General features: G+C 42.1%; 1 protein-coding gene, 2 non-coding genes and 1 pseudogene across 4 annotated transcripts in view; all 4 read right to left on the minus strand.

Annotated features, from left to right (window-relative positions):
• Positions 1-7,002: 7,002 nt before the first annotated feature.
• On the minus strand, positions 7,003-53,019 carry LOC115205819 (autophagy-related protein 16-1-like; annotated as a pseudogene).
• Positions 21,292-21,559, minus strand: LOC115206905 (small Cajal body-specific RNA 6). The gene has a single exon (XR_003880885.1).
• On the minus strand, positions 26,640-26,905 carry LOC115206904 (small Cajal body-specific RNA 6). Its single transcript, XR_003880884.1, has one exon.
• An 8,838-nt stretch (positions 53,020-61,857) lies between the features above and the next one.
• LOC115205818 (claudin-10) overlaps positions 61,858-72,089 on the minus strand; it is an 11,530-nt gene continuing 1,298 nt past the window's right edge. Inside the window, exons 2-6 of one of the 2 annotated variants that reach the window (XM_029772163.1) lie at positions 66,410-66,652; positions 63,170-63,334; positions 62,937-63,018; positions 62,619-62,732; positions 61,858-62,329 (exon numbers count right to left, since the gene is read on the minus strand). In XM_029772163.1, coding sequence (XP_029628023.1) covers positions 62,233-62,329; positions 62,619-62,732; positions 62,937-63,018; positions 63,170-63,334; positions 66,410-66,626 — 675 coding nt within the window. In that variant the 5' untranslated portion in view covers positions 66,627-66,652 and the 3' untranslated portion in view covers positions 61,858-62,232. Of the gene's footprint in view, positions 62,330-62,618; positions 62,733-62,936; positions 63,019-63,169; positions 63,335-64,068; positions 64,828-66,409; positions 66,653-72,089 lie in introns of those variants that run through there. The other variant, XM_029772164.1, reaches the window with a different exon arrangement.

Here is a 72,089-nt window from a genome sequence, read left to right on the forward strand (position 1 = left end):
GCCTAACCCCACGCAAAAAGAATAACACACAGAAATGTTCCCACACTTTCTCAGTGTGCATACATTAACACAAACAAAATGTTGCATATAAATATATAATTTAAGCTTTACAAATCTTCTTGCTGATAGCAGAGGGGACTGCTGATCAGCAGCTTACCAAGCACATTTCAAAACCAACCTCCCCTTCCCCTGTACACCATGGTTGCACTACAAACACGTTATTTTTACACCCTCAGCCCTTGCGCTAGACACTTTCCCTCGGGGGAAATACCCATCGAAACAGGATTCAGTTTGATTGCCATCTAAAGTGGCGGTCCATTCACAAACCTTGCCCCCTCGGCCGCCAATTTACCTTGAGGGAGCGAGTGAAGAACTTTGGTCACTTGTGGGGTTGAGATGACCCACAATTCAATGCAAACTGTAGTCCCGTGTCAAACTGATGGCCGTGAAGTGTCAAATTTAATCAACACTGCTGTATTTTCGGACAAAATGACGCTAGCTTGCTTAAAAATATAGATTTACATTGATTTTAGCATTGGCAAATTGGTTTAGTCTTGTAGAGGAGCCTATAAAAAACGTAGCTAGCTTCAAATACATTTTTTGGGAATTCTGAAATGTATTAGTTTTATTCCAACAAGCCAGCTATGGGTAACTATAGCTAGCTAGCCACATTAGCTTGCTAGGTGCATTAACCTGTTACATCTAGGGGGCAGTATTTTCACGGCTGGATAAAAAACGTACCCGATTTAATCTGATTATTAGTCCTGCCCAGAAACTGGAATATGCATATAATTATTAGCTTTGGAGAGAAAACACTCCAAAGTTTCTGAAACTGTTTGAATGGTGTCTGTGAGTATAACAGAACTCCTATGGCAGGCAAAAACCTGAGATGCTTCTGTTCAGGAAGTACCCTGTCTGAACATTTCTTGCCCTTCTTGATTCTCTCTATCGTTTACAAAGGATCTCTGCTCTTACGTGACACTTGTCACGTCAACAATGGAGTCTCACAGCCCGGGAAAAACAGGAATGATGTCATTCAAAGCCCTGGCTGAAGCACACGAGAGCAAATGCTGAGTGGTCAGTCAATGGACTAAGCCTTAGGCGCGTGACACGCCCCGCCCCCGGCTTTTGGTTTTTTCCTCAGTTTACAGACAGGCAGATTCCCGGTCGGAATATTATCGCTTCTCTACGAGATAAATTGCATAAATATTGGTTTTAAACAGCGGTTGACATGCTTCGAAGTACGGTAATGGAATATTTCGAAATTTTTTGTCATATTTTGCGTCATGCTCGTGGCCGAGATTTAGCGTTGGGATAGTGTCTAGAACGCACGAACAAAACGTCGCTGTTTGGATATAACGATGGATTATTTGGGACCAAACCTACATTTGTTATTGAAGTAGAAGTCCTGGCAGTGTATTCTGATGAAGAACAAGCAAGGTAAGAACATTTTTCTTATAGGAAATGTGATTTTGGTGAAGGCTACACTGGGTGGGTGTCTAAATAGCTAGCCCTGTAACGCCGGGCTATGTACTTACATTATTGCAAAATGTGCTTCATCCGAAAAGCTATTTTAAAATCGGACATATCGAGTGCATAGAGGAGTTCTGTATCTATAATTCTTAAAATAATTGTTATGCTTTTTGTGAACGTTTATCGTGAGTAATTTAGTAAAATCACCGGAAGTGTTCGGTGGGAATGCTAGTTCTGAACGTCACATGCTAATGTAAAAAGCTGGTTTTTGATATAAATATGAACTTGATTGAACAGACATGCATGTATTGTATAACACAATGTCCTAGGTGTGTCATCTGATGAAGATCATCAAAGGTTAGTGCTGCATTTAGATATGGTTTGGGTTTATGTGACATGATATGCTAGCTTGAAAAATGGCTGTGTGATTATTCCTGGCTGGGTACTCTGCTGACATAATCTAATGTTTTGCTTTCGCTGTAAAGCCTTTTTGAAATCGGACAGTTTGGTTAGATAAAGGAGAGTCTTGTCTTTAAATAGCTGTAACATAGTCATATGTTTGAAAAGTGTAAGTTTTCGGATTTAGAGGAGTTTGAATTTCGCGCCCCGCCCATCATTGGATATTGGAGCAGACGTTCCGCTAGCGGAACGTGTAGATGTAAGAAGTTAATAGCTTCAGGTTGGTTATTTTTAAGCTCAACTTCAAGATTTTCACCAAGGACATTGCCTCTCCGATCATCACGCTCCCTCACTTGGGCATGGGACATTGAAGGTACACTCTGATGTGACGATGTAAAATGTCATTAAAAGGGCTAAGGGTTTAGGGCCGAAGGCTGTCAACTTGGAGTTAGGACTGCAGCCCACGTTTGGAGTTAGCAAGTGGGAAGGAGTCAAGACTCATGGGTCTTGTTAATTAGGGCATGCAACAAACGTTTTAAAAACAGGAAATGAAAATGAGTTATTGGACAAGTCCAGGTAGTCCCTCCCTGTTTCAATCAGGTTTTCTGTTTGGTGCCTACAGAACATGACCCTGAAGAGGGCAGGACATGCTGGCCTCAGTTTCAATAGAAAACCCTTTAAAAGGAGAGAATCCCCTGTTCATTCTTATCAGTGCCTTGTATCCTCCAGGGCATAAAATGTCTCAGATCAGTTTTGCCTTTTAGAACATAATGGATATGAACGGGGTGAACTGCTCCTAGATCAGCACCCCTACTCAGATGCTTTATGACTACGCCCCTGTTAAACTGTAATGAACAAAAATATAAACGCATCATGCAACAATTAAAGATTTTACTGAGTTACAGATCATAAGGAAATCAGTAAATTTAAATCAATTCATTAGGCCCTAATCTATGGATTTCACATGACTGGGAATACAGATATGCAGCTGTTGGTCAAAGATACCTTGAAATAAAATGGGCCTCAGGATCTCATCAAGATATTTCTGTGCATTAAAATTGCTATCGATAAAATGCAATTGTGTTTGTTGTCCGTAGCTTATGCCTGCCCATACCATAACCCCACCGTCACCTTGGGGCACTCTTCACGAAACATGGGACCAACACTTGACATGTTGCATTTATATTTTTGTTGAGGTGAGTCAGATAGTGACCATTCCATTATTAATGAATGATATAAACTTTCCTGGGCCACACTTACTGAGCAATGGCACCAGTTATTGAAAAAACACAACTAACAAAGCTAAACACATGACGCCATCCAACTTCAAACATTACCTTCTAATTTTCCCCTCAGGAAAAATGACAAGCACAAATGTGGGTGCTTTCAGTGGAAGTGTATATTAAAGGAGGATCAATGAGATTGCCAGCTAACTTTGATAAACATAAATAACTACAGATTTTCTGGTTCACTAGGAAAGCTAAACAAAGATAAATATTTCAATCATACCATGCCTTTCTCAAGCTTATCTTTCTAGAAATAAATACGTTTTCAGAATATTTAGGCAAGTTAGCAGGCTAAAGCATTTATCTTGCTTTGTAGTATAACCCTCAGGCCTCAACGTTGTGGAACGTTCAGATAGAAATATGTAGAACATGGCTCTGACATATTGAAGCAATTAATCATTTAGAATCTATTTATGTTATTCCTACCTGCAATGTTTCACTACTGAACCTGGCCCTTTGTCAGCAGATCCCATTGGACCAGGTGATCCTTGAGGGACAGGGGTTCCCTGCCCATGTGGCAAAATAAAAATATTTAGAACAGCATCATGTAAAGCTGACACACGTCATGTGTGTCAACAAGTCCATTGTAATGAATAAGACAAACAAAAACAACATGTAAGTGTTGAGTGGAGCTAATCCACAGTCTCTGGAGGACTACAGTATCTGTTTAGCGTCTTTGGCAGATGGGGTCAGCTTTAGGCCAACAGATACAAATACATTATGTACAGTTTACATACACCTCGTCTTAGGTCAGTTAGGATCACCACTTTATTTTAGGAATGTGAAATGTCAGAATAGTAGAGAGTGATTTATTTCAGCTTTTACTTCTTTCATCACATTCCCAGAGAGTCAGAAGTTAACATCTACCAAATACTAATTGAGTGTCATTGCCTTTCAATTGTTTAACTTTGGTCAAACATTTCAGTTAGCCTCCTTGCTCGCACACACTTTCAGTTCTGCCCACAAATTTTCTATAGGATTGAGGTCAGGGTTTGTGAATGCCACTACAATACCTTCACTTTGTTGTCCTTAAGCCATTTTGCCACAACTTTGGAAGTATGCTTGGGGTCATTGTCCATTTGGAAGACCCATTTAAAAAAATATATATATACACTGCTCAAAAAAATAAAGGGAACACTTAAACAACACATCCTAGATCTGAATGAAAGAAATAATATTAAATACTTTTTTCTTTACATAGTTGAATGTGCTGACAACAAAATCACACAAAAATAATCAATGGAAATCCAATTTATCAACCCATGGAGGTCTGGATTTGGAGACACTCACAATTAAATTGGAAAACCACACTACAGGCTGATCCAACTTTGATGTAATGTCCTTAAAACAAGTCAAAATGAGGCTCAGTAGTGTGTGTGGCCTCCACGTGCCTGTATGACCTCCCTACAACGCCTGGGCATGCTCCTGATGAGGTGGCGGATGGTCTCCTGAGGGATCTCCTCCCAGACCTGGACTAAAGCATCCGCCAACTCCTGGACAGTCTGTGGTGCAACGTGGCGTTGGTGGATGGAGCGAGACATGATGTCCTAGATGTGCTCAATTGGATTCAGGTCTGGGGAACGGGCGGGCCAGTCCATAGCATCAATGCCTTCCTCTTGCAGGAACTGCTGACACACTCCAGCCACATGAGGTCTAGCATTGTCTTGCATTAGGAGGAACCCAGGGCCAACCGCACCAGCATATGGTCTCACAAGGGGTCTGAGGATCTCATCTCGGTACCTAATAGCAGTCAGGCTACCTCTGGCGAGCACATGGAGGGCTGTGCGGCACCCCAAAGAAATGCCACCCCACACCATGACTGACCCACCGCCAAACCGGTCATGCTGGAGGATGTTGCAGGCAGCAGAACGTTCTCCACGGCGTCACCAGACTGTCACATGTGCTCAGTGTGAACCTGCTTCATCTGTGAAGAGCACAGGGCGCCAGTGGCGAATTTGCCAATCTTGGTGTTCTCTGGCAAATGCCAAACGTCCTGCACGGTGTTAAGCTGTAAGCACAACCCCCACCTGTGGACGTCGGGCCCTCATACCACCCTCATGGAGTCTGTTTCTGACCGTTTGAGCAGACACATGCACATTTGTGGCCTGCTGGAGGTCATTTTGCAGGGCTCTGGCAGTGCTCCTCCTTCCACAAAGGCGGAGGTAGCGGTCCTGCTGCTGGGTTGTTGCCCTCCTACGACCTCCTCCACGTCTCCTGATGTACTGGCCTGTCTCCTGGTGCGCCTCCATGCTCTGGACACTACGCTGACAGACACAGCAAACCTTGTCACAGCTCGCATTGATGTGCCATCCTGGATGAGCTGCACTACCTGAGCCACTTGTGTGGGTTGTAGACTCTGTCTCATGCTACCACTAGAGTGAAAGCCCCACCAGCATTCAAAAGTGACCAAACCATCAGCCAGGAAGCATAGGAACTGAGAAGTGGTCTGTGGTCCCCACCTGCAGCACCACTCCTTTATTGGGGGTGTCTTGCTAATTGCCTATAATTTCCACCTGTTGTCTATTCCATTTGCACAACAGCATGTGAAATTTATTGTCAATCAGTGTTGCTTCCTAAGTGGACAGTTTGATTTCACAGAAGTGTGATTGACTTGGAGTTACATTGTGTTGTTTAAGTGTTCCCTTTATTTTTTTGAGCAGTGTATATTTCACCTTTATTTAACCAGGTAGGCCAGTTGAGAACAAGGTCTCATTTACAACTGCGACCTGGCGATTTACAATTTGTGACCAAAATTTAACTTCCTGACTGATGTCTTGAGATGTTGCTTCAATATATCCACATCATTTCCCTTCCTCATGATGCCATCTATTTTGTTAAGTGCACCAGCCCCTCCTGCAGCAAAGCACCCCCACAACATGATGCTGCCACCCCCGTGCTTCACGGTTGGGATGGTGTTCTTCGGCTTGCAAGCCCCTCCCTTTTTCCTGCAAACATAACGATGGTGATTATGGCCAAACAGTTCTATTTTTGTTTCACCAGACCAGAGGACATTTATCCAAAAAGTACGATCTTTGTCCCCATGTTTAGTTGCAAACCGTAGTCTGGATTTTTTATGGTGGTTTTGGAGCAGTAGCTTCTTCATTGCTGAGCGGCCTTTCAGGTTATGTCGATATAGGACTCGTTTTACTGTGGATATAGATACTTTTGTACCCGTTTCCTCCAGCATCTTCACAAGGTCCTTTGCTGTTGTTCTGGGATTTGCACTTTTCGTACCACAGTACGCTCATCTCTAGGAGACAGAACCCATCTCCTACCTGAGCGGTATAATGGCTGCATGGTCCCATGGTGTTTATACTTGCGTACTATTGTTTGTACAGATGAACGTGGTACCTTCAGGCGTTTGGAAATTGCTCCCAAGGATGAACCAGACTTGTGGCGGTCTACAATTTTTTTTCTGAGGTCTTGGCTGATTTATTTAGATTTTCCCATGATGATGTCAAGCAAAGAGGCGCTGAGTTTGAAAGTAGGCCTTGAAATGCATCCATAGGTACACCTCCAATAGGCTGATTTACATCATTTGAGTCAATCAGAAGCTTCTAAAGCCACGACAACATTTTCTGGAATTTTCCAAGCTGTTTAAAGGCACAGTCAACTTAGTGTATGTAAACTTCTGACCCACTGGAATTGTGATACAGTGAATTATAAGTTAAATATATCGGTCTGTAAACAACTGTTGCAAAAATGACTTGTGTCATAAACAAAGTAGATGTCCTAACCGACTTGCCAAAACTATAATTTGTTAACAAGAAATTTGTGGAGTGGTTGAAAAACAAGTTAATGACTCCAACCTAAGTGTATATGTTAACTTCCGACTTCAACTGTAGATTACAACATACTGTAAATTATTTTATATAGTGGGGTATCATGCCAGCTCCAAACAAAATGTTTCTTGCAACTTCCTGAACAATGCATCCCTCCAGAACACAGCCCAGCATTTCATCCCTGGAATCAAGGTGAGCTGACCAATAAATGGGTCTAGTAGTTCATCGATCAAGTACAGAGTTCTGAAGACGACCAGCACTAGCTGTAGACCTCCAAGACCGGAACTTTGCATTCTTTTAATGCCAACAGTGACTGATGGGACATAACACTGAACACCTGAATAAATAGTATCAGGCAGATGTGTGCCAAGTGTGGGTTGACTCCATTGTCTAGAAAATTGTCAACATCTCAAACAGAGCATTCCCTGTTTAACTGTTACATAGGAGGGCATGTTCATTGTGATTGGCACATGAGTTTATGGAGAATTGTGTGTAGTCTTGTCCACAACAACGTTTTCCACAGTCCTTACAGCAGTGTTTTTCAATCCCATGGACCCACGCTTTTCCTCTACTACTTAAGTACTTGATGTGATGCGTTGGTGCAGAGCTATAAGATCCACCTAACAGGCCCTGTGGGTAGCCATGACAAGGTTTGAAGAGCACTGAATTACAGTATTAAATGACTCCTGACAACCTCAATGCTCGGCAATTGGATAGGATTAAATGTTTAGAAATTGTGAATCAAAACAGACATCCCCATTCAAGTCAATGATACGCCCATTCTATTTCTGTGCATTTAATTCTATCCGATGGCTGGAATCCGATCAGATAGCTTTTGAAAAACTGGGCCCAGGAGAAGCAGACAGACTTCAACATCGAAAGCCTATGCCCACCCCAAGGTCATGTAAAACTAACGACGTGTCCAATTGCAGCTCTAAAAACAGACAATCCAGCTCTGGTTATAGTGGCAATTTGGCAGAAACTGTAACTCACTCGCCTTGGTTGGATATAATTTCAAATGGATATATGATAGCGTTTTACTTAAAGAGAACTGCCTTCATGGCTCTTCCACTGACACTTCCAACTGGACACCAACTAATTCTCTGCTGCCCACCCATGGGCCACCAGACGACCTCCTTCCTATAGGCAAGCCACCCCACACGTATTTGAGCACAGAATGGTTCAATGCCGGTAGGGGAAAGTAATGGGGGCGATTGGACATTAGAGGGTGGGGCTAGGGAACCGGTTGTCCAGTCTGTGTCTCCATTGAACAGTCCAGACAGACAGCCAGCCAGTCACCCAATGGCAGAGGGCTAGAGCAGAACCAATCACATGTCGGACCAGAGCACGGCCTTGCTGCCTTTCTCCACACTGACCACGTAGGCTCCCGACGGTGACCAGGACACAGAGTTGATGGCCAAGCTGCGAGAGAAGCTCAGAATTGGGCAGGACGGCAGAACAGGAGTTTCAGGTAGAAGGTAGGTACCCCTTACCTCAGAAGGAAAAATTTCCCTTCCTTTCATCTGTGCCATAATGGCTTCTTTGACAGCATGGGCAGCACCATAGAGGATTTTCTAAAAAAAAATCCCTCCCCAATTTCGTGATATCCAATTGGTAGTTAGTCTTCTCCGTAGGGGGATTTGCAGCGATGGCCCTCGACCTTCGCCTCTCCCGAGTCCCATGTGCCCTTTGGAACACGACCCTGCCAAGCCACACTGCTTCTTGACACACTGCTTGCTTAACCCGGAAGCCAGCCGCACCAATGTGTCGGAGGAAACACCGTCCAGCCGGCGAGAGACGTCAGCTTACAGGCACCCGGCCCGCCACAAGGAGTCGCTAGAGCAAGGAAATCCTGGCTGGCCAAACCCTCCCCTAAACCTGGGCAACACTGGGCCAAATTATGCGTCGCCTCATTGGCCTCCCAGCCACTGCCGGTTGTGACACAGCCTGGGATCGAACCCAGGTTCGTAGTGACAATAAGCACTGCGATGCAGTGCATATATCGACTTGTTGACTGCTCGATCCACACAGCAAACATTGTGGGCTAGTTTAGGAATGCTGTGTTGCACGTATAGTGCAAAATTTAACGTGACGTCATTACGGCATGTACATACATTATATTGGTACACACGTCAGCTTTGACATCGGTTTTAAACATCGGAGCGTTAAACTAGACATCGGCCGATACCGATGTTGGCATTTTTAGCTAATATTGGCCGATTCCAATATATCGTGCATCCCTACTATAATCCATACCTGTTTAAGGCCTTAACCTCCCCCAGTAGCCCAGGCAATAGATCCATTTTTCTTTTTTAACTGCTCACTCATGCTTGTAAGCAATGCTCTCTATCTTCTGGAGACGTTGTTATAAAAACATCCCCCTCCTATGTTAAATTTTAGACGGCGGCTTCCCTTGAGTTTCGCTCGCAGAGCTTGAGGAAATGTATTTTGTTTGCGTCAGTGTATCTGATTCTTTTTCGAGCATATCAAAATGCTGATCAATAAATAGTTCAAGGTTCTCTATATATTATCCAGAATGTTTGTTTCGTAGTTATCAGCTAATCCACAATTTTTATGATTAATTCATGGGACAAGCTGTGCCTAACACGCTTCCACCTGCCACACTTTGAAGATGCTAGAACTATCAACATGTACTTTCCCTCGGTCAACAAGAGTAATGAACAGCAGCATCAGACAACCCCATAGTAGACTTGTTAACCTAGCTATTTACCTAGTCAGCTTGTCATTTTGTGTTATGTGAGAAAGAAATATTCTTCGAGGCGCATTCAAGTTGAGAGTGCCACAAGGAGAGAAACATGCATTCTGATAAGCAGTCAATTCACATTTCTTAATGCAATTGCAGGAAAAACTTTTGAAAGTTGTTTTGATAGCCTTTGTTAAAAAGAGGGGGATCCCAGCTTTCCATGGCTACTACTTTTCTGTCTCAACTCCTAATAATGAGCGATCTGCGCTGTATATCAGCATTGTTTAGGTGCGTTTAGCCTCTGCAATTCACTGAGTGCATAGGGGAGAATGGTGATAAATGTAACATGGGTCAATTGTAACATTCACTGTGTTAATGTTAAGTATTTTTGTGGGGACATTAAACACATTGATCATGTTTAGAGTTTGGGATCTAGAAAAAAGAAACGCACACCTATAAAGGCGAGGTGCTGGCTAGCGGAGCAGAACACTAGAAAATAAAGGAAAGCCGCACACTAAGAGCTCAGATGCAAAAATTTTAATAACCAACGTTTCGACAGCTAAGCTGTCTTCATCAGGGTATCATCACAAACACTGAGAGATGAGTCATTTATATAGTGTCAAGAGACACACAGGTGTTTGTAATCATGGCCAAGTATGGCCTAATATCATTGGCTAACTGAAATATAAAAAAAATGGTATACAAGGAACATACAAAAAGACAAACAAATGGATAACATATGATCATAGCATTTGTAGTCTAAAAAGTATCTAACAAACAGAGTTTGGGATCTAACTAATTATTAGCCCAATGGGGTATGCATATGGGTAACACCATGTTTCAGCCTACTTAATTATATTCAGCATAATTTTATTTTCAATAATTTGAGTAGAATGTCCTATTAAAACACTCACCAGAATGGACCTTCAGTCCATTCTCAGTGGGGCACTCTTGAGACCCTCCTCCTCCCATCCTTCCCTGACCCTTGCCACTGCTGCTAAAATTCTAAGGGAAAATCTGCAAAGAAAGTCCCACCCAGCTCACTACTTAAAAATGGTAAAAGTTCTCAATGGCCCTACCCAAGTTAAAACAGGCTTTGTGGCACTAGAGCTGTCTATCCAAGCCTATGGCTTACCCTCAAATTCTGAACCTGAAACTATTAAAAAAAATTGCAAAACTGACTAGAGAGCAGTGTCGAAGGGAGACGATCCTACTCCAGAAGTTCAAACTGACCAGTGGTTCTTGCCCAGGGTGCGGTCCAACTTGCCCGTCAGGACGTTCCACACATACAGAGCTCCGTCTGCAGAGCCCCCCGCCACATAACTGCCATCGGGACTGAGAACACAAGGAAACGGGAGGATCAAAACAAGGCGTACGAGTGGAGACTCATGGGAATGTGGTTGGATAGGTGAGCATGTGCACACTTTCATGGAGGATGGTAGGGAATTTGACCATGACCAATGTTAGTAAAACTATAAACCAATGACTGGGCTCTGGTCAAAAGAAGTGCACCATGTAGGGAATAGGGTGCCATTTAGGACACCCATTGGTATAAAAAGGTGGTGTCCAGTCAGTGCCACAATTGAAGCCCTGAGCACTGGGAGGAGAGATTGGAAAACACTGTTGACAAACCAACACCACTAATCTATATCAGACCTGGGTTCCAATAATATTAGGTTTCCTTTGAAATACGTTGAGTGTCAGACAGGCAGGGTTTGCACTATTAGGACTGCGTTCATCCACCTCTGGCCTGCTGGCCCCCCTACCTCTGCGGAAGCACAGTTCCCGCTCAGCCCATCAAAACTGTTCGCTGCTCTGGCACCCCAATGGTGGAACAAGCTCCCTCACGACGCCAGGACAGCGGAGTCAATCACCACCTTCCGTAGACACCTGAAACCCCACCTCTTTAAGGAATACCTGGGATAGGATATAGTAATCCTTCTAACCCCCCCCCCCCAAAAAAAGATATAGATGCACTATTGTAAAGTGGTTGTTCCACTGGACATCATAAGGTGAATGCACCAATTTGTAAGTCGCTCTGGATAAGAGCATCTGCTAAATGACATAAATGTAAATTCCATTTCCCACATACAGCATCAATTCACCAATAAGAATAAAAAGAATCTGACCACCCACGCAATCACCTCAGATTATCATAATTGACAATATGGATGAGGCTATCCAGCACCACAAATATACAAGAAAGTAAACACTGAGTGCTGGTTTGACATAAGTGGTGTGTGGTGGTCAGGTATATGAGCTCGAGTCCACAGTACTGAAGTGACATGTCCCCGTACCTGAAGGTCTGACGGACGGCGTTGCTGCGCAGGTCGATGATCTTAACCAGGTCGTCCCGAGAGCAGGTGAGCAGTTTGGTGCGGTCGAGGTTCAGGTCAAGAGATGTGACTCGGCCCAGAAGCTCTAGCTCGCAGACGATACTCTCCGCTCTTAAAAAAAAAAGTCAGAACAACCAAAATGAACAGACAGCACAAGCTAAAAAATGGTAACAGTGTTACGAGAGGGGATATTTATTAGAGCACACCGTATTGTACAAATTCAGGTAGGTCCCTCCCCGTTTAGGCAGATTTTTCTTCCTCTGGGTTCCTAATGAATACACCCCAGGACAAAAAGTCAGTGTCATAAGAAAATGACCCCTTAGGCAAAGACCCCATACAACCATTGCCCATGACACATATGCACTGGGTATATATGATTTTCCCCAGCTGGGTTCTCCGCCTCCAAACATTCTCATTATTTGGATATTCCCCTATAGCAGCATGAGACCTACTTTCCCCCCCCCCCCCCCCTTTTCTAACATGAGATCTACTTTAAAACTGTAAACGTGTCGCAAGTATTGGGTTGTAATTTGAAATACTTGCTACACCAGAAGTTACTGGTTATATGAAGGAGAAATGTACATGTTGCGGTCACTGATAAGGGTGGAATGTGGGCCGAGGTCAGGTCAGATGAAGGAACAGTTTATTACCCACATCAATTAACTTCCTGCCTAGCAACAAAAATGTAGTGTTTAGAGAAAAGGAGGAGACGCTGCCTAAAGCAGGGTATAAATACTTGTGCTAGGGGGAACAGGTCTTTGTAGCCGTTTGACCCTTTGGGTGAATACACTTGGTTTGAGCTTTGACTAGTTGTCCGTTAGAGTAAAAACTACACTGCTCAAAAAAATAAAGGGAACACTTAAACAACACAATGTAACTCCAAGTCAATCACACTTCTGTGAAATCAAACTGTCCACTTAGGAAGCAACACTGATTGACAATACATTTCACATTCTGTTGTGCAAATGGAATAGATAACAGGTGGAAATTATAGGCAATTAGCAAGACACCCCCTATAAAGGAGTGGTTCTGCAGGTGGGGACCACATACCACTTCTCAGTTCCTATGCTTCCTGGCTCATGTTTTGGTCACTTTTGAATGCTGGCGGTGCTTTCACTCTAGTGGTAGCATGAGACGGAGTCTACAACCCACACAAGTGGCTCAGGTAGTGCAGCTCATCCAGGATGTCACATCAATGCGAGCTGTGGCAAGAAGGTTTGCTGTGTCTGTCAGCGTAGCATCCAGAGCATGGAGGCGCTACCAGGAGACAGGCCAGTACATCAGGAGATGTGGAGGAGGCCATAGGAGGGCAACAACCCAGCAGCAGGACCGCTACCTCCGCCTTTGTGCAAGGAGGAGCAGGAGAAGCACTGCCAGAGCCCTGCAAAATGACCTCCAGCAGGCCACAAATGTGCATGTGTCTGCTCAAACGGTCAGAAACAGACTCCATGAGGGTGGTATGAGGGCCCGACGTCCACAGGTGGGGGTTGTGCTTACAGCTTAACACCGTGCAGGACGTTTGGCATTTGCCAGAGAACACCAAGATTGGCAAATTTGCCACTGGCGCCCTGTGCTCTTCACAGATGAAGCAGGTTCACACTGAGCACGTGACAGACGTGACAGTCTGGAGACGCCGTGGAGAACGTTCTGCTGCCTGCAACATCCTCCAGCATGACCGGTTTGGTGGTGGGTCAGTCATGGTGTGGGGTGGCATTTCTTTGGGGGGCTGCACAGCCCTCCATGTGCTCGCCAGAGGTAGCCTGACTGCTATTAGGTACCGAGATGAGATCCTCAGACCCCTTGTGAGACCATATGCTGGTGCGGTTGGCCCTGGGTTCCTCCTAATGCAAGACAATGCTAGACCTCAAGTGGCTGGAGTGTGTCAGCAGTTCCTGCAAGAGGAAAGCATTGATGCTATGGACTGGCCCACCCGTTCCCCAGACCTGAATCCAATTGAGCACATCTGGGACATCATGTCTCGCTCCATCCACCAACACCATGTTGCACCACAGACTGTCCAGGAGTTGGCGGATGCTTTAGTCCAGGTCTGGGAGGAGATCCCTCAGGAGACCATCCGCCACCTCATCAGGACCATGCCCAGGCGTTGTAGGGAGGTCATACAGGCACGTGGAGGCCACACACACACACACACACACACACACACACACACTACTGAGCCTCATTTTGACTTGTTTTAAGGACATTACATCAAAGTTGGATCAGCCTGTAGTGTGGTTTTCCAATTTAATTTTGAGTGTGACTCCAAATCCAGACCTCCATGGGTTGATAATCAATGGAAATCCAATTTATTTTTGTGTGATTTTGTTGTCAGCACATTCAACTATGTAAAGAAAAAAGTATTTAATAAGATTATTTCTTTCATTCAGATCTAGGATGTGTTGTTTAAGTGTTCCCTTTATTTTTTTGAGCAGTATAGTAGACATGCCTAGGAAACCCAAAGTTCCAAAGGCTGGGCCTAGGATAGTGTATAAGAGGTCATACAATACGTTTTGTAGTGATTCTTAAGTTGATGTAAAGAATATTTGCTGGTCTGTGGTGTGTAATGAGCCTCAACCATACACTGCACTTGACACATTGATGAAATTGTTTATTCCAGTTACTAATAAGCATGAACCCATTAAGAAAATTACAAAAAATTAGGGATGCACGATCTAGTTGGTAAGCATATGGGAATCGGACAATATCTAATATCTAAAAATGCCAACATCGGCCCGATGTCTAGTTTAACGCCGATGTGCATACCTATATAACGTAGATAGATGACGCCACGGAAAATCCAGTGCTACACAGAGAAAAAAAAAAAATCATTAAAAACACTAAGAGCACACTTTCAAAAATTAAACACGTTTAAGTCAAGCAGTCATTTGAAAGAGTAAGAACATTTCAGCAAGACAACAAAGGCGAAATCCATTAACAGCAATATAATGGAATTCATTGCCCTTGACAATCAACCGTTCTGTCGTGGATGTTAGCTTTCGCCGACTGGTCGAGCACCGGTACATGAGCATGCCGAGTCTGACAGCACAGTGGGTCGACGAGGATTTCGTACTGAGGAAAGTCGTATTGCATGCTCAAGAACGTGCTGGTTCTCATACCTCTGCTGCCATTTAAAAATGGCATGAGAACATGATTGTAACTTGGAAACAAAAACACTCCTAGCTCCATTTGAACAACGGACTCGAGAAATAAGCTCATCAACTGCGTCTGCAGCAGACGTGATACCCTCTGTCATGGCATTGAAACGCCTGCACTACAAAACTGCAGACACAGACCGTGGGGTTAAACAAGCGATTCGGTGGCATTCTCTGAGCCTCTTTACTTTGTCTCCACCATGCTCGATGCTAGGTACAAGGACCGCTACTTCGATAAAGACAAGAAACAGGGTTGACATGAAATGTTAGACACAGCTGGACAAGTTTGAAACCGACAGTGACAGTGCACACAAAAGAAAAATGGGAGACACAGAGAGCTGAAACTTCACTGTTTGACACGCATGATGAAATCCTGGTTGAGAATTTAACGACTGAACAACGAAACAGCACAGCAAATGAAATAAATCTGTTTTGATTATGTTTTAATGGTAATGGGGACATTTGTAAATGCCAACAAAATAACTTTTTGGTCAGTGTGTGTGCACGTGTTAACTATACTAGAATGCTTAAAAAGGCAGCATTTTTTTTTTTTTTTATAAAAATTGGTATCTTTTTTTTGGGCAAGGAAAATACAGCCAAAAATTTCATATTGGTGCATCCCTAGTAAAAACTTACATCTGGAAGCACAAACATACTGCAAATTGAGAAATCACATGACTAACCTGAATAAAAATAAGAAACTATACTATGAAACAAAGATCATTTATATAAAAGAACAGTAAAAAGCTTTGGAGCACCTTAAATTAAATTTTGGGCAAAAAAGGCAAACTCCGCTCCATCATTCATTAAATCAGATAACTACTTTAATTATTTTTTTCATTGGCAAGATTAGCAAACTTAGGCATGACATGCCAGAAACAAACACTGACACTACACATCCAGGTACAGTGGGAATAAAAAGTATGTCAACCCTTTAGAATTACCTGGATTTCTGCATAAATTGGTCATAACATTTGATCTGATCTTCATCTAAGTCACAACAAGACAAACACAGTCTGCTTAAACTAATAAACAATAAGAATTTTTTACATCTTTATTAAACACCATGTAAACATTCACAGTGCAGGTTGGAAAAAGTATGTGAACCCTTGGATTTAATAACAGGTTAACCCTCATTTGGCAGCAATAACCTCAACCAAACGTTTTCTGTAGTTGCGGATCAGACCTGCACAACGGTCAGGAGGAATTTTGGACCATTCCTCTTTACAAAACTGTATCAGTTCAGCAACATTCTTGGGATGTCTGGTGTGAACCGCTCGAGGTCATGCCACAGCAATTCAAATCGGGTTGATGTCAGGACTAACTGGGCCACTCCAGAAGGTGTATTTTCTTCTGTTCAAGCCATTCTGTTGTTGATTTACTTCTGTGTTTTGGGTCGTTGTCCTGTTGCGTCACCCAATTTCTGTTGAGCTTCCAATTGGCGGACAGATAGCCTAATATTCTCCTGCAAAATGTCTTGATGAACTTGGGAATTCATTTTTCTGTCGATGATGGCAAGCTGTCCAGGCCCTGAGGCAGCAAAGCAGCCCCAAACCATGATGCCCCCTCCACCATACTTTACAGTTGGGATGAGGTTGATGTCCTGTGCCTTTTTTTTCGCCACACAGTGTTGTGTGTTCCTTCCAAACAAACTCACCTGTAGTTTCATCTGTCCACAGAATATTTTGCCAGTAGCGCTGTGGAACATCCAGGTGCTCTTTTGCGAACTTCAGACATGCAGCAAATGTTTTTGGACAGCAGTGGCTTCTTTCATGCAGTCCCATGAACACCATTCTTAATTAGTGTTTTACGTATCATAGATTCAGAGATGTTAGCATCTTCCAGAGATTTCTGTAAGTCTTTAGCTGACACTAGGATTCTTCTTAACCTCATTGAGCATTCTGCGCTGTGCTCTTGCAGTCATCTTTGCAGGACGGCCACTCCTAGGGAGAGTAGCAACAGTGCTGAAATTTCTCCATTTATAGACATTTGATTTACCATGGACTGACTTTTAGAGATACTTTTGTAACCCTTTCCAGCTTTATGCAAGGCAACAATTCTTAATTTTAGGTCTTCAGAGATATCTTTTGTTCGAGGCATGGTTCACGTCAGGCAATGCTTCTTGTGAAACGCAAGCTCAAATTTTGTGAGTGTTTATGGTGCAGGGCAGCTCTAACCAAAATTTCCAATCTCATTAATTGGACACCAGGTTAGCTGACTCCTGACATTAATGACTTCTCCAAAAGCTAATTTGACTAGGAGTTCATACTTTTTCCAACCTACCTTTTTAAATGATGTATTCAATAGACAAAAATACAATAATTTGTATGTTATTAGTTTAAGCACACTGTCTATTGTTGTGATTTCGATGAAGATCAGGAAATACTTTTCCTTGCCATTGTATATCTGACCAAAATATGAAAAGACAAGCATTGTAATTTTGAATTCTGTAAAGTGAGCGTGGAACAAAAAAAGAAGTGTCCAACAATGACAAGCCACCGGGGTCTGATGACTCAATACTATACACGTCAGCTACTACAGCAACTGAAATGACTGCAACACTTAAAAGAGCTGCAGTTAGTTTCAAAATGGGTGGCAAGGAATAAGTTAGTACTAAATATTTCAAAAACTAAAAGCATGTTATTTGGGACACATCATTCACTAAACCTCATAATGAATAATGAGGAAATTGAGGTGAACTGCTTGGAGTAACCCTGGATTGTAAACGGTCATGGTCAAAACATTGATACAACAGTAGCTAAGATAAGGCAGAGCAATGCTTTATTATGAACAGAGGTCGCCCTAACACCATCAACAAGGCAGGTCCTACAGGCCCTAGTTTTGTCACACCTGGACTACTGTTCAGTAGTGTGGTCAGGTGCCACAAAGAGGGATTCAGGAAAATTGCAATTGGCTCAGAACAGGGCAGCACAGCTCGCCCTTAAATGTACACGGGGAGCTAACATTAATGATATGCACGTCAATCTCTCATGGCTCAAAGTGGAGGAGAGATCGACTCATCATTACTTGTTTTTGTAAGAAGTGTTGACATGCTGAAGGACACCCATGCATACCCCAAGACATGCCACACGAGGTCTCTTCACAATCCAAGTCCAGAACAGAATATGGAAGGCGCACAGTACCACAGAGCCATACTACATAAAACTCTATTCACAAAATAACTGATGCAAGCAGCCTAATCAGATAAAAAAATTAAAAAAACAGATACACATTATAGAACAGCGGGGACTGTGAAGAGACACACACAATATGCACAAAACGCTAGCACTACACACACATACATTGAAATAATGTTGCATGGTGGTATTATACATATGTGATGGTGTAATAATGTGGTTTATCTTTTATGTTTAAAGTTCCTTAGTGTGTTTGGATCACAGGAAGAGTAGCTGCTGCCTTGGCAGTAGTGGGGAGCCCTAATAAATACAAATACCTGGTAAAATAAAAATGGTTAATTAACAACTAAAAAGCTGATATACCAGCAAATATTTGCCAATTTTGCAGCAACATTTTTCCATTGAAAATTACAGAAAAATGTATTATCTGGGGAATTTTGATTGGCAGCATGACAGTTTGAGGTGAGAGAAAAATCAACTCCCTTTTGGAGTGAAATGTTGGCCCTTCACGTAAAATGTTTCCCTTCTGCAATATATGACGTTAATACATACATACATCCCGTGTTGAGTCTGCCATGTTTAACTGATGAAAATATCTATTGTAGGGCGCATGCTAATCGTTTAGTATGCTAACTGGAGCTTATGCAAAGTCAAATGGGACAAACTGGCTAAATTAGCTAGCTAGCCATGTAGATTGTTAGCTAGCTACCAGCCACCCGGACAGTTGATGTAACTGTGGGTTTGCACAACCAAAGAATTTCTGCACAAACTGTCAGAAACCGTTTTCGGGAAGCTCATCTGTGTTCTCGTCGTCCTCACCAGGGTCGTCCCAACTACAGTTTGTCGTCGTAACAGACTTAAGTAGGCAAATGCTCACCTTCGATGGCCACTGGCAGACAGCGTGTATAGCGTTGTGTTGGGGAGTGGTTTGCTGATGTCAAAGTTGTGAACAGAGTGACCCATGGTGGCGGTGGGGTTATTGTATGGGCAGGCATAAGCTACTGACAACGAACACAATAGCATTTTATCAATTGAAATTTGAATGTACAGAGATACCGTGACGAGATCCTGCGGCCCATTGTTTCAGCATGATAATGCACAACCCCAATGCGCAAGGATCTGTACACAATTCCTGGAAGCTGAAAATGTCCCAGTTCTTCCATGGCCTGCATACTCAGACATGTCACCTATTGAGCATGTTTCAGATACTCTGGATCGAAGTGTATGACAGCGTGTTTTAGTTCCCACCAATGTCCAGCAACATGGGGCAAATGGTCACACCAGACACTACCTTTATCGGTGAACAACAGATGCATATCTGTATTCCAAGTCATGTGAAATCTATAAATTAAGGCCTAATGAATTTATTTCAATTCACTGATTTCCTTATATGAACTGTAAACTCAGTCAAATCCTTGAAGTTGTTGCATGTTGCATTAATATTTTTGTTCAACGTAATTATCTTTGTCTGCATTTCCATTGACCTGACTAGAAGCAGGTTGAGTGGCTGGACAAAGCAGGGGCAACACCTGTATTGCTTGTTTGCTGATGAATGTCACTACAGCTGTGGCAGTCAACTCGCAATAAGCTATAAGAGATGAGTAAATAAATGTGGAAATTAAGTAAAATAGATTTCATGTGAAGCACAATTTGATTTTCATGTTGCTCATTATTGCTCCAGTGTCTCATATCCCGCTGTTTCCAGGAACATTGCTTGGCAATATTGCCTAAAAAGGCTATGATGCAATTTTTAAGGGGGGGCCAATAAAATAAAAATTCCCCAAATTCTGTTTTCTCAGTTTTATTTTTTCCTGGTCTTGGATCATTGTGCTACTCATTCAGAATTGCAATTATTTTTAGAGAAACAACGAAATGGGATGTTCCAAGTCTAAATCACATCAGAAGACCATTTAAGTCTGGGGAAAAATACCACCAAATTTAGATTGATTGTAATTCCCCTTTAATTCCTCTTCTAGGAGAGAGGAATGTGTTTTACTCTGCTTAGTTTTTGTACTGCTGCTAATTTCATGGCAGAGCTTGAAAAACAAATGGAAAGCATACGTTAAGTTTTACTAGGGATATGGTTAGGTTTACCGTTTTGGTAAATTAATGATATGTACCCATTGACTCTAAGAAAATAACTTATAAATGCCTCATGACGTTAGTTCAAATGTCGTACCCCATCAGAACACAAAATACAAGCATGTTTTATTTCAATGTTTGTTGAACTGTAAAACAGTATATAGCCTCAAAACATAGTTAAAACTAATTTTGACATCATGGATGGTCAGTCCTTGTATCCATAGCTCTGGTTAATATATTTTGAGAGAGGTTATATTTCTCCAGCCCTATCCCGCAGCTTTTTACTGAAACTGGCAGGGAAAACGCTTTGTTTTAACTGTAGATTACCCCTTTAAGGTTAGTAGATAGTTAGGTGGATGTCTATAAACCATCTATTGGGGACTATCCGAATAAAGTGTCACTCTCCACACTCACCTGATGTCCCAGAACCGCACTTTCTTATCGAAATGGCCGCTCATGACACACTGCTCTGTGCAGACTATATCATTACAGCTGGATCCAGCAAACACAGTCTTCATGCCTGAGGGGAAGAAAGTGGGCGTTCAGAACTGACCAAAGGCTCCATCCACAAGAAAAACGAATCCCCAACGAGTAGAACATACACTGAATCCGCATTAATCTCATTAATCGCATTAAAAAGACATCCTTTAAAAAGAGGAAACAAAAAGAGGAATGTCAACGAAATGCTAACACCAATGGGGAAAATAAAACGTACAGAATTTGCTGCGCAGGTCCCACAGTTTCAAAGTCCTGTCGTAGCTCCCGGAGACGATGAGAGTGTTGTCCAGGAGAAAGAGAGCCGGCAGCACCTTCCCGCTGTGGCCTGTCAGTGTGTGCTGGGGGGGTTGTGCGACAGAACAAAAACAGCACCTCTTATTGGCCCAGCCACATTAAGATGAATGGAAAGTGCATTGCCTTTTGTGTTTGTGAAAACAGGTATGGTCTCAGTTTGAAAGTTGAGATCAGCGACCCAGCCCCATACCACAGCTTGATACCCCTTAGTGATTAGTTCTGTTGGATGTCCATCAACACAGTGACGCCATGGTCTCTTAGAGACACAGGATGTGAGGTTATCCTCTATGTCAGCAGCCCCTGTGTCCAACGATGCACAACTAGAGCATGCTGGGGGTAGAGCAGGGGCTGTTGGGAGCCGATGGATAGCAGGGAGTGGAACTGGGCGTCAGACCTTTTACATAACATCATTGACCAACATATTACTTTTGCAGTATCTGACAAACAGCCTAGAAGGACATTTTAGGCTCCAAAAATGTCCTGATATACATAGGGAGAGAAGTATTTCCTGACCACATAGCATGGATCATAGAAAGCTATAACTGCTGAACCCATCCTAAGAACCATCTAGGGATGTTCCCAACTGAAAACAATCTTGGTTCGATCAATACGTCTTTCCTTTCCACCAATCGAATGGTCGAAATTTTAAAAAGTGTATTTTCCCCATGCGTTTTAATAAAATCAACTATATATACACGGAGCTTGTCTGATGCTTTAAGCACGCTGTTTGATTAAATAATTACGACACAAATGACTCAATAAGGAGCCAGAGATGAAGATAGCCTAACCAGAAGAAAAAATAAAACTGTTCCTGACCCTCCTCCCGCTGGCCTTCGCAGATACTTCCGTTGCGCTCCTGAAGTTGCCGGTAATAGGCTAAAATAAAATGTATAATAGTCTTTAAATAAAAATAAAAAAATGGTCATTTGGTTCATCTAAATTAAAATGATACAAACCTAAATGTTACTTATATTGCCACTGCCAACTATGTAATAGCCTACATAAAACCAACACATAACATTGCAGCCTGCAGGTACAAAATATCCTGCTAAAAATAACATTGCAGACAGGTCATGCGTAGCCAACGTACTTGAAACATTGAGGCAACTACCAACTGTGTCTGGCCTGAAACTCGCACAATTTTATAAAATATTCTGGGCCCTCAGTTTACTGCACCAGTGAACTCAGAACAGACACAGCTGTAGGCCATTTGTGCAAGTGATATGACGTAAATCAAGTAATTTGACGTTTCCATTGGATCAGAACATTACATTTTTCCCTTTCATGCCAAATGGTTATCGAAAGGGAAAGAGCTCAAAATAGGAACTATTGTCATTTTCAATGGATTCTAAAAACAAAACTGTTTACTTGCAGTTTGAAGTGAAGAAAAATGTACTTTGAAAAAGTCTGCAGCTCATTAGTGGTGTTGTGTTAAGATAATCAAAAATACTGTCAGACATATCCAAATTGGGCACATTTATAAGCCTACATTTGCGCACAGGCCAGGTAGCCTTGGCCTACTTTTATATGCGTAATCAGGTGCATATCCTTACTCAACATTGTCAGGACCACACCAAACAAAAGACAATCAATAAATTGACAAATCTCAATGGTATGAAATAAACCAAAACTTGTTTCTCACAAGTATAGCATAGGTTGGGAGCTCTGCAAAAGTGTCCACTCCGACAATAATGGTAAATGTCTAATAATACAAATAATATTATTGAATGGATTAACATAAATTACAAATGATGGGAATTAACAGTAAATGTAGGCTACTACTGGTGATGAATGTAATGGGGAGTTGATAGACACTAACAATCAAAGGGCAAACAACTCACAAAGTTATGAAACAATGAATGCTCACAAAATGTCTGGAGATTGCATTCTGGAGAGACATGCCTTGTACATCCTAGCCACACGCCCCTTCTTGGACTATAGCATTCCCGCAGCCGAGTCAATGGATTAGTCCACTGCGACAGGCGCAAATCAGACATGTTCCATGAAAAAAATGATATCTATATGCAACTACTTAACTAAAACAAATTGTGGTCGACCAACAGCCAATCGACCAAACATTCGACTAAATGGGGTCAGCCCTACAACCTTCACTTGCATGCTACAGCAATAAGTACAAGGAAATAAGGTTTGTTTTGTTCTGGATGAATAGAAGGGCCCTTTGAGGCATACTTACCCTCAGTCTGTAGTCATCCACAGTCCAGAGCCTACTGGCAAAGTCATTGGACGCAGCCAGCAAGGAGGAGCCCTGAGACAAACAATATCACAGTTAAACAGTGGAGTGGAAAAGCATCATTGCAGTCAGAGGTAGGTCATTCAATTAAAACATTTTTATTTTTTATTTTTTTTAAACCTCACTGAAAGGCCCCCTGAAAATGAAACAAAAAATCTAGTTCAAAGTATTTTTTTAACAGTACAATTTTCTGGTTGTAACAGTTCACAAAAGACCAAAGATCTACAGTTGTGACTCCAGCTTAACTTGCTGTGCAAGCATCCACAAGCAAAAAACAAACGAGGCAACAGTTAACATGTCGTCTGCCACGAATGATGCAGTCCTTGAGCCAATTAGTGACAACAATTCAAGCTCAAACGGGACAAGAGATATACTTGTTCAAAGTTTGAAATTTTGTAAATGGCGTAGCTCTATGGCAAGAGGCATCATTCATAGAAATTGTCAAAATTGGGCTAGTGGTGTCAGATTTTGCATGCGACTAACGTACGTACGAACAGAGACAGAATCATAGTCTCCCCTCCCCCATTTTAGACAGGGTAGGATATTAAGCAGGATGGCACTCACAGCACTGTCAAACTCTATACTGGTGATCCTGGCGTTGCTGCCAGTCAAAGCACCCTTCAGCTCACAGCGACCTGCACACAGGAAGAAAACAGGGGGGTTCATTAGTGCACACCGCAGCAAAAAGTTTTGCAAAGGAAAACATTTAGCAACGAAAACAAGTCTTTCATATTTGATAAGTTCAGGTTAGTCCTTCCCGTTTCCACCATTTGTTTCAGTTGGGTTCCTAGCAAATACACTACAGAACCATACCCAGTCAGTGCCTAAGGAAGTTCTACTCAAATCTTAAAGACGCAGTCAATTTGAAAGGGAGTGGCGTCTGAGCCGTGTTAATTGTAGCACTCGACAAAAATAAATTAAAATGTGCGTTTCTTATTGGACAAGTTCAGGTAGTCCCTCCCTGCTTCAGTCAGTTTTCTTTTGGCGACTAATGAACAAGACCCAGGAAAGACTGCTACAACACGGAACAAGGGTGTACATTAAAATACACACAGACTGAACACAGACCACCAGTTCAAAGCTCTAGGGCAGTAATATACAGCTGTGGTAAATCTGCATTGACATTGAGTGTGCGGACATTTAAACTGAATTGGGATCCTTAACGTTAAGAAAAATCCCTGACGGAAAAACAATGTTTTTTTTGTCCCGCACAAAATCAAAATCACAGTGCAGATGGCTCACCTGCTCTTTGTCGTTGCTAATGATGTGAGCGTGTTCAGTCTGTCTGTTTCGTGTAGAATATCCTAGCCGATAGGCACTGTTTTACTGAAGTTGCAAACCAAGAAATTGAGAAAGAGCATTCCATTGCGAGATACAGCTTTCATTGCTGATAGATAGGCCTAGTGCACAGTTCTGACTCTACTGTACACCCCCCCTATGAAAGATGTGTGTTTGTGTTCTCAGAAGTAAGGCAACTAAATCAGTCTCCTCCGTTACAAAAATACTGAATCTGTGTCCTTCCCTGACTTTTTTTAAATGTTTGTATTTTACATTGCTCATGTCAAAATTTTGAAATCTAAAACAAATGTATTGAGCCTTTTACCGTCTTTCCCATATCTATTCACAACTTAACCCGCCAAGACAATGCGCTGTAGGATGTTAGTACCCAGCCAGGCACTAATGCGTTTCTCTCGCCTCACTGAATGACAAATGGATGAACAGGCAATAATCATGCACATTATTTCACTATTGAATTTAAATTAGGCCTATTTGAATGATAAGGAATGCCTATTTATCAGCATTGGCACTCATGTTTATATAAAATAATTTTACCGCTTGCCTTGTGGGTTGATATTCTGTCACGTTTAAAAAAAGCTGACTTATTTACTAGAAAACTATTACTAATCAAATATATTGTAAGGGAAACCAAAACATGCTACGTATTGCGGTAGGCCTTTAGAAGTTGCTAAACAGATCCTTGACTCTGAATTGATGAGTGAGCGGAAGCAAACGATGCCAATCAGCCTGCGCAGCCGGCCCATCAAAACTAATTTCATACATAAGAGCTAGCCTAAAAAACAAGATTAAATTGACAATAGTTTGATGATTGACAATATTACCAGTTGTCAAATTGTACATGAAGAGATGGGAACAGCTTGGAATTGACAAATTCAGGGAAGGAGCATCACTATCAAATCCTCCTTCAGAGTCACACGCAGGTAAAAAGTTTTGATTTCTATATAGTATCAGAAAGAGCATATTCAGCAGTTTCTATTATACTAACCTTGGTCAAATACAAAATTCAAGAGGTGCAACTCTGTCCATGCGTTCTGCACATGACCACTTACGCAGAAGCATTGCTCTGGCTACTAAGCAAAGGCTAGTAACAAACAAAATATGCATTTAAAAAAAAATGATGATATATATATATATATATATACATACACACACACATATACACACACACTCTTAAGATAATGTTTCTTAAGACCTGCAAAAATTAAATGGATTTTACTCTTGAACTAGTGGTTTTTTGTTTTTACTACTAGACTAGAGCAGGGGTATTCAATTCTTACCCTACGAGGTATGGAGCCTGCTGGTTCTTTGTTCTACATAAGTAATTTAGCACACATCTGGTGTCCCAGGTCTAAAATCAGTCCGTGATTAGAGGGGAACAATTAAAAATTGCAGTGGAACTGGCTTCGAGATGCAGAGTTGAGTTTGAGGGGCTTACAGTAACTACCAAATAAAAATGCTATGTTTGTATTCTAATGTTACCTAAGACCTACATAAACAAAAACCAAATTCTTCCAATAGCATATATGAAATATATTTATTAGACTGTTGAGTCATTGGCTGGAAAGTGACGAAAATAGGCAATAGGCCTACGTTTTTCAGTAGGACTTTATAGAAATATACAAAACATATCCTTGACCAACTATTATATTTTCACATAGACATATTACCATGAATATTTCTTAATGCAATTCATCCTTTACAATTTTTTATGCACTATTTGTCAAGCATTGGTGCTCATGTTTGCACACCTCACGGGTTGATATGCATCTGATGCGTATGCTACAGATGACTCAACGTTCTCTAGCGGGTAATTATAGGCTGAAAGGCATATAACGGAGAATTTTTTTTTTTATTGCAGTTTAAACGTTAAGCAAAATTGTCCATTTGTCACATCCCTAATTGACATACTCCCATTTGGTGCGCTTTAATCATGCTCCTTTCATGAAGTTCTCGGCATGAAAACTTGAGATCTACCAATCCCAACTCCACACCCCAATACTCCTTAGTGATTGGTCATGTTGGATGTCCATCACTGTGACGCATTGGTCTCTTACAGACACAGGATGTGAGGTCATCCTATCTGTCAGCAGCCCCTGTGGCCAACAATGTACAACTAGAGCATGCTGGGAGTAGAGCAGGGGCTGCTGGGAGCCGAAGGGAACAAATGGGAAGGGACTTGGGAAATCAGACCTTTTACATCTCATCATTGACCTCCAGATCTACAACAGTCACACACCAGTCAGACTTTCCTCATACAAAGACCCTAGCCCTGTTTGAATACACAAGAAATGCACCTTCCTTCCTCTCCTTCAAGAAATTGCAAATCTGACAGTATAAACCTTGTGTACCATGTTCTTACCAATCATATACAAATCATTGATTACCTCAAGGAAAGCAGGAGGGAAGCATTTAAGGTTTTCGAGGAGGGCCACAGACAGACTGATGTCACGTACCTAAGACCACCTCCCACAGTTTGACCCTGCGGTCCATCCCGCCGGTGGCCAGGAGCCTGGGCTAAACCGCACTGCATTCACCTCCCCGTCATGGGCTTCCTGAACAGACAAATAAATGGCACACACAGTGGGTGACCAAAGAGGTCAGAGTTACCGTGTCGATATGTGCACACACGCAACTGAAAACATCTCAAAGGGTTTGCGACAGAAAACAAGAGCACATCTTATTTGACAATTTCTTCCGTTTGGTGCCTAACGAATACAAATCGGGTTAATACAGTAAATACAAGTGGTGACTGAAGATAGAGGTAGTTTTTAAACCACAAACAAATTACAAACACTCAAATTAGGTGCACAGCTCCTTTGAAAGCCAATAAAACCAATTTAAGTATTTTTCTTTGTCTCTTGCATTGTTTTCAGAAGTTTAGGTCTCCGCTTGAAAACTAGAGATCTACCAACCCCACACCCCGATACTCCTTGGTGATTAGTCATGTTGGACGTCAGTCATCACTGTGACGCCTTGGTCTTTTAGAAAGACAAGATGGGAGGTCATCCTGTCAGCAGCCCCTGTGGCCAATGATGCATAACTAGAGCATGCTGAGAGTAGAGCAGAGGGGCTGCTGACCTAAAAAAGGCTCCCGCCTTGAGTGAGTGAGTGTGTGAGAGTGAGTGTGAGAGAGAGCTGGCCTGATCAAAACACTGTAGGTGAATGAAACGAAGATACTTACAAATACGTGGAGGGAACGCAGACATCAGCACACTCCAGAGGGGGTCTCCGTGTTTTCAGATGAGGTTCCGTACCAGTTCCCGGGACGACGTCTGCCAACAAAGACGCGAGCTGTCAATCAATCCAGTCAGAGATCACCAAGCATGTTTGAGATTGACTACATTGCAGTCAGGTCTGCTCAGAACTGCTGACCTACAATACACCTCACATCCCAAATGACTTGACTACCCATTATGTGATTGAGATAGGCAATTCTACACCTCGCCCAAACTAGTAACCACCTCAAATGCGCAATGAAAAAAAAAAAAACACATTCAGGGGAGTTGAAATACAACCATTTGTTCACTGAACTCATAGCACAACATACAATGGTCCCAGGGAAGCCAGTGCATGGACAGAGAGCAGAGTGATGGGAGTGGGAGGAAGTCAGGGATTTCTAGAATCCCAACATGCAGAAGCAACTCACAACAGGCTCACACTTCATTTTAGTCCTATAATAAGACAACTGCACCCCTCTTTGCTAGCAATCGTAATGCTACTTCAAACTGATAAGTAAAAAATATTTGAAATTACCATGGTATAATGGACTTGACATTTAACTCAGTTTATTTTTAAAAGAATAAAAACAAACATGTTTACTGCTTATCAAAGTTCACTGGCTAACTTAATGATCCTGATTTATGGACCACCAAAGTCTCCAGGCTTGTTTGCATTTTACATAACGGTATGGGGGGGAGATCAGACACACAAAGACGCAGGCGCTTTGAAAAGCATGTCAGTATGTGATATTCCCATCCTAATAAAAGTAGACTTACGAGAGGGAACAATTGGGAATTATCAAAAACCAACTACCCCATTCACATTAGATGGAATTAGGGCTATTCAAAACAAGCAATAAAAAAAAAGGAAACATTGAGCAAGAGTCGAGTTCCTGGCAGAAATGTGATTTTAAAAAGCCATTTAATTACTAATGAAGCAATAGCTAAGTCCAAAACCATGCTTTAGATCAGTTTAAAATGTGATGGTCGGCCAATAAGTGCAACTGTCATTCCCAGATTTGACCATAGATAAATCCCACATGGGAAACAAAATATGACTAAGTATGTTAATTTGTTTTCACTGAGAATCCCAATTTAAAAATCGTGCCATCATCGTGGACTACTTTTAGTAGCGTCATCAAGATGCTTCCTCTAAAAACGCACATACAGTGCCTTTGGAAAGTATTCAGAAACCTCAACTTTTTCCACATTTTATTACAGCCTTGTTCTAAGACTGAGGGGAAAAAAACTATTTAATCAATCCACAGTCGTGGCCAAAAGTTTTGAGAATGACACATTAATTTTCAAAGTCTGCTGCCTGAGTTTGTATGATGGCAATTTGCACATACTCCAGAATGTTATGAAGAGTGATCAGATAACTTGCAATTAATTGCAAAGTCCCTCTTTGCCATGCAAATGAACTCAATCCCCCCCAAAACATGTCCACTGCATTTCAGCCCTGCCACAAAAGGACCAGCTGACATCTTCTCAGTGATTCTCTCGTTAACACAGGTGTGAGTGTTGACGAGGACAAGGCTGGAGATCACTCTGTCATGCTGATTGTGTTCGAATAAGACTGGAAGCTTCAAAAGGAGGGTGGTGCTTGGAATCATTGTTCTTCCTCCGTCAACCATGGTTACCTGCAAGGAAACACGTGCCATCATCATTGCTTTGCACAAAAAGGGCTTCACAGGCAAGGATATTGCTGCCAGTAAGATTGCACCTAAATCAACCATTTATCAGATCATCAAGAACTTCATGGAGAGCAGTTCAATTGTTGTGAAGAAGGCTTCAGGGCATCCAAGAAAGTCCAGCAAGCGCCAGGACCGTCTCCTAAAGTTGATTCAGTTGCGGGATTGGGGCACCACCAGTACAGAGCTTGCTCAGGAATGGCAGCAGGCAGGTGTGAGTGCATCTGCACGCACAGTGAGGCGAAGACTTTTGGAGGATGGCCTGGTGTCAAGAAGGGCAGCAAAGAAGCCACTTCTCTCCAGGAAAAACATCAGGGACAGACTGATATTCTGCAAAAGGTACAGGGATTGGACTGCTGAGGACTGGGGTAAAGTCCTTTTCTCTGATGAATCCCCTTTCCGATTGTTTGGGGCAACCGGAAAAAAGCTTGTCCGGAGAAGACAAGGTGAGCGCTACCATCAGTCCTGTGTCATGTAAAGCATCCATCAGCCAAGCCAATTTTGCCTAAGAACACAGCCATGAATAAAGAATGGTACCAACATCCTCCGAGAGCAACTTCTCCCAACCATCCAGGAACAGTTTGGAGACAAACAATGCCTTTTCCAGCATGATGGAGCACCTTGCCATAAGGCAAAGTGATAACTAAGTGGCTCGGGGAACAAAACATCGATATTTTGGGTCCACGGCCAGGATACTCCCCAGAACTTAATCCCATTGAGAACTTACATTTACATTACATTTAAGTCATTTAGCAGACGCTCTTATCCAGAGCGACTTACTTGTGGTCAATCCTCAAGAGGCGGGTGGACAAACAAAACCCCACAAATTCTGACAAACTCCAAGCATCGATTATGCAAGAATGGGCTGCCATCAGTCAGGACGTGGCCCAGAAGTTAATTGACAGCATGCCAGGGCGGATTGCAGAGGTCTTGAAAAAGAAGGGTCAACACTGTAAATATTGACTCTTTCCATCAACTTCATGTAATGGTCAATAAAATCCTTTGACACTTATGAAATGCTTGTAATTATACTTCAGTATTCCATGTTGTGTCTTTGGGCACCATTAACTGAAGACATGTTTATCAAAATAACTCCCTGTAATTATTATCACGCGATTAAACTGATTAATCGTTTAACTGTAATTAAACTAGGAGATCGGGGCACCAAGGAAAATTATATTATAGGCCGATTATCTTCTGGTTTAAATGGTGTATTTTACCTCGCGTCCAGTCTCATTCCAAACGTCGTAAATTGTTGTATCTGCACGAATCCAGCCTTTACTAAAAGTCATCAATTGTCTTAAAATCAATTATTTACTAAACTAAGTAATTCACACAAAGTCTCTCTCTCTCTCTCTCCAACTTTCTAAGCACTTGTATAGATTCATTAGATAAATCAGACCTAGGTTCAAATACTACCTAGGGTTTAACAATTATTTTCAAAGACATCTCTCACACGCCCACCGTTCAAAAGTTTGGGGTCACTTAGAAATGTCCTTGTTTTTGAAAGAAAAGCACATATTTTGTCCATTAAAATAACATCAAATTGATCAGAAATATAGTGTAGACATTGTTAATGTTGCAAATAACTAAAAGTCATTTAAAAAAGTAATGAAATAAAAAACTATTGGTATAAACAATATGCAGATTAACAACAACTTCACCCAAGCCTTTCATATCATATGTCAAGGTGTAGCTACTTCCATTGTTTAGATCTACATCAAGACTGGCTATAGGGGCCGTTTCTGGAAAGGGTTTCACTAAGAACATGTTGGAGTCCCACTCCCACCTGGGGGTGCGGCTGAGCGGCCGGTCGGGAGAGGCCTTTCCAGTGCCCTTCCCAGAATCCTCAACTAGAACCGATGTCATCTTCCCTGAGGACAGGAGAGCAGAAAAGTTAACCACCAACACTATGGGTGAGTCTCAATTGTATTTCCTTGATCCCTCACATCCTCTCTCATTACTAACTGTGCAGTGTAATAAACAGTTTAATATTCAAATGCATAACATTTGATTAATGCAACATTTGAGGTAGACTGATTAAATATTGTATGGAAAATGAAGGGGATGATTAAGATGCTTTGCGACAGTAAAGAAATGTACCTGACTAAACGGTTATCCCCAGTTGAGCTCAGAACTGATCAGTTTAGCTCACCAAGTCCTCTATCCTGCTTCGTATTATATCCCTCCGCTCAGAGTAGACTTCTGTGGTTCTATGGTAAACTGTACTTACGTACATGGGCAGTGGCTCCTTCGCAGCATCTGCGAGCTCCTTCTGAAGCTTGGCTTGTGTCCGCCTGGAATGAAAAGCAACTTTTATTTTTTACAAAAATACATAAATTACTGGATTGCACAACAACCTAACAGTTATTTGGAAGGTTTTATTTAAACTGAAGGTTACTTGGTCATTTTGCCTACTTTAGTTGAATCCATTTACATTTACATTTAAGTCATTTAGCAGACGCTCTTATCCAGAGCGACTTACAAATTGGTGCATTCACCTATAATATCCAGTAGAACAAACACTTTACAATAGTGCATCTAAATCCTTTAAAGGGGGGGGGTTAGAAGGATTACTTTATCCTATCCCAGGTATTCCTTAAAGAGGTGGGGTTTCAGGTGTCTCCGGAAGGTGGTGATTGACTCCGCTGTCCTGGCATCGTGAGGGAGATTGTTCCACCATTGGGGTGCCAGAGCGGCGAACAGTTTTGACTGGGCTGAGCGGGAACTGTGCTTCCTCAGAGGTAGGGAGGCGAGCAGGCCAGAGGTGGATGAACGCAGTGCCCTTGTTTGGGTGTAGGGCCTGATCAGAGCCTGAAGGTACGGAGGTGCCGTTCCCCTCACAGCTCCGTAGGCAAGCACCATGGTCTTGTAGCGGATGCGAGCTTCAACTGGAAGCCAGTGGAGAGAGCGGAGGAGCGGGGTGACGTGAGAGAACTTGGGAAGGTTGAACACCAGACGGGCTGCGGCGTTCTGGATGAGTTGTAGGGGTTTGATGGCACAGGCAGGGAGCCCAGCCAACAGCGAGTTGCAGTAATCCAGACGGGAGATGACAAGTGCCTGGATTAGGACCTGCGCCGCTTCCTGTGTGAGGCAGGGTCGTACTCTGCGAATGTTATCCATTGATCCATTGATTGCTAGTTGCTCTAGATAAGAGCATTTGCTTCATGATTAAAATATACTGCTCAAAAAAAATAAAGGGAACACTTAAACAACACAATGTAACTCCAAGTCAATCACACTTCTGTGAAATCAAACTGTCCACTTAGGAAGCAACACTGATTGACAATACATTTCACATGCTGTTGTGCAAATGGAATAGACAACAGGTGGAAATTATAGGCAATAAGCAAGACACCCCCAATAAAGGAGTGGTTCAGCAGGTGGTACCACAGACCACTTCTCAGTTCCTATGCTTCCTGGCTGATGTTTTGGTCACTTTTGAATGCTGGCGGTGCTTTCACTCTAGTGGTAGCATGAGACGGAGTCTACAACCCACACAAGTGGCTCAGGTAGTGCAGCTCATCCAGGATGGCACATCAATGCGAGCTGTGGCAAGAAGGTTTGCTGTGTCTGTCAGCGTAGTGTCCAGAGCATGGAGGCGCTACCAGGAGACAGGCCAGTACATCAGGAGACGTGGAGGAGGCCGTAGGAGGGCAACAACCCAGCAGCAGGACCGCTACCTCTGCCTTTGTGCAAGGAGGAGCAGGAGGAGAACTGCCAGAGCCCTGCAAAATGACCTCCAGCAGGCCACAAATGTGCATGTGTCTGCTCAAACGGTCAGAAACAGTCTCCATGAGGGTGGTATGAGGGCCCGACGTCCACAGGTGGGGGTTGTGCTTACAGCCCAACACCGTGCAGGACGTTTGGCATTTGCCAGAGAACACCAAGATTGGCAAATTCGCCACTGGCGCCCTGTGCTCTTCACAGATGAAAGCAGGTTCACACTGAGCACGTGACAGACGTGACAGAGTCTGGAGACGCCGTGGAGAACGTTCTGCTGCCTGCAACATCCTCCAGCATGACCGGTTTGGCGGTGGATCAGTCATGGTGTGGGGTGGCATTTCTTTGGGGGGCCGCACAGCCCTCCATGTGCTCGTCAGAGGTAGCCTGACTGCCATTAGGTACCGAGATGAGATCCTCAGACCCCTTGTGAGACCATATGCTGGTGCGGTTGGCCCTGGGTTCCTCCTAATGCAAGACAATGCTAGACCTCATGTGGCTGGAGTGTGTCAGCAGTTCTTGCAAGAGGAAGGCATTGATGCTATGGACTGGCCCACCCGTTCCCCAGACCTGAATCCAATTGAGCACATCTGGGACATCATGTCTCGCTCCATCCACCAACGCCACGTTGCACCACAGACTGTCCAGGAGTTGGCGGATGCTTTAGTCCAGGTCTGGGAGGAGATCCCTCAGGAGACCATCCGCCACCTCATCAGGAGCATGCCCAGGTGTTGTAGGGAGGTCATACAGGCACGTGGAGGCCACACACACTACTGAGCCTCATTTTGACTTGTTTTAAGGACATTACATCAAAGTTGGATCAGCCTGTAGTGTGGTTTTCCACTTTCATTTTGAGTGTGACTCCAAATCCAGACCTCCATGGGTTGATAAATTGGATTTCCATTGATTATTTTTGTGTGATTTTGTTGTCAGCACATTCAACTATGTAAAGAAAAAAGTATTTCATAAGATTATTTCTTTCATTCAGATCTAGGATGTGTTTTTTCAAGTGTTCCCTTTATTTTTTTGAGCAGTGTACAAAAACGTACTATAATTGCAGGCCACTTGGGGGCACCTACACAATTGATCACTGAACCACAACTGGGTCTCCAAGCCATCTCAACTCCAAGCCAGCCACCTAGTCGCTCCATATTGAACATTAATGGCGCCGGAGGAGATGGCTGCCGTTTTACGGTCCCCTAACCAATTGTGCTATTGTGTGTGTTGTTTATCGTTATTTTTAAACTTATTTTGTACATAATGTTTCTGCCACCGGCTCTCATGACCGAATATAGCTTCTAGATATCAGGACAGCGATTACTCATCTCATACTGGAAGATTTTTTTCTTTAAAAGAGTCAGACGCAAAGGAATTATTTCAGATTGCAGACAAGGCCCTCATCCCTGTCATTCGCAGGAGAAAGAGACATCGAGGACAAAGGTCGGGGTGCCTTGTAAGGATCCAATGACGAGAGGGTAATCTACCTTTACCATCGGTCCTATTAGCCAACTTATAATGATTTGATAATAAAAACTACGATAACCTATCTCCTACCAACAGGACATTAAAAACTGTAAGATCTTGTGTTTCACAGAGTCGTGGATGAACGACATGAATAACATACAGCTTGCGGGTTTTACGCTGTTTCAGCAGGATAGAACGGCCTCTGGTAATACAAGGGGTGGCGGTGTATGTATATTTGTAAACAGCTGGTGCACAAAATCTAATAGTAAAGAAGACTAGGTTTTGCTCGCCTGAAGTAGAATATATGATAAGCTGTAGACCACGCTATTTATCAAGAGTTTAAATCTATATTCATTGTAGCAGGAAAAAGCTCATGCAGAGGTGACGCTCCTACCGGCCGGGGACTTTATTGCAGGGTAACTAAATCAGTTTCACCAAATTTCTACCAGCATGTTAAATGTGCAACCAGAGGGGGAATAAATAAAAAATAAACTCTAGATCCCCTTTACGCCACACACAGACACATACAAAGCTCTCCCTCCAATTGGCAAACTCTATCCTCCCAGTTCCTGCTTACAAGCAAAAACTAAAGCAGAAAGCACCAGTGACTCGGTTAATAATAAAAACAATTTTTTTACGTGGTCAGATGAAGCAGATGCTAAGCTACAGGACTGTTTTGCTAGCACAGACTGGAATATCTTCCGGGATTCTTCCGATGGCATTGAGGAGTACACCACATCAGTCACTGGCTTCATCAATAAGTGCATCGATGACGTCGTCACCACAGTGACTGTACGTACCTACCACGACCAGAAGCCGTGGATTACAGGCAACATCCGTACTGAGCTAAAGGGTCGAGTTGCCGCTTTCAAGGAGCGGGACTCAAACCCGGAAGCTTATAAGAAATCCTGCTATGCCCTCCGACGAACCATCAAACAGGCAAAGCATCAATACAGGACTAAGATTGAACCGTACTACACCGGCTCCGACCCTCATCAGATGTGGCAGGGCTTGCAAACTATTACAGACAACAAGATGCCCAGTGACACAAGCCTATCAGAAGAGTTAAGTGCCTTTTATCCTCGTGTCGAGGTAAGCAACACTGAAACATGCATGAGAGCATCAGCTGTTCAGGACGACTGTGTGATAACGCTCTCCGTAGCCGATGTGAATAAGACCTTTAAACAGGTCAGACGGATGTGGCCAGACGGATTACTAGTACGTGTGTACTCTGAGCATGCACTGACCAACTGGCAAGTGTCTTCATTGACATTTTCAAACTCTCCCTTTGAATTTAATACCAACATTTTTCAAGCAGACCACCATTGTCCTTGTGCCCAAGAACAATAAGGTACCCTGCCTAACTGACTACAGACCCATAGCACCCACGTCTGTAGCCATGAAGTGCTTTGAAAGGCTGGTCATGGCTCACATCAACACCATTATCCCAGAAACCCTAGACCCACTACAATTTCCAACCGCACCAACAGATCCACAGATGCAATCTGTATTGCACTCAACATGACCTTTCCCAGGCCTCCCGGGTGGCGCAGTGGTCTAAGGCACTGCATCGCAGTGCCAGCTGTGCCACCAGAGATTCTGGTTTGAGCCCAGGCTCTCTCGCAGCCGGGAGGCCCATGAAGCGGTGAACAATTGGCCCAGCGTCGTCCGGGTTAGGCCAGCAGGGATATCCTTGTCTCATTGCGCACTAGCGACTCCTGTGGCGGGCCGGGCACAGCGGTGTTTCCTCCGACACATTGGTGCGGCTGGCTTCCGGGTTGGATGTGCATTGTGTCAAGAAGCAGTGCAGCTTGGTTTAGTTGTGCTTCGGAGGACGCATGGCTCTCAACCGTCGCCTCTCCCGAGTCCGTATGGGAGTTGCAGCGATGAGACAAGACTAAATACTACCGATTGGATACCACAAAATTGGGAGAAAAAAAAAGGGGGGGAAAAATAAATAAAACTGGCCTTTCCCACCTGCACAAAAGGAACACTTGTGAGAATGTTATTAAATCGACTACAGCTCAGCATTCAACACCATAGTGCCCTCAAAGCTCATCACTAAGCTAAGGACACTGGGACTAAACACCTCCCTCTGCAACTGGATCCTGGACTTCCTGACGGGCCACCCCCAGGTGGTTAGGGTAGGCAACACCACAGCGGCCACACCATCATTAAGTAGTTAACCAACCATAGTATACACTATAGATATTATCTTCTTCAAAAAGTCATATTTGAAGAACAAGCTAATGTTCAAATTTCACCCTTTTGATTGATCATGTCCCATGATCATGAGTAATCCTTTATTTTCAGCCATCAGTCACAGCATCTTTGGGGACAGGGCAGAGGTCGTGAGTGATAAGGCAATGAGGCCCATGAGAAACTCAAATATTGGAGCCTTTGATTCTTATTCTCTGTCCAGCACTGATAAACAGAAGTGCTTTGAACAAGATCCTTTCTGACATTGAAAAGCAAGATTTGTTCCTAAAATATAAATACAATTTCAACTTCAGTTTCTTGGTCAAGTTAATGTGCTGGTTAGAATTAAGCTGTTCATCTAACCAAATCCCAAGATACTTATAGGTGACCCTATCAATTTGCTGCCCTTTTAAAGTTAAAATCTGCAAGTGACTCCATCCGTCTACTTTCATAGAAGAGAAAACCATACATTGTGTGTTCCTTGCATTAAGCACCAGTTTCAATTCGAAAAATTGCCTTTGAATAGCATCAAAAGCCAACTAAGTCCTGGAAAGCCTTCTCAATAATAGATTCTCTACAATAAATAATTGCGTCATCAGCATACAGATGGAGATTTGCAGAGTCCGTCTTCCCTTCGAAAATAAGGGTTAAATTCATCAGGGCCAGACGCCTTCTTAATATAAATAGATTTGAGTGCCTTTACAACTTCTGAAAGAGCAATCTTGGTAAAAGGAAATAGATGAACCATAGGCCCACATGCGGCAGTTTCATTCACAGTCTCATTCGAGATGTTAGGATGAAGTTCATTATCAAATAAATGCCAAGCCTTAGCAAAATGCTTATTAAAAACATGTCAAGCAGTTTATTCTTGTCAGTCCCATCCATTGAATTTAGATGTCAACTTCAGCAGAAGACCAGAGTTTGTGTTAGCATTCATGGGTTTAATAGTTTTCCATAATTTCCTCGGTTTATTGAGGTTTGCCTTGGTTGATTCGTTATAGAAGCCAAATTTGCATTTCTGTTTTAACAAGGTGCATTCATTTCTCAGTACCCTAAATAACTGCCAGTCGGCCTTGGAATTAGCCTTTCTGGCTTTGGCCCATTGTGTGTTTTGTTTATGGATCAAATCAGATTTGTCTCTACCTCTTACCTGGTACTTTTTGAGAGGGACGTGTTTATCACAGATGGTAGAAAACGTGAAATGAAAATAGTGCTACCGCAATGGCTGGAATAAGCGCAATCCTATCCCAGTTGCATGCATAAAGTTCACACAGGAATGCCTGCTCACAGAACTGTGTAAAATTTCAATTGACTATGACCCGAGGGAGCACTTCAGGATTTTAGTGTCTAAAGCAAGCAACTGCACAATGATCATTTAAAATCAAGTTTACAGCATTCAATAACTGCAGTTTCAATGCTAAATTTGAAAGATAAAAGCTACCATCATTCAAAGTAGGGTTTGGCGGTATCGCTGGGGTATGGAGATGAGATTATTTTGATAGACTAGGCAATGAGCCATAACCCATGTAGGCAGCAATTAAAACCATATGTACAAAAACACCCATTTAAACCATTGAATCCAACAATACACTAGAATGAAAATCAAAATATGTTGAATCAGTCTTAAAATTTAAATGCTCAAAAAATGTTCAGCTGTAACCTACAGGTCTAGTAGTCAGACACCATGTGTGTGCACGAGCATTGCTGCCTTAGAACGCCAGCACGTTCAACAGTCGCTGCAGTAATATGCTGACAGGGATTTCACCCAGTGTGTGGATCTGGTAAAATGCGTCCAGTCGCCTTGCAGTAGGCTACTGCAGTGAGGCAGAAGCGGGCCATGTAGACCAGCCAATCACGTTATGTCAGCGCAGATTCCGACCTCCATCACACAGCACAGGAAAGCAGAAGAGTCAGAGGACTCCAGTAGATTGGCAGAACATATGAAAAGCCTGACTGTCGAGGAGTATCCAAGGCTATTCGGCGCTACGTGTCTAGACAGTCACAGTGCAGATGTATCCTCTCTCAGCTATCAGGGAGGGCAACACACCGGCACACATTGTGTAGAAAACAGCAGATGTCACTACTTGGTTTACTAACGATTTTAACACTTTGATTCTGTAGGACAACTCCCACAGCCAATAATGGTTTTGCTAAGTAATAAAAACTTGTTACACTTGAAACAAAAAAAAGACAAAACGCTCAGCATAACTGCCCTGCCGCCATCTTGAACGGATGTTGGCGTACAGCCTACATAGCGGTAGGCCTACGTGATAATATTGCAATTTGCGGGAAAACACTTGTGGGCGGTTTCATGGACAGAGATTCAACATTTAGAGAAAGCAGAGATCTAAAGATGCAACCACTATCATGGGTTGCTAATATAACTAGGATAATGCCTTTGAATGCTATAAAATTAAAGTTGATTTGAAAACCAATAGAACAGGAGAGCGCATATGAGGACAACTTTATAAAATAATTGCCTCCATATTTCCACGGTGGGGTTTTGGCTAGGCTACTTTGAAACAAGATAAGAAATGCATCATATGAAAGAAACATCCAGCTTTCAAACATGGAACAGGAAAAATATAGCGATGCTAATGATAAATGGAAAGGTTTCCCAAAAACCTTAAAATGTTAACTAGCTACAAAGTAGCCTACGCCTACTAGGGTTGGGCGGTATCCAGATTTTCATACCATACCAGGGTATACAGTATTACCGGAAGCACACACAAGGGGAGCTATTTCCATTTGACACACAAAACAATTTGAGCAACAGGGATCTTGATCCAGGAGGGGATTGAATCTCTCTGCAGTACCAAGAAGCTTGATATCTAGCCACATGAGCGCCCCCCCTTGGGTTGTGCCATGGCGGAGATTTTTGTGGGCTATACTCGGCCTCGTCTTCGGACGGTAAGTTGGTGGTTGTAGACATCCCTCTAGTGGTGTGGGGGCTGTGCTTTGGCAAAGTGGGTGGGGTTATATCCTGCCTGTTTGGCCCTGTCCGGGGGTATCATCGGATGGGGCCACAGTGTCTTCTGATCCCTCCTGTCTCAGCCTCCAGTATTTATGCTGCAGTAGTTTATGTGCCGGGGGGCTAGGGTCAGTCTGTTTCATCTGGAGTATTCTCTTGTCTTATCCGGTGTCCTGTGTGAATTTAAATATGCTCTCTCTAATTCTCTCTTTCTTTCTTTCTCTCGGAGGACCTGAGCCCTAGGACCATGCCTCGGGACTACCTGGCATGATGACTCCTTGCTGTCCCCAGTCCACCTGGCCATGCTGCTGCTCCAGTTTCAACTGTTCTGCCTGCGGCTACGGAACCCTGACCTGTTCACCGGACGTGCTTGTTGCACCCTCGACAACTACAATGATTATTATTATTATTATTGTTTGACCATGCTGGTCATTTATGAACATTTTAACATCTTGACCATGTTCTGTTATAATATCCACCCGGCACAGCCAGAAGAGGACTGGCCACCCCTCATAGCCTGGTTCCTCTCTAGGTTTCTTCCTAGGTTTTTGGCCTTTCTAAGGAGTTTTTCCTAGGGAGTTTTTCCTAGCCACCGTGCCTCTTTCACATGCTGTTTGGGGTTTTAGGCTGGGTTTCTGTACAGCACTTTCAGATTTCAGCTGATATACGAAGGGCTATATAAATACATTTGATTTGATTTGATTTTGATTTGTAATGACACATTTTAGATTTCTTATAGTTATACACAGTCAGTTAGGAAAGCAAAGGCTAGCTTTTTCAAACAGAAATTTGCATCCTGCAGCACTAATTCCAAAAAGTTTTGGGACACTAAAGTCCATGGAGAATAAGAGCACCTCCTCCCAGCTGCCCACTGAGACTAGGAAACTCTCACCACTGATAAATCCACAATAAATTGAGAATTTCAATAAGCATCTCTACGGCTGGCCATGCTTTCCACCTGGCTACCCCAACCCCGGCCAACAGCTCTGCACCCCCATATCCATCCTGCCCTGCCTGCCTAAAGTCTTCAAAAGCCAAGTGAACAAACAGATCACCGACCATTTCGAATCCCACCATACCTTCTCCGCTATGCAATCTGGTTTCCGAGCTGGTCACAGGTGCACCTCAAGCCACTCTCTAGGTCCTAAACGATATCATAACCGACATCAATAAGAGACAATACTGTGCAGCCGTATTCATCGCCCTGGCCAAGGCTTTCGACTCTCAATCACCACATTCTTATCGGCAGACTCAATAGCCTTGGTTTCTCAAATGACTGCCTCGCCTGGTTCACCAACTACTTTGCAAACAGTTCAGTGTTTCAAATCGGAGGGCCTGTTGTCTGGACCTCTGGCAGTCTCTATGGGGGTGCCACAGGGTTCAATTCTCAGGCCGACTCTCTTCTCTGTATACATCAACGATGTCGCTCTTGCTGCGGGTGATTCTCTGATCAACCTCTACGCAGATGACACCATTCTGTATACATCTTGCCCTTCTTTGGACACTTAACGAACCTCCAAACAAGCTTCAACGCCATACAACACTCCTTCCGTGGCCTCCAACTGCTTTTAAATGCTAGTAAAACTAAATGCATGCTCTTCAAATCGATCGCTGCCCGCACCGACCCGCATCACTACTCTGGGCAGTTCGGACTTAGAATATGTGGACTATAAAACTATAAATACCTAGGTGTCTGGTTAGACAAAACTCTCCTTCCAGACTCACATCAAGTATCTCCAATCCAAAATAAAAACTAGAAGAATCGGCTTCCTATTTCGCAACAAAGCCTCCTTCACCCATGCTGCCAAACATGCCCTCGTAAAACTGACTATCCTACCGATCCTTGACTTAAAAAATAGCCTCCAACACTCTACTCAGCAAATTGGATGCAGTCTATCACAGTGCCATCCGTTTTGTCACCAAAGCACCATATACTACCCACCACTGCGACCTGTACACTCATTGGCTGGTCCTCGCTACACATTCGTCACCAAACCCACTGGCTCCAGGTCATCTAGAAGTCTTTGCTAGGTAAAGCCCCGCCTTCTCAGCTCACAGGTCACCAATACACACGCTCCAGCAGGTATATTTCACAGGTCATCCCCAAAGCCAACACCTCCTTTGGCCGCCTTTCCTTACAGTTCTCTGCTACCAATAACTGGAATGAAATGCAAAATCACTAAAGCTGGAGACTCATATCTCCCTCTCTAACTTTAAGCATCAGCTGTCAGAGCAGCTTACCGATCGCTGCAGCTGCACACAGCCCATCTGTAAATAGCCCATCCACCCAACTACCTACCTCATTTGTTTTTCTGCTCTTTTGCACACCAGTATTTCTACTTGCACATCCTCATCTGCACATATCACTCCAGTGTAAATTGTTAAATTGTAATTACTTCGCCACCATTGGCATTTGTTTATCCATTTACATTTACGTCATTTAGCAGTCATTTAGCAGACGCTCTTATCCAGAGCGACTTACCTTATCCCATGTGTAACTCTGTTTTTTGTGTTGAACTGCTTTGCTTTATCTTGGCCAGGTCACAGTTGTAAACGAGAACTTGTTCTCAACTGGCCTACCTGGTTAAATAAAGGTGAAATAAAAAAATAAAGTTATAAGCTGTGGCGTAGCACACACACCCCTGCTTATAACTGAATTTCTGACTCAGTTGACAGCCTAATTCATCTATTAGCCTACTTTCAAAGCACAGCTTGGTTTGGCCTGACTGAGACCAATCTGGGATCAAACATTTTAGGTCTTTGAGAGTCAGTTTGTCTTAGAATTTGTCATGCAGGGTGACATTCCGTTGCCAGGCAGGCCATATTCTGTTTTTTTTTCAACATTTTTGTATACTCACTTTTCCCAGGCACCACTGCCCATCCATGTTGTTTCCAACTATCAGGGGTATATTCACCAGGGTTTAATAGCGGGAACCGGGTTACTAATATTTACAGAGATTTCTCAACCAAACCGACTCCCTTTTACCGGGATAAATAACTTAGAAACCGATTTATTTAAGGTAATAGCAGTGACGCCCAAAGCAAGTAGCTCATGGATGTGCGTTTCAACAATACTGTGCTTCTCACAGCTAGCTCTGCATGATCAATCATCAATGCACAGTGCGTGTCTGAGTGTGCGCTGTTGTAATAGCTTAGTATTTACTATATTATTTATGCATATTGTTTATTCTGAAACTGTACATGCGACATTGAAATGCAGTTACTAGGCCTACAGAATTGCCTACAACTTTTGAGCTACCAGTAGTGTAGGCCTAGCTATAATTCATTGCAAAAATATTTCCTGTGTAGAGCTTCACTAAAACTAATGCCACAGAGGCAGAATACAAATCTGCAATGGCAGAATAAAATGTAGCAAACAGGCGGTTAGATAGAATTGATATGACATGCATGACCTACACCCCCCAACATTTGCGAGGCAAGTGCAGAGGGGGGATTCTAGTAGTGAAACGTCCTAGAACGTTACAGTCCTGCCTCAAGCCGACGCAAGCAATGGAGGAAATTCTAGCAGAACTGGCTGCGAGTGACGGAGTCTACCATGCAAACAGCACACACAATCTACCATAGCTGCCAGACCATTCCACCATATGCTGCAGTCCAATTTCATCTTGAGCTCTTTCCCAAACTCTTCCTTCACGTAGCATACCGCCTGGCCTGTAGTTTGTCGTAATTGACATGACTTCCGAAAGTTGGTTCAATCTTCTTCAATTTCTCTAATGTGCTGTGCAGCTCACCTCAGGCTACTGTTTCTTCACGCTCCCCATCTTCTTTAGCTTCAACACAAGTTTATGCAGCCAGAAGGTTCACGGTTCATTCATTTTATGCTGTGGCTATATTTGGAAACAATGTAACTAGCCTGTGTGTTTTCACCAATATTTTATTTTGTGAAAAGCCCAATTTATTCTTGGCCTACTGTACGTCAGGTGTTGATTTATTCATTCATTCATTTAATTATAACAATATGAATAGCCTATGTCTACATTAAGGCCTAGTTGTAGCATACATGTTTTACACTTAGCAAAAATAGAAAGCAACATGTCATGTGCTGGTCCCATGTTTCACGAGCTAAAAAATAAGATCAACAAACCTGTTTACATTCCTGTGAGTGAGCATTTCTCCTCTGCTAACATATGCCATACCTGTCAGGTGGATGGGTTATCAAGAAGCTGATTAAACAGCATGATCATTACGCAGGTGAACCTTGTGCTGGGGACAAAAGGCCACTAAAATGTGCAGTTGTCACAATGCCATAGATGTCGCAAGTTGCGGGAACATGCAATGCTTTAAACTTAATTTCTCTAACATAAGCTGTTGTTTTAGATATTTTGGCAGTTTGTACAACCTGCATCACAACCGCAGACCATGTGTAACCACGCCAACCCACAACCTCCACATCCGACATCACCTGCAGGATTGTCTGAGACCAGCCACCCAGACAGCTGATGAAACTGGGTTTGCACCGATATGACATTTTTGTCTGATACTTTCCTTGCCAAAAAACCTGATACCAATAATCAATATTAAACATTTTAGCGGCCTTTTAAGCATTCTAGTACAGTTAAATAGTTGAAACAGACCAAAAAGTTATTGTTGGCATTTACATATGTCCCCATTACCAGTAAAACAAAACCTATCTTTCACTTACTTGCTGTGCTGTTTCGTTGTTCAGTCGCTTCATTCTCAACCAGGATTTCATCATACATGTCAAACAGTGAAGTTTCAGCTCTGTCCGTGGGTTCTCTTCCTCAGTGTGCACTGTCAGTTTCCATCTTGTCCAGCTGTGTCTAACATTTCACGTAAACCCTGTGTCTGCATCGAAGTAGCGGTTCTTGTACCTAGCATTGAGGCGACACAAGAGGCTCAGAGAGAATGCCACCAAATCGCTTGTAGAGTACTTTTGCAAGTTAACCCCACAGTCTGTCTGCAGTTTGGTTGTGCAGGCGTTTCAATGCCATGACAGAGGGTATCACGTCTGCTGCAGACGCAGTTGATGAGCTTATTTCGCGAGTCCGTTGTTCGAATGGAGCGTTTGTTTCCAGCATGTTCTCATGCCATTTGAAATGGCAGCAGCGGTATGAGAACCAGCACATTCTTGAGCATGCAATACGGCTTCCCTCAGTACAAAATCCTCGTCAACCCACTGTGCTGTCAGACTCTGCATACGCATGGTACTAACATCGCTGGTCCAAAGGTCAGTCGGGAAGCTAATAGCAGTGACGCCCAAAGCAAGTAGCTCATGGATGTGCGTTTCAATAATACTGTGTAACTCCGGTAGGGCAACATCTGAAAAATAGCACCTACTTGGTAGTGTGTACCGGGGCTCGAGGTGCTCAACCAGTCGGCAGAAGTCAACATCATCCACGACAGAGAGCGGTTGATTGTCAAGGGCAATGAATTCCATTTCGCCTTTGAGTTGAGTCTCAAATGACTGCACGACTTGAACTTGTTTAGTTGTTGGAAGTGTGCGCTTTTGTTCTAAGTTGCTGAACGTCTGGGGATGATGCACTTTCAAATGAGCAATTATGTTTGTGGTATTGAAAGATTTCACTTTCTCCCCTCCTCGGGAAATAATAGCAGCACAAACGTTGCATATGGCCTTTGTTATTTTCCTTCGAAACTTCAAAATAGATCCACACAGCAGACATTGTGGGCTAGGTTAGGAATAGGTATGCATGGAATCTATTTTTTTTTATACCCTGTTTTTGCCCCAATTTTGTGATATCAAATTGGTAGTTACAGTCTTGTCGCTGCAACTCCCGTACAGACTTGGGAGAGGTGAAGGCTGAGAGGCGTGCGTCCTCCGAAACACAACCAAGCCGCAATGCTTCTTGACAATTCCCACTAAACCTGGAAGCCAGCCGCACCAATGTGTCAGAGGAAACACCATGGACCTGGCGACCATGTCAGCGTGCACTGCGCCCGGCCCACCACAGAAGTAGCTAGTGCACGATGGGATAAGACATCCCTGCCGGCCAAACCCTCCCCTAACCCAGACGACACTGTGCCAATTGTACACCGCCCCATGGGTCTTCCGGTCGCGGCCAACTGCAACAAAGCCTGGACTCGAACCCAGAATCTCTAGGGGCACAGCTAGCACTGCGCTGCAGTGCCTTAAAACACTGCGCAAGTCAGGAGGCCAACACGTCAGCTTTGACATCGATTTTGCACATCGGTGTTAAACGAATCGGGCCGATGCTGGCATTTTTAGCTAATATCGGTCGATTCCGATTAGCTTACCGATATATCGCGCATCCCTAGTTTGCACAACCAAAGAATTCCTGCACAAAATATCAGAAAGCGTCTCAAGGAAGCTTATCTGCATGATCGTCGTCCTCACCAGGATCTTGACCTTTACTGCAGTTTGGCGTAGTAACCGACTTAAGTGGGAAAATGCTCAACTTCGATGGCCACTGACACGCTGGAGAAGTGTGCTCTTCACAGCTGAATCCAGGGTTCAGCTGTACTGGGCAGATGGCAGACAGAGTATGGCGTTGTGTGGGTGAGCGGTGTGCTGACATTAACGTTTTGAACAGAGTGCCCCATGGTGGCGGTGGGGTTATGGTATGGGCAGGCATAAGCTATGGACAACGAACACAATTGCATTTTATGGATGGCAATTTGAATGTAGAGATACCGTGACAAGATTGAGGCGCATTGTCGTGCTACTACATTGAGCATGTTAAGGATGCTCTGGATCGACGTGTATGACTTCGTTACAGTTCCCGCCAATATCCAGGAACTTTGCACAGCCATTGAAAAGGAGTGGGACAACATTCTACAGCCTAATAAACTCCATGCGAAGGAGATGTGTGGTTCTGCATGAAGCAAATGTAGGTCACACCAGATACTGACTGGTTCTGATCCACTCCAACTTTTTTTTAAGGTATGATTTCCTTATACGAACTGTAACTCAGTAAAAACTTAGAAAATGTTGCATTTATATTTTTGTTCACTGTATAAAGTGATTTGTCCATTTAAACCCGTTCTATTTTTGCCTCTGATTCAGGCTGTTTCAAACCCCAACGACAAAAATAAACAAGACGCTGCGAGATTATCAATGACTTGGCTTTGAAATTACTATTATATTTTTAGGCTAACGAACAATAACGAATGCAATAACATTTTAAATCTTTGTATAACACACGATTACATCCGATGGTTTTAATATGCTTTAGAATGACACTTCTGGTTTTAGCAGGATAGTTCTTGGATGGAACATTTGCAAAATACCAGGATAATGTTAGACCCAAGTGTTCACTTGGAGGCTAACTGAAGCAAACAGGCCGAAACGGGGAGGGACCTAGCTGACCCAAGTTACGCTAAGGTTTCCACTAATGAATACATGTTAATACGTGAGAGGTAACCCAGGAACTTTTACAGCAGGGTGCCAAACTCTTTCCATGGAGGGCCTAGTGTCTTCTGGTTTTCCCCTTTCCATTACTAATTAGTGGTGTTAAATCAATCAAGTATAGGGGAGGAGCGAAAACCTGAAGACACTCGACCCTCCGTAGAATGAGTTTGACACGTGCTTTACAGAGATGACGTCTGGTTGTTGTGCACAAATGGCTGAGTTTGCACCTCCCTCACTAAAGTTGTGGGTTCTCTGTTGAATCAAAGACTTCATAGCCTTGTTCAAATGTTATCAATTGGGATATCGGTCAGTGGTACACAGCCAAACATGTCAGGTCACATTTCTCATGATTTTGGGAAAGGGGGAGGTTCAATCACTGGTGCAGACAAATTCCAAATCTGAACCTCGAAGCCAGTTCCACTGACAGTTTTCATTTGTCCCCGCTAGTCAGGGACTGATTACTTATCAGTTAGAGAACAGAAAACCAGCAGTACTTCAGACCTCCAGGCTAGCATTTGAATACCCCCCCTGCACTAGTGTGCATGAGGAAACCACCTGGAACAGGGTTGTGTCTGAAAAAGTTTCTGGGGGTCAAATCAGTACATTCTGTCCTTGTTCATGTCCTCCTAGGCATGGTTTCCCAAAAACATCTTAAGGCTAAAATCATGATTAGAACCTTTGTAGGAGCATCGTTAAATCTGAGCCGTTTCCCAAAAACATCGTTATTAATGTTGCACTTAACTTCACTAGGGTAGGGGGCAGCATTCGGAATTCTGGATGAAAAGCGTGCCCAAATTAAACTGCCTGGTACTCGGGCCCAGAAGGTAGGAAGGATATGCATATTATAAGTAGATTTGGATAGAAAACACTCTAAAGTTTCTAAAACGGTTTGAATGGTGTCTGTGAGTATAACAGAAGTCATATGGCAGGCCAAAACCTGAGAAGATTCCATACAGGTGCCCTGTCTGACAATTTGTTGTCCCTCTGTTGCGTCTATCGAAAATACAGCATCTGTGCTGTAACGTGACACTTTCTAAGGCTTCCATTGGCTCTCTAAAGCCGCCAGAAAGTGGAATGGGGTGTCTGCTGTCTCTGGTCAAAGTACAGCAGCTCTGTTTGTGAGTGGTCAGCCTGGGGACAGTGAGACAGATGCGCGGTCACGAGAATTCTAAAAAATGAATGAAGGTAAGACCATTTTTCTTATAGGAAATGTGATTTTGGTGAAGGCTAAACTGGGTGGGTGTCTAAATAGCTAGCCCGTGATGGCTGGGCTATGTACTTAGAATATTGCAAAATGTGCTTCATCCGAAAAGCTATTTTAAAATCGGACATATCGAGTGCATAGAGGAGTTCTGTATCTATAATTCTTAAAATAATTGTTATGCTTTTTGTGAACGTTTATCGTGAGTAATTTAGTAAATTGTTAGTAAATTCCCCGGAAGTTTGCGGGGGGTATGCTAGTTCTGAACGTCACATGCTAATGTAAAAAGCTGTTTTTTGATATAAATATGAACTTGATTGAACAGACATGCATGTATTGTATAACATAATGTCCTAGGTGTGTTATCTGATGAAGATCATCAAAGATTAGTGCTGCATTTAGCTGTCTTGTGGGTTTTTGTGACATATGCTAGCTTGAAAAATGGGTGTCTGATTATTTCTGGCTGGGTACTCTGCTGACATAATCTAATGTTTTGCTTTCGCTGTAAAGCCTTTTTGAAATCGGACAGTGTGGTTAGATTAACGAGAGTCTTGTCTTTAAATAGCTGTAAAATAGTCATATGTTTGAAAAATGGAAGTTTTCGGATTTTAGAGGAATTTGTATTTCGCGCCACGCCCATCATTGGATATTGGAGCAGACGTTCCGCTAGCGGAACATCTAGATGTAAGAGGTTATTAAGTAACTGTAAGGGGTCAGACTTGACCCCGTCGACCATGACGGCCTGAGTTCTATCTTTAAGATAGTTTTATGACTATCAGTGCCCAGTCCTATAGATGACAGCTTACTCAAAAGGATAGCATGGGCTACAGTGTCAAAAGCTTTTGACAAATCTACAAACAACGCAGCACAGTGCTTTCTATCATCTAAGGCATTTGCAATATCATTTACAACAAGCATAGTGGCCGATGTGGTACTGTGTTTAGATCTAAAACCAGCTTAGAATACTGTTAGCAGAAAGAAAAGATTAACTGTTTGTTGACTATAGATTCTAGGATCTTTGCCAGACAAGGGAGCCTAGAGATGGGTCGATAGTTATCCAAATCACTACCATCCCCTCCCTTATGTAATGGCAGAACAAAAGCTGCTTTCCACACCTTAGGGATATTTCCTGTGCTTAATGTTAGATTAAAAATGTGTGTCACTGAACCAGCAATGATAGGTGCAGCACACTTAAGTACGGGTGTAAATTGTCAGAGCCTAAGGATTTCTTAGTATCAATGGCACACAGGGCAGCTAGAACCTCTGCTTCGGTTATTTTCTGGAAACTAAAAACAGGGTTACCATTTTTCAGAGTAACGGTTGAAAAGCAAGACAAAAAAATCAACTAACTGGCCAGTACCACAATGGCCACTTTTCCTTTCAAATAAAAAAACCAGCAGAGATGAAATGCTTATTAAAAGCATCACAAATAAAAAAAAATTCACTTAGAATACAGGAGTCTGAGGTAATTTGCTTAGGAAGAGAAACAGCAAAATTCCCCCATTTCAGTGAATTAACGGTTTCCCAGAATTTTGCAGGATCTCCTGCAGAATCTGTCATAGCATTAAGGAAGTAATTTGATTTGGCCTTTTTGACAGCTGCAGTACATTTATTTCTCAATTGCCTAAAAAACAGCCAATCAGCTGGAGTACCTGTTTTCCTCGCCAAGGCCCAGGCCTGATTCTTTTGCAGGAAAAGACCTGACAATTCAGGAGATGGTTCGGTTTCTTACTCTGTGATTCTTAAACGGGGCATGTTTATCAGACATAGAGGTAACAATAGAAGAGAAAAAAAAGCAAGGGCTAAAACCGGGTCCAGAAAGCAGCAAGTGGATAAAAACTCAGAGTGATATAAATCAAGGATAAAAGAAATGTTTATAATTTCTCTTAGAGATTATACAGGGATCAGAGTGTTTCAGCCTGGTATCTCTAATGCAAGCAATAGGGCAGTGGTCACTGATATCATTTGCAAAAACCCCACTGGCTGTGTATTTATGGGAGGTATTTGTTAGAATAATGTCTAGTAGAGTAGATTTTACTGGGTTCTTAAAGTTGGGACGGGTTGGTTTAGTTATCAGCTGAGTTAGATTTAGCTCAGTACAAATGTATTTTAATTTATCAGATACTTGTGAGAGCCAATCCAGGTTAAAATCTCCCAAAATCAGTAATTCAGAATTTGCATAATTAGACAGTATATCAGATAATTTGCATAGAGTACAAGGAGGAGCTGAGGGGGGGGGGGGGGGGGCGATATACCCCTGCTAGAGTTAAATGAGCATTATTACCAAGTACCAAATTTAAAACTAGACATTCATATTGCTTTGGGACAGAGGTTGATATGGACAAACATTTAAGCAGCATTTTACATAAATCGCAATACCGCCACCTCTACCAACTCTATCAGCTCTATAAATATTGTACCCAATCAACTGAACATCTGAATCAAGCACAGAATCACACAGCCACAATTCAGATACAATCAGTACATCAACATTTGATTGTGAAACCAAAATTTCAATAAAGTCCAACTTTTGGATCAGGCTTCTAGCATTCAAATGAATTATTCCAATGCCATTGCTACGGGAATTCATATCAGATGGAGTATCCAAGGTAGCACCTGAAGCTGCACTGGATGAGCAATAAACCATTTGAGCTATTGACAGAGCTCAATTTTATGGGGACAAGATTACTACTAACAATACCTCTCTGCATGTGAGTAGTATTCGCAATACGGTGATTGGACAATAATCTAGGAATTGCAGAAAGGTTGTTAACTGTAGTTTGTTCCATATTTGCAATTGAGGGACTAATTAATGAAACTGGGAGAGGAGCATTGAACATAGTCTGATAGGGGAGCGTACAATCCCAAAAGTCAACCCCCGAAAATACACAACGTCAGGTATCAAAGGCTCTACGTGAGGCAAGAGTAAGAGACATGTTGGTGGAGAGGATGCTGGAGCCATACCTGTTAAGATGTAAATTGTCCCGAAGAAATAGACCTGGTCGGTCTGTAAAAGCTGCAAAGTTATGCACAAAAATAATTCCCATCGTGCTGCAGTATCCCTTAAGCCAGGTGTGTAATTGGCGTATACGACTAAAAACTATATCCGTGTAGCGTGGGGATGGAAATGGACCGGAAACAACGCACTTCTTCCCAGATTCCAGCAGCGTATTTATCAATGTTTTAAAATAGTCTCTCAATTTCTCTGACTGCTGGAGTTTAATGTCATTTGACACAACATGGACAATGACAGTTGAAGCTGCGGAGTGCTTGCTAATAAGTAGCATATAGGTAGGGCTAAAGTGACTACACAACAGCATAGATAAGACAGTAGCAGCAGCAGCGTATGCGGTGGGTGAGTGTGAAAGTGTGTGTGACTTCAGTATTCATGCGTGTAGGCATATGTAGGGGTGTCAGTATGTCAGTAAGAGAGTTTGTGCAACAAAAGTAAATGCAGGCAGTCTGGGTAGCCTTTTGATTATCTATTTAGCAGTCTTATGGCTTGGGGGTAGAAGCTGTTCAGGGTTATGTTGGGTCCAGAGAACAGTATAGTTTGGGTGTCAATGGGCCTTCCTCTGACACCGCCTGGTATATAGGTCCTGGATGGCAGGGAGCTCGGCTTGCTGAATCAACGCGTTGTGTTGGCATAGCCATCGTTGACAGCGCAAGCAAATACACAAATCCAAAAATCCTAATTAACCTGTCAATTTTGCAGATTATGGTAGCCCTCCCTGGTCTAACTAGGCTCATGCTAGAAAACTAACGTTAACTATCTAACATTAAGCAACACATGCCAACTAACTAAAAATATTTAAAGTTACTTTGTAGCTAGTGTTTGTTAGCTAACGTTGGAATAAAGTTCACTACTGTAAGTCGCTCTGGATAAGAGCGTCTGCTAAATGACTAAAATGTAAATGTAAGTTGTTTGTACGTTACAGTACTTCTATAGCACGACAAGCTAGCTAGAAGTCTATCTGCTAAAGCTAGGTAGCTGTTTTCAAACACGAAGTCATTAGTTAGGCTGGTAGCTAGCAACAAGAGGAATGGAAAATATTGGTAACTAGCTACTTACAAATCCACTCAGATCCTGACATGCTGTAGTTTCAGCTGCCTAATTGTGTTAACTTGGCGTTAGTTGATGCTGTGAAAAAAGTTGATGATAACCACATAGCTAGCAGCCAATACGCAAATGCTAGCTAATCAAGGCAGTCGATATTCGTCAGCCGAGACGAAAGCCCAAAATATTTAGGAAAAAAAACGAGAACCATCTAAACGATTCTTCAGACACAAATGAACAGTTCCGTGTTTGCTGTATTGTTGTTTTTCAGTTTAAAATATCCCAAGGTTAACTGCCTATCTCGCTAACCAACTCCAGTCGGTCCAGCATCAATTAACTTCACAACCATTTTGGCTTTCCTTCTTTTTAGCCCGTACTATTTGTGACGTAATTTGAGTATGTAGTATGTTTATTGGTCATAGAATGGATAGGGTTAGTATGTCAAAAGTTCCCGGATGTCATACTTAAAAAAAAAAAAGTTTGTATTATTATTTTTTTTATTTTAACAGTAACATGCAAAACATAAACATAACAGCCAGAGGGATTCCAAAGAAATGAGAAAAAAGAAGAAAAAAAAATATTCCACAGTATATCAAATACAGACATATAGCGAATACATTTTGACATTTTGTTTTGTATACGTTTTAAAGACTCGAAATAGTTTTCCAAATCAATTTTTTAAAACCTAAGAAAAGGGGCTTTTTCTTCATAAATTTTAATTTGTGTATGAAATATTTTCCTAATAAAATAAAGAGATTTATTACATACTCACGTTCAATTGTGGAATCAGTGTAGTAAAGTAATATGTCAAGATGTAAAACAAGATGTATTTTTACATCAGTCCAGAACACTTAACTGTATCAACAATTACAGAATAAGTGTTCAATAGATTCAGTTTCTAGTTCACAAAAACTGCATTAACTGGTAACATCAAGTATATATTTAGAAATCAAGCTATTACACGGATAGAATCTATGGATTATCTTAATGGAGATCTCCTTTACTTTATTGGTCACCATAAATTTGTGTGGAGTGAGCCAAGCACGGCGGCAGTTTACATCAAACGATGAAGCCCAACAAAATATCGCAGAGGGAATAGACTTCCTGTAGAAAATATCCCTTAATAAACGATTGTTGAATTTTGTATCTAGTAGACCAATGCCATTCACCTGACTATCGCTTACAATCGGAGATATTCCAAAATATACATTATTCTCAAGTAAAGTTTTTATCCCACTAGGTATAGCTTTAATAACAGTGTCATATTCCTTGCTTGAAACCTCAAAGTTGTATCTTTCCATAAATTCTCTCCGTGTAAATAGATTCCCACTAATATTAACTAATTGGCTGACAAGGACAATGTTTTTCAAGAACCATTTATGGTTAAATAACATCTTGTTTCTATGTAATATCGACCCATTGTTCCATATAAAACATTTATGAGGTGAAAAGTTGTTTATACAACAAAGCCCAGCACATTAAAGCCTGCTTGTGAAAATCTGCCAGTTTCACAGGAAGTTTACCCACAATATATGAACATTGTAGTAAAAAAATGAAGCCCTCCAAGCTTCTGAAAAACAAAATGAGGTATAATATTCCAGAAACTAGGAGGATTTTTTTATGTATCTTTTAATCCAGTTGACCTTTGAAATCTAAGACATTTAGACCGTCATCACAAACCCTGTTGGTGATAACATCTCTTTTTATCTTATGTGGCTTGTTTTTCCATATGAAGTTGTACAAAAGCCTTTCTAAAGTACAGCAAGTGGATTTGGGAATATCAATAGATGAAAAAAGATAGCCCCTCAGCTTTGGATAAAAGCACCCTTCCTTGAAGACTTAAATCCCTCCCTAACAATGAGGATACATTTTTTTTGACAGATTCAGTTACAGGGTTCAAATTAAGATCATTCATAGCATTAAGAGTTTTGGTGATCTATACACCAAAGTAGGTTACAGTATCTTTTTCAGAGATGTTACAATCTGCTGGATTGACAGCTCCTTTCAAAACAAACATCTCACATTTGGAAAGATTTAATACCAAACCTGAGATTTTGGAGAACTGCTTCACGATATCCAATGCTAATCTAGCTTGAGACACATTTTTCAAAAAAAGTGAGGTGTCATCCGCCAGTTGGGAGATCTTGATCTCTCTGGCCTGGAATGTAATGCCTTCAAATGGACTTTTATGAACTAATGAGCATAACATTTGAGATACTAACAAAAATAAAAAGGGTGAAATTAGACAACCTTGTCGTATTCCTTTGTAAATGTTAAACCTTGAGGATGTTCCATGACAGAGTTTGATACAACTATTGCCACCATTATACAGAGTTCTAATAGCATCAACAAAAAAACAACCAAATTTCAAATGCTTAAGACAATCAAAGATAAAATTGTGACTTACTGTATCAAATGCTTTCTGAAAACCCAAAATAGGATAACAGGGAAGTCATCTAATAGATCACAATACTCAACCAAGTCTAACACCAGCCTCAGATTATTAGTTATATGGTGCCCTTTCATAAACCCTGATTGACATTCATCAATCAGATCATTTAAGCAAGACTTTAACCTTTTTGCAAAGATTAAGGCTATAATTTTGTAGTCGTTATTTAGGAGTGTGATTGGATGCCAATTATCAATATTTAAGAGATCCTCGTGTGGTTTAGGTATAAGAGTAATAACCCCTTGCTTCAGAGAGGCAGGTAGTTCTCCCTTCTTTATAGCCTCCTTAAAGGTTTCAAGTAAAAAAAAAAGGTGCTATTTCTTCAAAGAAGGTTTTGTAAAATTCAGAGGTTAATCCATCACAACCTGGAGATTTGTTCTTTTTTAACTGAGCAACCCCGTACTGGATGTCCATAATGGATAAATCTTGGCAACAAGACTGATTGAGTTCTTCACTAACCTAATTAACATTCTCCATAGAATCAAGGAGATCCTTAGTCACTCAAATTGTTATCTAAGGAGTAAAGATTCTCATAAAACTTAGTGGTAAAGTCTGATAACAACTCTTTCCTCAGTGGTAACCCCATTAATCTTAAATTTCTGAAGTGTGTTGAGTTCCCCTCTCCTCTTTTCCAAATTAAAAAAAAAGTGTCTACTGTTCTTTTCACCTTTTTCAAGCCATTGTTTTCTAGATCTTATGAAAGCTCCTCTAGCCTTTTCCTCATACAATGTATCTAGTTGATTCTGTAAATCATTCAATTTAGCTTTCTCATTAAGATCAAGATGCTCAATCTCTGTGATATCGGCAATTGTTTTAGAGAGTTCAGCTACCTCACATCTCCTTCTTAAAGCAAGCCGTTTTCCATAAGTAATACAGGCTGAGCGGATTTCAAATTTCAGCAGTTCCCAATATTTCCCATATTCTGCATTAGATGTAGCTAAACTCCAGTAAACAGAAATTAGATTCTTAATCACATTTTTTAAATCATGCAATAACAATGAGTTATTTAATTTCCAATAACCACCAGAGTATTTCTTACCATCATTACTGCACATTCTTACAGTCAACCATGACTTTATGATCCGTCAGGACTGCAGGCAGTATTTTTACCTCTACAGTGTTGGGCTAAGACTAGAGGTTATCACCCACAAATCAATTCTTGATTGTTAGGAACGATCTCTATTTTTACTCTCCATATGTCAATTAAGTCCAGGCTTTGGCAGAAATTCACCAACTTGTTCACACCAATGTTAGGCCTATGAGGCAATCTATCAGTCTCATTAGAATAAACTATATTAAAATCTCCACCAACTATAATCTGACTGGATGGATATTTTCTCAGAAGACTTTTAAGAATTTCTTCAATTTCCTCTAGAAGTAAGTTATTTGGAGGACTAGAACATTATCCATATACATTACACAAATAATCTGTCCATGTGGTTGATGACCACTACTAGCCAATGTCCATTGGAGTCCATTTGAGTAAGCAAGAATTTCCCTTTGATATTGTGTGCTAAAATTGCAACCCCAGCTGAATGATTAGTCCCATGGGCCAAAAGAATGACATTGCCCCACTGATTTTTCCAATAATTATAGTCCTCTTTGCACTAATGTGTTTCTTGAACGAATACAAGATCTGCGTTGCAGTCCTTACAAAACAACAAAAAAAAGCTTTTCTCTTCAACAGGTTTCGTATCCCCCTGGCATTGATTGACATAAACTTCAAGTCCATATCTATAGAATAGAAAGAAAAATCCTATGCAATCTCAACTTTACCCTCTCTATAAAAAGTTGCTTCATATATGTATTAACAGAAGTCTTAACTTGTAAAACAGTAACACCATATTTCAAAACTAGAACGTTCAGTTTGCAGTGAGGAAGGAGCTACCTTGTAAACCTACTGACAGAACAAATCACCCCGGTCGTATTTCTTTTCCTTTGGCGAAAAAGGCTCTGATTCCCCTGTAGTATCCACCCTTTCCTTGATTTCGGGCCTGTTGTACAAGAGGCCACAATTTTGCCTTTGCTGCCTTGTCTGCTGCAGTCAAGTCCTCCCCGAATCTAAGTTCTCTCTCTTTCAGAAAGGCGCTTTCCTTTGCTTCTTCCAAACTGCATCTCTCACTGTGCGAAAAGCAAACTGGATGATGATCGAGCGGCTGACGATGGCATCTTGTTTCTTCCCAATACGATGAGCGACATCCGCAGCCATATCCATCGGGGAAGTCCGGTGCCACACGGTTACAGATGTCTCTTACTAAGCACTTCACACTCTCATCCTGGTCCTCGGGGACACCGTAAAGCCGTAGCCCCCACCTTCTCCGGTATCGTTCTGCTTCTGATAAGCGCTCTTGCATGTCTGCGATGGTCTTCTCCTGAGCAGTGCATTTCTCAGACGTAGCAGTGTTTGCAAGTTTAAGCTCTTAGATACTCTTGTATCCATGATTCAGAGAGGTCTCGAGGTCAACTATTTTTTATGTGTTTTTGCGTATCATTTTCTCCAGACCATCGGCTCTTTCGTTTATCTTTGCAGGGACAGCATCGATTAGGTTGACCTGTAGTTCGCGCAAAGACAATTCTATCTGTGTCTTTGAGTGCAGGACTATTGACTGCATTTTCAGAATCCACCGAATGTCCAGAATCCTCAATTTCTTCTCCTGAGGAGTCAGGTGGCGGTTTTCTCCAATGTATGAGTGCTCAGCTAGCAACTGCCTTCTCCTCCCTTTGCTCTTTCGCACATTTTTTTCTTCCATTTCTCAAAGTTCCAGATCAAATTAGCGGTCAACTAAGCGTTGTTCTCTATTGTGTTTACTATAAGCCAAGTTCCGTTACATTTAAGTAAGTTTGAGAGGGATAAAAGTTAAGGTTACTCGGAGCAAGCTGAAATCTCGTCTGCACTCGCCGCCATCTTTTCCCGGCCCCGAACGCGCCCTCCCCGGATGTCATACTACATTCGCTAAATTACGAAGAATACACACAGAGGACACTATTTCCATACTTCTAGGGCCCATAATGCAATTCTTCAGGAAATGGGCGTGGCTTCGCAACATTTTCAGATTTGAAGAAAATGTCGTTAAATATGCTTCCGAAGTCCGACGAGAGCGGATACAAATTCATTGCTTTAACTATGACAAATGTTAAGAAAATGTTGATCAAAGTATTTCAAATTATTTACACTACACGTTATGTTGGCTACGCTATCCTTACGAACCACATTGCATATCATTACAGCATAGGTACTACCGGTATGTTGGCTACTAATACATTGAACTTGCCATTATATCAAGAAGAGATATATATATATATATATATATATATATATATATATATATATATATATATATATATATATAACTAGGCAAGTCAGTTAAGAACAAATTCTTATTTTCAATGTTGGCATTGTAACAGTGGGTTAACTGCTTTGTTCAGTGGCAGAATGACAGATTTTTTCCTCGTCAGCTCGGGGATTCGAGCTTGCAACCTTTCAGTTACTAGTCCAAACGCTCTAACCACCAGGCTACCTATTTAACTATGCAACGTTTATTGACTTGATTATTCACGTCATTCATAGCTAAGTGGTATAGTCATTTTGTTTTCACAATGGACATAAATTCGCGCTGGCTATCTACTCCGATTTCAGAGCACTCTCGTCTGTGTGCCAGAGTGCAGAATAATTGATGAATTTACGAATGCTCAACACCCGTTTAATATGGCCAGGGGCAGTAAACGTCAGCAAAAAAAACATCATTACATTTTACCAGTAGCACAGTTACCAACGCTCTGTATAACATGAAAACAGTCTAATCAGCTCTGCTATGGCGAGTGAACTGGTCAGAAGGAGGTGTTTTCTCATTTGTGTTGAAGTAGCTAGCCAGTTAGCTTGTGTGCTTGACTGCAGTGCCGTTGTGATGGTCAGAACCCTACCCCTCAGCCAGTGTGCACTCTGAACACTCAGAGAGGGGAAACGTTCAGAATTTACAAATGGGCAATCTGAAAATGCTCTGAATTTAAGAGCACACTGGCATTCCAGATTGAATTTAAGAACACAAAAATGTATTGGTAGCAAGAGGTTGCATAGCAACAGAATCAACTTCCGGTAGACTACCGTAACACTAGTATGCTCAACTGAAAGGATACCGTTCGTTTACAGAATACTAAAATGAACTAGTAGTATGGGTATTCGAACACAGCTCCCGTGTGAATTTCCCGCAGGCTAGACGCTGTGTTGCGGACTGCACATTTTGGTAACAAAAAAAAACAAGTACAGGTACGTAGCTGAGTCACAGATATTTCACCGGATGTATAAATTTGAAGCATCCGCTTGGCGTTTCCACTCACTACCAAATATGGTAGTGAGGGAAATCCACTGGCCGGCAGTGGGAGAAGATTGAAAGAGATGGATTTTGACATTCAGACAGTTCTCATCGATGAAACATTTGATCTCAATACAGTTTTTTGTTCCCAAAACTAGAATTTGCTATGATTGTCCAAGTTCTGTAGACTTTACCCTTTGCCAAAGTTGTAAAAAAAAAAATTGCATTTATTAGCTCGTGCTTGGCTCTGCCCACCTCCTGGCTTGTTCTTCCCAGTATGACTAAGTTGTTCCCATTGGAAACGACAGACTGTGGTCTATCTTAGTTTATTCATAAAAATCTTTGTCTGAGTCCGGGACTGGTCTCGATGCAGAGGGTGTGTCGAAAGGAGTGGGTGTGTCAAAAGCGCTCTGGGCCAAGAAACATGAGCAATGGACATTAGACCGGTTGAAATCTGTCCTTTGGTCTGATGAGTCCAAATTTGAGATTTTTGGTTCCAACCGCCGTGTTTTTGTGAGATGCAGAGTAGGTAAACGGATGATCTCTGCATGTGTGGTTCCCACCGTGAAGCATGAATGAGGAGGTGTGATGGTGCTCTGCTGGTGACACTGTCAGTGATTTATTTAGAATTCAAGGCACAGTTAACCAGCATGGCTACAACGATATCCCATCTGGTTTGTGCTTAGTGGGACTATCATTTGTTTTTCAACAGGACAATAACCCAACACGCCTCCAGGCTGTGTAAGGGCTATTTGACCAAGTAGGAGAGTGATGGAGTGCTGCATCAGATGACCTGGCCTCCACAATCACCTGACCTCAACCCAATTGAGATGGTTTGGGATGAGTTGAACAACAGAGTGAAGGAAAAGCAGCCAACAAGTGCTCAGCATATGTGGGAACTCCTTCAAGACTGTTGGAAAAGCCTTCCAGGTGAAGCTGGTCGAGAGAATGCCAAGAGTGTGCAAAGCTATCATAAAGACAAGGGGTGGCTACTTTGAAGAATCTAAAATACATTTTGATTCATTTAACACTTTTTTTGGTTACTACATGATTCCATGTGTTTCATAGTTTTGATGTCTTAAAAATGAAGAAAAACCATAGAATGAGTAGGTGTCCAAACTTTTGACTGGTACTGTATATATAGTAGTAGTAGTACACCTGAATAATACGTAGGATAGAATAGTATATGGACAGCAATAGTTAAATAGGATAGGCCTTGACTAAAATACAGTCTATACATATGAAGTGGGTAAAACAATATGTAAACATGATTAAACTTACCAGTATTCTATGTCTATGTAAATAGGCAGCTTCCTCTAAGGTGCAAGGTTGAGTAACCGGGTGGTAACCGGCTAGTGACATTGACTAAAGTTCAGGGCAGGGTACTGGTTGGAGGCCGGTCTGATAGATGTTTTTCAGTCTCTCAGTCCCAGCTTTGATGCACCTGTACTGACCTCGCATTCTGAATTTCTTCAGCCTCGCTGTTGCGCCTTCACCACACTGTCTGTGTGGGTGGATCATTTAAGATTGTCAGTGATGTGTACACCAAGGAACTTGAAGCTTTCCACTGCGGCCCTGTGGATGGGGGCGTGCTCCCTCTGCTGTTTCCTGAAGTCCACAATCAGCTCCTTTGTTTTGTTGACGTTGAGGGAGAGGGTATTACCTCTGTAAGCCCATCATGCACATTCAGAGTTTAGCAGCACTCAGTCCACTCTTGTTATAGCATCATGAAACATAGTCCCCCATCTGACTCCACACTGAAATAAAAATAACAATTAGCTAATTGCCAATGTCAGGCTGGGTATGTAGCTCTATGGCTGCATTTAGTCAGGCATCCCAATTCTGCTATTTTTTTCCACTGGTCGTTTGACCTTATTTATTCTAGCCTATAGATTATCAAATTATTGACTTCATATATTTCAATTAAAAAATCTACTTTGCTTACCATAAAACATTTTGGAATGCTTATTGGTATTTTCAACAACAGTCTTCTGAAACCAGACAGTGGTCACGCTGGTTAAATGGCAGTTGGTGGACAGTGATGTTCAAACATTTTTTATTATAGAACCTTAAGGATTGAAACTTTTTCTGAAAAGAGTTCTTTAATTTTTACCAAATAACCAAAAGGTTCTATCTAGAACTCTAAATAACCTTTTTTTTCCTAAGAGTGTGGTTCAAGCCCAGTCAGAGGCAACTTGAGGGAGGAAGTGAAACAGATAATTTAGCACAGTGACGCCGGTTACATTAGCCAATTATTTTACCTTGTCTGAAGCAGTCCAACTGTAGATTTGTACAACAGATTCTGACCCAAGTATCTGGGTTAGACACATATCAGATGAAATGTTAAATAGTAAATAACAGAATTTTAATTGTTTTTATTTTGAGTGGAGTATTTATTTAAATGTCCAGCTGGGAGCTGAGCGATCACAAGACATTACTTGAACATAAGGCTGTAGTCAGTTTCGAATCACAGGATTGACTATAAAATTCAGGTAAGTACTGTATTTGATTCTTACACACTGGCGACACACTGGTTGAATCAACGTTGTTTCCACGTCATTTCAATGAAATTTGTTAAACCAATGTGGATTAGACGTCTGTGCCCAGTGGGTATCTTTTCCATTCATTTGGAGTTGTGGCATAGCTTATATTTTCCATTCATTTGGATATCCAATATCAATAGAACAATAATCATCAACAGAGCAATGTTTTTATTTTCAATACATTTTAAAGTAATAAACATTGCATTAATATTCACAGTGACTCAAGACAACAAAAATATATAATGGCAAATTCAAACCAGTAAATTCACACTTTGGTGAAGAAACAAATGGAAACAGACAAACAAACAATTAGATTGAAGAAAAAAAACACATTTTAAACTGCTTTAAACATAAGCTTTTGAACTCCCAGACTCTGACACATTTTCTGCCCTGTAGATCTTTTGTCCACCACTTGTTTTGGAGTAGTTGTATGAATATCCCCTGTAAGACAAGTAGGGTACAATAGATTGGACAACAATGATTTATTTGACTAGCTCATGTAACAGATGGGAAATCGCTAGCTAACTAGTGTTGGCTAGCCTATCACCTGCCTTGAGACCTGAGATAGTGTTGTCCTCACTTTTTTCAACCAAGACCATGGTTTTGGTAGGATAATGGTTAGCTTGCCAATAACTTTGGGAGTAGGAAGTGTCTTTGGTTGCATCCCAAATGGACCAGAGCCCTATAGTGCACTATATAGGGACTCAACTTTGTGGATGCAATTACTCACCCTGTGGTTGGTACTGATGGACCCCTCTTACAGGAACAGCAGAGCATGACCCCACCTAGAATGGCCAAACAGGCAGCTCCCCAACCCATGTATAGACCTGCACCCAGTTCAAACCTAATGGACAGAGAATGAATCAAGTGTGTGTGTGTGTGTGTGTGTGTGTGTGTGTGTCCAAATCAGAATGATTCCTTCAATAAAAGGTTTTTATGAAAATGGTTTTAATTGATTGGTTGAGTGATGTGACCGGAAAAAACTCCTGGCCCTAATTTGAACGCCAATTTGCAGGCAGTACTTTCAGCTTTTGGGATGTGTATTCACCTTACTCCTGCAAAGAATGGATCATGGAACTCCTGCACCACCCGTGCAGCATACCATGACACAGCAGTCAAGGTGGAAAGACCTGCAGGAGAGGCAGATTGAGATGGTTGATAAACGGCAGAAGAAAGAGAGGTGGGGGGAGAGAGGGGAAGAAAAAGAGAGAGATTGGTACTATGATTAGAGGAGAACTGAATAAAGATGATGATGCTGGCAGTTGGGAGTTGGGGACACACCTGATAAGATGAACAAGCTTCCGCCTGTCAGAGCGATTTTGCCCTTGGCCTGTTCAGAAGTGCTGCCGATCTTTGTGCATTTCAGCCCCAGCACTGACACAATGATGGACGCTAGACCCAGGAGCAGAGCGATGATCATCAGGGCTCGACATGCCTGTATGTAGCCTGAACACAGGAAGCGACAGAGTTCCAGTCAACAACAGACATAGGATCGATTGAGAGCCTGAGTAGACAGACTTGGAGAGGGAGGGAAATGTGCTCAACTCTATCCTCTTGCGTGTCTAACACACACACACACACACACACACACACACACACACACACACACACACACACACACACACAGAAGAAGGCATAGCAGAAACGTTTGCAGGGTGTACTAGTGGGACATGTTGCCTAAAGAAAATAAACAGACTTCAATTGCTGCTATCAAGTGAGTGCTGGTGGCCTTTTTTAATTGTTAGACACTGCTAAAGGCTGATATCAACTTCCTGTTTGTCATCTACAGAACACACAAATGGAGGCTTTAACTCGGATGTAGGATGTGTCTAAGAGACATAACTGTACCAATAAATGGATCATTCATGTTTGCCGAAGAGACACTCAATTGAAAAGACATTGTGTTCCTCTTATTCTTAAAAAATTTGGCAACATCAGGAATCTAACGAAACTGACTATTTAAGGTTGTTGTATGTAATTGATTGACCATTACACAGAAAAATCGCATCACATAACATTAACCATTTCAGTTGGCCAGTGACATAGACGAGCAGGAAACGTTTCCCTTTAGAGTTCCCTTTGACCAGGGATGTCAATTTAATTTGCCTTTATTGTTTGGGACAGGTTTTGGAGATTATCTATTAGTCCAGTTTGGGAGTAGTAGTCAGTCTAGTACCTACCAGGCAGAGCGAGCATAGACTCAAAGTCTTTGCAGTTCCTAATGCCGGCGCTGTTCTCGGCACATGAATGAAATAGATTCTGGAACTGGCGTGTGGATACGATGACACTGCCAGACACCGAGGACACCTTCCAGTAGTCATTGGCTAGTGAGGAGCCGGTGAGCAGCCAGCTTGCCACGCACAACAAAAACCCAGTTAGTTCCACTGCCGTCGACATGATCACCCAGAGCACACACACACACACACAGGTGTGGGAAAAGGCTTCTTACTCTTGAGGTTGAAACCCTCAGACACACAGGATGATTGAAAATGGCCTCACGAGATATGCAAATTGTTGTATGTCCTTGCTCGGTCTCCAATGTGCTGGGTGTCTGTTGTCTTGTTTCAAATGCAGAGAACTTTAGTCTATGCACAGGGGTTGTAAAGCAATAAGAGGCGTGTAAAAACCATAGAGGCTTCACCTATAAGGTGATGGTGGCCAGGGTTTAGAGCTTAGGTGTGGTCTAAGGAGATAAACAATATGACAGATTGGTTCATCGAAATTGGTTTAGATTGGTTCATCGAAAGCGATGACACCCATCCTGACCCACTGTTTGACTTTCTCAACTATTAAATCAGGAGTTTCACAATAGATACAGTACCTGCCATTGGTGTTTGCCATTGGTGTCTCCTTAGAATTCTCAGGTTAGACAATACTCATTTAATATCTCTCTGTATCAATGAAAGCACTCCGACCTTTGGTGGTGAGGTGACTACGGTTCTGACTACAGTTCTTTATTCTTATGAATGTGTGGTTATCTAGGAGTCTGTTGCAGTGTAGAGGCACACCCACACACACACTCTAAATAATGTCTACATATCTTACATTACTCATATCACATGTATATACTGTATTGAGACCAATCACTGAACACTTTAATAAATGGATCACTAGTCACTTTAAACAATGCCACTTAAGTAATGTTTACATTACTCATATCACATGATATAAAATACAGTAACATTGCCTATGGCCATTGGATGAGCAATGCCTATGGCCATTGCTCATCCATATATTTATGTACATATTCTCATTCACCCCTTTAGATTTGTGTGTATTAGGTAGCTGTTGAGGAATTGTTAGATTACTTGTTAGATTTGTGTGTATTAGGTAGTTGTTGGGAATTGTTAGATTATTTGTTCGATATTACTGCACTGTTGGAACTAGAAGCACAAGCATTTTGCTACACTCGCATTAACATCTGCTAACCATGTGTATGTGACCAATAAAATTAGATTTTATTTGACATACACACAATGAAAGGAAACCAAGGTCAGTGTGACTGTCAATGATTGACTGAGCGATGATACAATGATACTTGTGCGATTTACAACCCCTATTACCTTCATGGCCTGAAACTAAGACCATATGGCCTGCATACCTCAGTGTGGTGGTCGACAGTTGAAAATGACAGTCACGTAGGAAAGGAACTAAAAAATACTACCGTACTACGTTGTCAATATGAGAACAGCTTCAAAAAGTCCTGCTTAGACTTTGGCTGTCCTAATATGGACACCGTACTACAGGCCTACGATAATTGATTTCACAGATACTCTGTCAGTCTCATCTACACAATACTTTTGTTATGTAAATACTTCTTTAGATCTTTTCTCAGTTTCTTGATGAATTTGTGTTTTATGGACAATTATCAAAGCAGCACAGTCACTTCAGACAAGGGTAAAACTACATCAAGTATTTTAATCAGCAGCCGATATCTAACTGCTGGGTCACTCTTGGCTGGAATTTAATCGAAAACCCCAATTGCAATGTTTACACAGTGCTTTTGCCCAGAAACTACTGTCCGTGCATACATACTACTCATTTTGGAACTTGAAGGCATCTACCAGGGAAGGAAGTATGTTTATGTGATAACCTAAGAAGATGTTTACAACATTCAAAGATTTGTATTTGATCATAGAAAAATAAATCCTGGCGGGGCAATCTGTAATCAAATTTTTTACTTTTAAATTAATAACATAAACCCATAGATTTTTTGAAGACTACAAATTATAAATGCCTCATCGGCTTAGTTCAACTGTCATACTCCATCAGAACACAAAATGTTTTTTTTAAACAATGTAATTGCAAACAGACTATATAGCCTCAAACCATGGTTAAAACTACAGTTTGGATGGTCAGTCCTTGAATCCATAGCTCTGTCTTTGAATTTGAAAGTGGTTACATTTCTCTAACACCATTTCTCAGCTGTTTATCAATACCATTTTGTTGTTGTTTAAACTACAGATTGCCCCTTTAATACTGCATGTGAGTATTGCACTGAGCCCTGCATGTGTCTCTCACCTGGTAGCCCCAGTACAGTCTTGTACCTCTGGCACTGCATAGAGCCCAGGGACGTGGCTGCGCAGGTCATCCACAGGCCCTCGAACTGCCAGTTGTTGGTTGTGACAGCCCCAGAATGGCTGCGTACCCTCCAGGAATGGGAACTAGTGCAGCTGTTCTCCAGACACCAGCCAATCACCCCTAAAGTCAGACCCAGGACCTGGAAAGCTAATAGCATGGTGGTCCGTCTTGCTGACTGATTTACTGGGAAGAGAAAAGGCACAACAAACTATTTTTGTTATGTATTAGTTATGAACCTACATTGTAGTGTTAACTATATTCCAGTAGGCAAAACTGGTTGCACTGTCTTCATTATGATATATTGTACAGTGAAGGAAAAAAGTATTTGATCTCCTGCTGATTTTGTACGTTTGCCCACTGACAAAGAAATGTTCAGTCTATAATGTTAAGGGTAAGTTTATTTGAACAGTGAGAGAAAATAACAACAAAACAATCCAGAAAAATGCATGTCAAAAATGTTATAAATTGATTTGCATTTTAATGAGGGAAATAAGTATTAGACCCCTCTGCAAAACATGACTTAGTACTTGGTGGCAAAACCCTTGTTGGCAATCAGAGGTCAGACGTTTCTTGTAGTTGGCCACCAGGTTTGCACACATCTCAGGAGGGATTTTGTTCCACTCCTCTTTGCAGATCTTCTCCAAGTCATTAAGGTTTCGAGGCTGACGTTTGGCAACTCGAACCTTCAGCTCCCTCCACAGATTTTCTATGGGATTAAGGTCTGGAGACTGGCTAGGCCACTCCAGGACCTTAATGTGCTTCTTCTTGAGCCATTCCTTTGTTGTCTTGGCCGTGTGTTTTGGGTCATTGTCATGCTGGAATACCCATCCACAACCCATTTTCAATGCCCTGGATGAGGGAAGGAGGTTCTCACCCAAGATTTGACGGTACATGGCCCCGTCCATCGTCCCTTTCATGTGGTGAAGTTGTCCTGTCCCCTTAGCAGAAAAACACCCCCAAAGCATAATGTTTCCACCTCCATGTTTGACGGGTTAGGGTTAGGGTTAGGGTCTCATCTGACCACAACACTTTCACACAGTTGTCCTCTGAATCATTCAGATGTTCATTGGAAAACTTCAGATGAGCATGTATATGTGCTTTCTTGAGCAGGGGGACCTTGCGGGCGCTGCAGGATTTCAGTCCTTCATGGCGTAGTGTGTTACCAATTGTTTTCTTGGTGACTATGGTCCCAGCTGCCTTGAGATCATTGACAAGATCCTCCCGTGTAGTTCTGGGCTGATTCCTCACCGTTCTCATGATCATTGCAACTCCACGAGGTGAGATCTTGCATGGAGCCTCAGGGAGATTGACAGTTCTTTTGTGTTTCTTCCATTTGCGAATAATCGCACCAACTGTTGTCACCTTCTCACCAAGCTGCTTGGCGATGGTCTTGTAGCCCATTCCAGCCTTGTGTAGGTCTACAATCTTGTCCCTGACATCCTTGGAGAGCTCTTTGGTCTTGGCCATGGTGGAGTGTTTGGAATCTGATTGATTGATTGCTTCTGTGGACAGGTGTCTTTTATACAGGTAACAAGCTGAGATTAGGAGCACTCCCTTTCACCCTTAGAAGGGCCTCCTCCCACCAGTTATCTGCAAGGTCAAGTTCACTACCTCAGTCTGTCTTGATTTTGTTTATTTGAGAGAGTTCAGAGGACAGCATAATGTCATATACAGTGAGGGAAAAAAGTATTTGATCCCCTGCTGATTTTGTACGTTTGCCCACTGACAAAGAAATGATCAGTCTATAATTTTAATGGTAGGTTTATTTGAACAGTGAGAGACAAAATAACAAAAAAATCCAGAAAAACGCATGTCAAAAATGTTATAAGTTGATTTGCATTTTAATGAGGGAAATAAGTATTTGACCCCCTCTCAATCAGAAAGATTTCTGGCTCCCAGGTGTCTTTTATACAGGTAACGAGCTGAGATTAGGAGCACACTCTTAATACTCTCGAAAATTCTAGATATTGACCTGCAGCCTCGTCCTCTAATAGCTATATTTGGAGTTCCATCTTTGTTACAGTCTCACTAAAAGTAAAGCGGACGTTGTAGCGTTTGCCTCCCTTATAGCCCTCCAGCAGATCTTGCTTCACTGGAAATCCTTCAAACCTCCCAATGCATCATCCTGGTTGAAAGATCTGTCTTTTCAACACTTAGAAAAAATTATATACACTCTGAGAGGATGTACTGATAACTTTTTCTTGAGATGGCAGCCTTTAATTTCCTTTTTTGAACAGTTGCCTTCTATTGATCAGGAGTAAGAATTTTGGCCAACGGGATACGGGAGGGTGTGGGTAGGAAGGGATAGTATGTTGTGATATTTTTTATTTTTGTGTTTGTATATGTGTACTTGTGTGCATGTGTATATTTATATATTATTATTTCCAATCGTACATTTATTTCATTTTTGTATGTATGCTGTTTTGTTGTTAAAGGGAGGGAGGTGTTTCAATAAGTATAGGGGGATAAAAGGATGTATCTGTTCAATTTGTCATTTGTATTTCTTTATATGTCCTATAAAAATATATTTAAAAAAAAGGGGTTTGATAAAGTATTTTCCTGGTTGCTAAAACCATGTTATCTGAACCACCAACATACAGTGCCTTCAGAAAATATTTATGCCCCTTGATTTACAGCCTGAATTCAAAATGGATTAAAAAAACTCACCCATCTACACACTATACCCCATAAAGACAAAGTTAAAATATGTTTAAAAAAATGTTAGCAAATTTATTGAAACTGAAATACAGAAATATTACATTTCCATAAGTATTCACACCCCTGAGTTAATACTTTGCAGAAGCACCTTTGAGGTGATTACAGCTTTGAGTCGTCTTGGGTGTCTGTATCAGCTTTGTACATTTGGATTTGGGGATTTTCTCCCATTTCTTCCTTGCAGATTTTCTGGGGAGTGGCGGTGAACAATTACATTCAAGTCTTTCCACCGATTTTCAATGGGATTCAAGTATGGGCTTTGACTAAGCCACTCAAGAACTTTCGCATTATTGTTTGGAAGCCATACCAGCATTGATTTTGCTGTATGCTTGGGGTCATTGTCCTGTTGGAACGTAAACCTTGCCCCCCAGGCTAAGGTCGTTTGCATACTGAAGCAGGTTCTCATCAAGGATTTGCCTGTATTTGGCCCCCTTCATTGTTCCCATCTATCCTTACCAGTCTCCCAATCCCTGCTGGTGAAAAGCATCCCCATAGCATGATGCTGCCACCATGTCACGTCCTGACCATAGAAAGATGTTATTTTCTATGGTAGAGTAGGTCAGGGCGTGACAGGGTTTTTCTTCTTCTATGTTTTCTATTTCTATGTTTAGGTTCTAGTTTTGTATTTCTATGTTGGGGGTTTGTTTGGGATGATCTCCAATTAGAGGCAGCTGGTCCTCATTGTCTCTAATTGGAGATCATACTTAAGTAGGGGTTTTTCCACCTGGGTTTTGTGGGTGATTCATTTTGAGTTGTGTATGTGTTCATCTCTGTGTCACTTTTTTTTTTTCCATTCAGTGTATTTATGTATTGCGTAGTTTCTACAGCATAAATAAAATGTGGAACGACACACGCTGCATTTTGGTCCTCTTCTTCCTACGACAGCCGTGACAGAATCACCCACCACCAAAGGACCAAGCAGCGTGGTCAGGAGGACTGGATTAAGCAGCGTGCCCGGGAGGAGATGGCATCCTGGTCGCTGGAGGAGTTGGAGGAAAGGATAGACTGGACTTGGGAGCAGGTATTGGAGAGATACAACAGCCTGCCGGGGAAGCAGGTGGAGGCAGCAAGGGAGTCACGGTAACGACGGAAGCCCGAGAGGCAGCCCCCCCCAAAAAAATTGGGGGGGGGGGGGGGCACACGGGGAGATTGGCAGAGTAAGGGTGGAGACCTGAGCCAACTCCTCGTGCTTACCGTGGGGAGCGAGTGACGAAGCAAGCACCGTGTTATGCGTTGAGGCGCACTGTGTCGCCAGTGCGCATTCACAGCCCGGTGCGATCTGTGCCCGAGACTGTTGTCCTTCTGGCAGGTTCTCCCATCTCAGCCAAGGAACTCTGTAGAGTGGTCATTGGGTTCTTGGTCACCTCCCTAACCAAGGTCCTTCTTGCCCAGCTCTAGGCAGAGTCCATATTTTTCCCATTTCCCAATGATGGAGACCACTGTGCTCTTAGAAACTTTCAACACTAGAAATTGTTTTACACCCGTCCCCAGATATACAGATCAAGTCGGAAGTTTACATACACCTTAGCCAAATACATTTAAACTCAGTTTTTCACAATTCCTGACATTTAATCCAAGTAAAACTTCCCTGTCTTAGGTCAGTTAGGATCACCACTTTATTTTAAGAATGTGAAATGTCAGAATAATAGTAGAGTGAATGATTTATTTCAGCTTTTATTTCTTTCATCACATTCCTAGTGGGTCAGAAGTTTACATACACTCAATTAGCATTTGGTAGCATTGCCTTTAAATTGTTTAACTTGGGTCAAATGTTTCAGGTAGCCTTCCACAACCTTCCCACAATAATTTGGGTGAATTTTGTCCCATTCCTCCTGACAGAGCTGGTGTAACTGAGTCAGGTTTGTAGGCCTCCTTGGTCACACACGCTTTTTCAGTTCTGCCCACAAATTTTCTATAGGTTTGAGGTCAGACCTTTGGGGTGGCCACTCCAATACCTTGACTTTGTCATCAAGCCATTTTGCCACAAATTTGGAAGTATGCTTGGGGTCATTGTCCATTTGGAAGACCCATTTGCGACCAAACTTTAACTTCCTGACTGATGTCTTGAGATGTTGCTTCAATATATCCACATACTTTTTCTACCTCATGATGCCATCTATTTTGTGAAGTGCACCAGTCCCTCCTGCAGCAAAGCACCCCCACAACATGATGCTTCCATCCCTGTGCTTCACGGTTGGGATGGTGTTCTTTGGCTTGCAAGCATCCCCTTTTTTCCTCCAAACATGGCGATGGTCATTATTGCCAAACAGTTCTATTTTTGTTTCATCAGACCAGAGGACATTTCTCCAAAAAGTACAATCTTTGTCCCCATGTGCAGTTGCAAACCATAGTCTGGCTTTTTTATGGCAGTTTTGGAGCAGTGGCTTCTTCCTTGCTGAGCGGCCTTTCAGGTTATGTCGATATTGGACTTGTTTTTCTGTGGATATAGATACTTTTGTACCTGTTTCCTCCAGCATCTTCACAAGGTGCTTTGCTGTTGTTCTGGGATTGATTTGCACTTTTCGCACCAAAGTACGTTAATCTCTAGGAGATAGAACGTGTCTCCTTCCTGAGCGGTATGACAGCTGCGTGGTCCCATGGTGTTTATACTTGCGTACTATTGTTTGTACAGATGAACGTGGTACCTTCAGGCGTTTGGAAATTGCTCCCAAGGATGAACCAGACTTGTGGAGGTCTACAATTATTTTTCTGAGGTCTTGGCTGATTTCCCCATGATGTCAAGCAAAGAGGCACCGAGTTTGAAGGTACACCTCCAATTGACTCAAATGTCAATTAGCCTATCAGAAGCTTCTAAAGCCATGACATCATTTTCTGGAATGTTCCAAGCTGTTTAAAGGCACAGTTAACTTAGTGTATTTAAACTTCTGACCCACTGGAATTGTGA

This window comes from Salmo trutta, chromosome 13 (assembly GCF_901001165.1).
Source record: "Salmo trutta chromosome 13, fSalTru1.1, whole genome shotgun sequence".
NCBI lineage: Eukaryota > Metazoa > Chordata > Actinopteri > Salmoniformes > Salmonidae > Salmo > Salmo trutta.